The sequence below is a fragment of the Leiobunum rupestre genome, chromosome 7 (genome assembly GCF_980474605.1).
Source record: "Leiobunum rupestre chromosome 7, qqLeiRupe1.1.hap1, whole genome shotgun sequence".
In the NCBI taxonomy this organism is placed as follows: Eukaryota; Metazoa; Arthropoda; class Arachnida; order Opiliones; family Sclerosomatidae; genus Leiobunum; species Leiobunum rupestre.
The window spans coordinates 5,974,383-6,046,471 of record NC_143390.1 but is presented as its reverse complement, the minus strand read 5'-3'; the positions used below and the strand labels follow the sequence as shown (position 1 = coordinate 6,046,471).

The 72,089-nt window shown below is 33.6% G+C and overlaps 3 protein-coding genes across 3 annotated transcripts; 1 reads left to right on the top strand and 2 right to left on the bottom strand.

Annotated features, from left to right (window-relative positions):
• The first annotated feature begins 55,760 nt into the window (after nucleotides 1-55,760).
• On the top strand, nucleotides 55,761-60,314 carry LOC149934192 (peroxidasin homolog pxn-2-like). Its single transcript, XM_090153392.1, has 6 exons — nucleotides 55,761-55,827; nucleotides 57,786-58,043; nucleotides 58,108-58,307; nucleotides 59,187-59,371; nucleotides 59,550-59,640; nucleotides 60,236-60,314. The coding sequence occupies exons 1-6, from the start codon at nucleotides 55,810-55,812 to the stop codon at nucleotides 60,312-60,314; spliced, it is 831 nt and encodes a 276-aa protein (XP_090009518.1). The 5' UTR covers nucleotides 55,761-55,809.
• Nucleotides 60,315-61,293: 979 nt separating this feature from the next.
• Nucleotides 61,294-67,638, bottom strand: LOC149934191 (uncharacterized). The gene is made up of 3 exons (XM_090153390.1): nucleotides 67,599-67,638; nucleotides 62,555-63,177; nucleotides 61,294-61,407 (listed from the first exon to the last, which is right to left on the bottom strand). Exons 1-2 carry the CDS (start codon nucleotides 67,636-67,638, stop codon nucleotides 62,582-62,584), a joined length of 636 nt encoding a protein of 211 aa, XP_090009516.1. The 3' UTR covers nucleotides 61,294-61,407; nucleotides 62,555-62,581.
• Nucleotides 67,639-69,054: 1,416 nt separating this feature from the next.
• On the bottom strand, nucleotides 69,055-71,557 carry LOC149934190 (uncharacterized). Its single transcript, XM_090153389.1, has 2 exons — nucleotides 71,528-71,557; nucleotides 69,055-69,488 (listed from the first exon to the last, which is right to left on the bottom strand). Exon 2 carries the CDS (start codon nucleotides 69,460-69,462, stop codon nucleotides 69,055-69,057), a length of 408 nt encoding a protein of 135 aa, XP_090009515.1. The 5' UTR covers nucleotides 69,463-69,488; nucleotides 71,528-71,557.
• Nucleotides 71,558-72,089: the final 532 nt, after the last annotated feature.

Here is a 72,089-nt window from a genome sequence, read left to right as displayed (position 1 = left end):
ATGTCTTTTAGCGCTATCCCTTGAGTTTTTTCTGTATACGCCACTGAGTACTCTTTCTGGTACGAACGACATTGTGTCCATGTTCTTATAGGTGGGGTGGCGTAGAGTTTGCAAGTTCTCTCCCCACTGGTTCAAGGGGTCTTCCCCCGAGCTCTTCGGATTTCCCTTCCATAAAAACTTGTAGAGGTTAACGGTAATAGTAAGTTAAGGAGCTCGCGCGGTACAACACAGTCACCTATTTAAGGGTATTAGCCTAGCCACGGCCGTCTCGAGATCTGTTTCGCGCTCATAGCGGCCCAGGCGATCGTACGAAAATCGCGTATGGGAAATTAGTTCAAAAACTTCTCACATCGTTTTATGGCGCTAGTCTAGCCCCCCCCCCCCCCTTGAGAAAATTCACAGCCATGTTATCGAATGGGAGGAACGGCGCGGAACTTTGGAATTTCAATTATTATCGCGTAATGTGTAATTTTTTGTAAAATATTTTTTTAGTAATATTTATGTTAATTAATAATAAAAAATTTAAACACCTCTTCAGATTTTTTAACGCAAAGTAAAGTTTTGAAAAACGTTATTGAAATTTGGTAATTCTGGAGCCAGAAGTCACCGTTTCTGTATAAAAATGTAAACATAAACTCCTTACAGCTGTATTTTTGTTATGTAGTAACTTCCAGAGGCCTGTGTGTTGTATTAATGTTTAAAAACTTAATTGCATTAAAGTAGTAAAATAAATGAATTTTAAAAGAAAACAAATGTGACTTCTCTTGAAGATTATGTAAAAGTTTATTATTAAGGTATTAACTTGTTTTTTTTAAGAGCTAAAATAAGTTTAATAATACATAATAGTTAGAATATAGGATGATGTATTATAATGATAATTTATACAGGACTAGTTGGAATATTGTTTAACATAGTATGATTATTTATTCAAATATTGACTAGTTGAAATATGGGTTAACGTGTGATAATTTATATGTGTTGACTAGGTGGAATATGAGTTAACATATAATGATGATTTATACTGGCATGGATTAACTAACTGTCACTTGGAAGATCGCCATGAATGAAAATAGTGATGGAAACTTGGAAGGTATTTAAATCTGATAAATATAATAAACCAAGGTGGATTTCCCACTGAATGATACACAACTAAACAATAGATAGGAAAAATTTAGAATTTACGACTTGAGTACTTTTTGAGAAAGAGGCTTATGCACAAGTTCTTTCTCTTTCTAAAATTTTGCGGACAGAGTTTTGGTAATATTTGTGACCTTTCTACAAATTAAATCAGCAATTTCATTCGGGTGATTATTATTCAAATCACATTGGATGTAAGGGCATAGAGCAATTTTTGGCCACAAGTGGATTTCAATGTTTTTAAAAATTGCAGGTGAATCCCAAAGATAGGGTACAGCTCTCTCTAGAATGTTGTTACTATATCCAATATTAGCCATTAACATGATAAAGCTTTGCTGGGGATACCTAAGGTTTCCTCTGTCGGATAATTTAAATGGTGAGTCAGAATTAGGCACAATTCGCAAAAATGTTTTTCTTCTAGGATTTGTACTACATAATCAGCCAAGTATGCGATACTTGCTAGCCGTCCAAAGCATTTAGTATGTCAGTAACTTCATATGGTAATGTAACTTCATTGCCGTTAAAAATAGTGCAAAATTCATCGAGTCTAGTATCAATCATGGCTGATAGATCTGTGAAGCTGTCTTGGGGAACGTTAGATGTTTTAGGTTTTTGACTAAATTCTTTTTCCCATAGTTTCATTACCGATTGGAATGCTTTGCCATCAAATATTGTGACACAATCTAACTATCACAAATTCCGCTATTTATTATCTGAACATTTATCTGCCTGGTCATGATCTCGTAATTATTTTTTACTCGTTTTCTTAATGTTGGCTTTGCTTTTTGCTTTTAATTATTCTCATTATTATTACTATTATTATTTTTTTTTTGCTTACTTTTATACAATTTTTTATATTCTGTTCATTTTTAATCCTGCGATTCTGTAAGTCTACACATAAGTTGGCCTATGCGGTTTTGTAGATAACCTCTAAATAAATAAATAATGATATAGTGCATCTCTTAAGGATGGATTCCAAACTGAATATAGTGGCTCTTGCATCCAGCATGTCATTCCCTCCAGCCATTTGCCTGAGAATGCTGAAAAACATTTCAATAGCATCGCTCGTTAAATTTCTTGTCAAGACAAACTGGAAACCAGATTTAAGGAGGTATGACACGCGAGATATTGTAGACAATGAAGTTATTCTAATAGATTCATATGTTTCCTTTGTCAATATTTTCTTCTCGCAGTCGGTTTGAACTTTTTCTAGATATTGAGGAAAATAATTTTCTAGCAAAGAATGGACACTTGTTCTGATTATAAAACTAAAGTTTGAGAAATGTGAACTTAATTTAAAGAATAATAAAGCTATTTATTAAATAATATGAATAATATTTTGGTTATTTATTTAAAATTCTGATAAAATAAATGTGAATATTGGTTTAAAAACTTGAAGCCTGTGAAAAACAAAATAAACTTTGGTTAGGCTTAGCAATTAACTAATATAACTCAATATAAGCATATTACTTTAATTAAATAAATGTTTTAAATGAAAACTTATTAGATAAAGATCAAATCATAAGTTGTATATCCCAAACTTTCCAGAAGTTTTTGAAAAACAATGCAAAAATGATTAACTAGTTGAATTTACCGCCATAGAAAACTATTAAATATCCCGCTGATTTTTTACATTTAAGGGGGGCTCAGACAGCGCTCCTAGTGTTAAAAGAAGGTATTCGCGGAAATACATAGGAGAGGAAATCTTTGCCTGGGCCGCTATGAGCGCGAAGCAGATCTCGAGACGGCCGTGGCCTAGCTGTGTTAAATATTAAATCGCACTCATTAAATAAAAAGATATTTTAATTAAAACTTAACATTTAAATATGAAATACTAAATCATTTTAAACAATTGTAAGCCTTAAAATGTAGTCCAAATCTTTCCAACATTTGTTAAAATTCTTGTATATTTCCAATGTTTTATTGCATTTTATTTTATTTTATTTTATTGTATTTGTAAATCTTCCATGCTCTCTGGATAAAACCCAGAAAAGCCCAAGTACGTCACCAAAATTTCCACTCCTAGTGGTCACACCTGCAACGGATATTGGTCATCGGTCCCTCTCCTTGGTCGCGTTCGGTAACAGCAAACGGTTGGACCGTTGAATGCGCATTCGCTACTGTACGACTTTTTTCACTTCCGGGATTGACGTCACGTTTGCAAACGGAGAGTCAACGAAATAAGCGGCTGGAAGAGACGCTTATTTCGTTGATAAACGCAATCGTGACGTCACAGCACGCGGGAAGGCTAGTCGCAAACGACACGACAGACGATATTTTATAAAATTTACAAAAGCGTTCAACAGACGTGGCGTCACGATTGCAAACGGAGATCAATGGTTAATACACAATTTCCGTTGAGAGTCACTGAACGCGGCCCTTTTCATTGTGACGCCGAGTTTTCTTCGATACCCCAGAGAGCTCTTTATCAAAGACTATATAACGCTTCGCTTACTAGACAGGCGTGTTCTATGGCTCAACTTGCATACCGATTGTGGCTCCATCTCGACGCTGGCCCAAAATTTCCCCTAGCTTGAGCTGTGTTACTAGTGGCGCCTCTAGCCGCGGGTATAAATATTACCCCAGCTTTTACAGTGCTACAGAGGTATTAACAGGGTTTTCCTAGGAACACGCCTGTCTAGTAAGCGAAGCGTTATATAGTCTTTGCTCTTTATATATGGCAGAATTGAAAAAACCTTTCTCTTGGATAGACGGTAATGGTCAAATTGGAAGTTCAAAGTAATAAATAATTTTTATTCGTAGTCATAAACAGTGTTTTTCTTGTAAGATAGAAAATTTTGAAAACTCAGCACTTCGACGCGATTTAAATAGTTAATTAAAGTAAAAAATATAGGACTTAGCTTTTGTTTAATTCCCGAAGCTTCAGTGTGAATTAAAAAGAATCAAATAGCTCTCCCCAGAGGTATAACAAGCTGATTATTATTATATAATAAAAATATTTACCAAATGATCAAAAGAAGACAAAATACCTTCAGAACAACTGGCCGAAATTGATAAATCAACCATCAGTGGAGTCATCTGCCGTATTGCAAAACTTCGTAGAACACAATAGCAAGGACTTCTATCGTAAGAGTTATAATTAAAATTATAATCATATATAAACTTATGATTAAACTTAAAACCGAGTTTAATATTTAAAATAAACTGCCTTTAACTGAGATTATTAAAATATTAAGGAAAAATTAGTTTGGTAACTAGAGGGAGAAGTTATTTGTGAATTAAAAGTTAAGAGGAACCACCTATGGACTGCATTGTAAAGGATGATAAACTTAGCGAATAAGTAGATAAGTCCATTATGAAAAGGGATATTAAAGCTAAACCCTAAACAAATTTGAACAAATTTAAAAACCTACTAATAGCTCGTACCGATAGGTCTTCGAACAAACAAAATGACGCGAAACTCGGACCAAATAGATCTTCGAGTGAAAAATTAAATAAAATAGCCAGAAATTCCAACGGTAGACCGGTTTCGTCCTATTTGGGACTCGCCAGTACCGTGCGGGAAATCTGGCTTGCGACTATAACACCGAATAGAGAAACTAAGCCTAAATATTAATATTTGTGAATAACATTTTCGAATACCAAATTTTAGCAGTACCAAATAATTCGGACCCTTATAACGATTTTTTTCAACTACGTCGTAATTTTACTGGCTTTAAGAAATTGTAGTAATTTACCATGAATTTATTTTACCGTCGAATTTCTAACGGTAAAGCCCAATGTCTCTCCTCACAAGGCAATATTAATTACGTATAAATTTTGACTAGTCTGTGACGTCTAATCTCTACCTTTTGATTAGCTGCTAAAAACGGAAGCGCTTCTAGAGAAAACATAAATACCATAGTGTGTGTAATCGCTTTGTTACAAACACGCTAACCTATAATCGAGGGTACGAAGTCTACATTATCTTTGAAAATACTCGCCGGAAAAGCTACTTTGGAATTAATATAAGAAACCAAGATTCGTTTTATCACCGAAGTTGTATTTCGAAATAATGTACACAAATTTGCCTGGTTAATTATTAATAATAACTAATGAGGTCAATTTGAGACCGAGCTCAGGTATTTTAAATAATAAAAATAAATAATAATCAGCTAGGCTAATACCCAAGGCACCACCTTAGGCCCAAGTCATCTAGCGACTTATAATGCCTTAAACAGGTGGCCGGGTTACAATGCGTACACTCTCAGAAAAAGGTGTCCAAAATTGGACAAAATAGAATCCAAAATGCTGACACTCAGAACGTACATATTTTGGTCCAATTTTGGATAATAAAGATAATATCCAAATTTACACAGCGTTTTTTGAGTCCAAATTTGCTGTTTTCCATTCAAATTTGACAATATTTGTTTCCATTTTCGTTTAAAAAATGCTCCGAAAACGGATATTTGTTAGTACGAATTTGGATAAATTCGTGTCATTTTGGTCAGAAACGGGTCCCTTTTTGGATTCAAATTCGGATGAATTCAAGGCCCAATTCGGTAAGATTGGAAGCCAAATTCGGTCGGTTTCGCGGCCCACTTGGATCAAAATCCTAGCCCAATACGGACCGATTTCTGAGCCAATTCGGACCGAATCCTGAGCAAATACGGACGGAATCCGGAGCCAATTCGGACCTAATCTTGAGCCAATTCGGACCGAATCCTGAGCCAATACGGACGGAATCCTGAGCCAATTCGGACAGAATCTTGAGCCAATTCGGACCGAATCTTGAGCCAATTCGGACCGAATCTTGAGCCAATTTGGACCGAATCTTAAGCCAATTTGGACCGAATCTTGAGCCAATACGGACCGAATCTTGAGCCAATACGGACCGAATCCTGAGCCAATTCGGACCGAATCTTGAGCCAATACGGACGGAATCCTGAGCCAATTCGGACCGAATCCTGAGCCAATACGGACTGAATCCTGAGCCAATTTGGACCGAATCCTGTGCGATTTGAGGCCAAATTTGGACCGAATCCTTACCCAATTCGGACGGCGTCGAGTACCATTTCGTTCGCCATCGAGTCTCGTTTTGAATAAATACCCTTTCTTATTCAAATAAATATCAACAAATTTATACAATGTTTAGGTTATTTATTTGACAATACTGGTAAGAAAAGAATATTACAGAAACGTATTGTAGCTCTGTATTTTTCAATTTTAAAACATTACATAGACATTTGATTTACGAAATTAATTAATTAATTAATTTTGAATATAATTTTTTGGATATACTCCAATGTTTTCCGAAGATTTTTGGGAAATTCCATTTGAAATGCGTAGTACCCTGCGAAAAGAGTCGCTATTCCATGTTCAATAGTCGAAACTTCAAATTTTTCTCCTTCAATTTCTACCTCAACTAAAGAAGTTGTAAAATCTTCGTTGTCTAAGCAAAGAGTAGGAGTATTGGTTTTAGGACTCTAGATTGAACGGAAAAAATTAATAACAATTAGTAAAGATAGTTCAAATTGAACGTTGAATAGAAATCTGTACATCCAAGAATACGCTCAATTAAAACTAATTCTTGAAATGTATAAGATTCCCGTTTTTTATTCCAACTTTTACCTCTGTAGTAACAAATAAATCCATTGATTCCGTAAATGCACAAGGCAACAAGAGGATGCTGGCCCTCAATTGCATTTCTGTAAATAATATTCAAACTTAAAAGTAATAAAATTTTCACATGGTACTATTTTTATTTAAAAATATTTAAAAACTACGCAAGCTTTCGGGCCGTAGCCCCTTTTCAAGACTAGGCTAGACAGACGCTAATGGTTTTTGGTTGCTATTTATACAATTAAGTTTCGACAAGACGCTTGAAAAGGGGCTACGGCCCGAAAGCTTGCGTAGTTTTTAAATATTTTTAAATAAAAATAGTACCATGAAGTACCGTCGTCGTGAAAATTTTATTACTTTTAAATTATATTAACCATGGTAAAAAAGTTTAACCTTTATGATAATATTCAAACTGATATTCAACATCATTGTATTGCCGAAATTTAAATTGCAAGCAAATTACCTCTAAAAACATCCTCCGACGAAACCTTTTCTTTTGCTCGAGAAGAGAAGTTATGTTTTTGGCCCTTTTCCGGTTTTCAACTAATTTCAACAATTTCTTTGAAATAGGTTCGAAATGGTGTAATATTATCGTCTCTGCAGATGGTCTAATATTTTGCAGAAGATTAAATTCCTTTATTAGCTGAAAAATTAACAAATTATTCCTGGGCTGCAAAAAGTTTCCAGGTTTTGGTTAAAAAACCACTATACCATGTTTTTTTTAATTAATACGGGAAAAATCTCTAACCTTTCCTTAACGGGTTTTGTAAAAGCCAAACTTTCGCGATACGTTGCTGTCCTTAACATCTTTTCCTCAACTAGGCGTTCATCGTAAGTGGCTTTCTCTAATTCCTTATTAAGTATTTTTAAATGAGCTTTCAAGCTATCTTCGTCCTCAGTCGTTGCAGTCATAAGCTAAAAAAATAATGGTACTTCAAATTAGGTTTCGAAACTCAATTTTAAACTTTTAATTTAACTACAACGGGGTTCGTACAACATTTGGAAAATCAATTTCCCTGAATATTTCAAGGTTTCCCCACAAAAACCTTTCTGATATTTCCAGGTTTCCCCCCAGACGTTTCCCTGATATTTCCATGTCCCCCCCTCCCAGTAGTTTCCCTATTTCCAGTTGCTGTAGCATCTTATGTTTTAGTTTAATAGAAATGAAAAATATTAATTATGCCCAGAATAAGTAAAAACAACACGAATCGTTGTTAGCGTAGTATTAACGGACCACAAGGGAGTGTAAGGGCTGACGCACTTGCAGATAACCCTGTGGTGGATACATATGGGAGTCACCCCCCCCCCCCCTCTTGACGGGGGCTTTGGCATGTGGCTTGATGATTTATTACACCCATAGCTCTAGATCTATTTAGCACCCCCTTTGGTATTTTTCTGTATCCACCACTGAGACGACTCCATTTCCCTGCTTTATTTTGAAATAATTTAATTCCCTGATATTTCCAGACCTACAACCTGTTTGTATGAACCCTGTACAAACGTTTATTAAAAATCAATTATTACCATGGAACTAAACCTTTTCCTCTTGGTGGAATTTGTACTTTGGCTTTGGTCAGCTTGTTTTTCATTTTGTTCTGGGTGTTGTCTCTTGCTATTCTTAGCTTTGTCTTTCATTTCTTTCACCTCCAAACTATCATCATCGTTTGAGCTTACTTTCTTCTTTTGCGATTTCTGATGTCTGAATCTGGTTTTCAAAGCTACAATCCAAGACTCCTAAGATAAAAAAAGATCCCATTATATCATATTTCATTAATATGACATTAATATTTCTTACATATCCAACGTTTCCCGGAATTTTTAACCGGTCTTCAAGAAATGGAAATTTTGTTAAAAGTGCCTCACCAATTCTGTTATATTCAGAGGGACTTAGTTTCCTAATTAGGTATTTAGAAGATTAAATTGATTAATATATCAACATATCAACCCAATCAACCTATTTAATTTTAGTGTTACTTGGTAAATCTTTCTATATCCTCGGATAATATTCGAATGATTTTTGATCTGTTTACTCTGGCAAAAACGTCAGAACTTTTCGCAACGATCAATTTGTTTATATCCTCCGGAAATCTTGGGATTGAATACGGCCGAGGGAGACTAGTAAACTCAGAACTAGAGTCAGCAGAACAACTTTGTGCTTCAATTGTACAGTTATTTTCCAAACTAAAGTAATTTCTATTACTTTTATTTCCAACCAACACAAACCAAATATATGAATTGTACCCTTTTTGTACTTCTGTCTCTCTAATATCCTTAGACGGCTTAGGCTGGTCCAAAACAGTAACGATTAAGTTCAATTTTGACTTATTGGGGGGTAAACCATCTCCAAAATCATGATCAACCCAGTCATCAGAAAAAGTTGCATCAAACACTTGAACTATTTCTATATTAGACATATTAAAATGTTTTTGAAGTTTGGTCACAAACTCCTCCGAAGTAATATTTTCCGGACAAGTAAATATTTTTTTTGGTCTTCCACAAGTTACGTGATAATTCATTTTTGAAAATATGAAACTGAAATAATAAATAGGTTAAGATCAAATTATTTATTAAAGGCGTTATAATGGAATATACAGCACGCATATTATAAATATTTGAATTAGTGCATATTACAGATTCTATGATTAAAAATCACGACATTTTTTTATCTAGTGTATATGTTTACATAGGAGAGCTATCAAATTGTTCACCTGGCCTTAAAAAATGCCATTCATTCAGTTCATCAATTTCATAGCAATTGTAATGACTTTTATAGCTATTACAACGTGTTATTCGTCCACAAATTAGCCACTGATTTTTGATCTCACAAATATAATATACTTTCATTAACAAAGGAACTTCGTTATCAGATACATAAATGCAAAAAAGGTAACCTCTTTTGTAGGTAACATAATCTTGTCTAAGGATCGAAACAAACTGAGTAATAATTGGATCATTTTCAGAGTTCAAATAATTGCGTAAGGATTGTCTTAAAAAAATTGGGAGCTTTGAGTAATTGAGTTTTATAGACTTCGAATAATCGTCAACTTCAAATGCCTGGTCGCCAGTTCTTTCCCAACATTGAAGCATCTGATGTCTTTTAGAAAGAGATGATGCAATATTTATAAAGTTATGACAACTGCTAGCTATGTTTTTAAAATATTGATGTTTTGCTTCGAAACGCATACACCAAAGATGCATAAGTGGACCATAAAACGAAATTAGCCTGGCGTAATGAGTTAAGTAATGAAACTTGGGCGTAAAGTGCGAATTCGGTATATCTTTAAATAGGTTATTTAAGTCAATAATAATGTTATACAAGTGGGGTAGCCAAAATTTATCAATGACAGGAGCAGTAATAATTTCTTTAACCTCTACCAAAGTTAAAATCAATTGCCAGTGTTTATCATTCGGTGACATTATGGACCCAAATAACAAAGGGAAAAAATTTAACAAACACCTTTTTTGAGCAGCGGTACCAACTAAACTCAAACCTTTTCCATTCAATATTCCTTTAGTAATTGGAACGCTTTTGTCCTTAATGTGCAGATCACCATACGGAAAGTTTTGAATAGTAGAATTTACATAATCAATAGAACATATCCCGTCATTTATCATATGTTTTTAAGTCAATTTTAGAATATTTGGGACCACTCCTTCAAAAAAATCGTGCATTATGTCTGGTGGTAAGATTTCTGTTATTTTTAAACTGGGTAAAACAGAGAAAGCCGATGGACCTTTTACTCCATAAATTCGAGAGTTATCAGGATTATCTCTAACTGCAAGTGTGTGATATTCATGATTTTCTTGAGTTCTTAAATTCATGTTATTTTCGTCGAAACACTCAGAAATATGTTCCTTTAATATCATGCAAAATCTGCATATCCTACCCGACGAAAAACACTGACCAAGCCCCCCTACTCCGTGCAATGATAAGTTATCCCCGGATATTGTTGCTAATACACATTTTACTATATTTTGCCTCACCTCGAAACCTTCATTTTGTAGAATTAAAAGATCATTTAGTAAAGGCTGGAAACATTTATCATATCCATATTTTAAAAGCGTGGGATATTTAACTACTAGAGCCAAGTTAATAGAGCTTAATTTGCTTCTGTATTTTGGATGAACATTTCCAACCATAAAATAGACTAGGGTTACTTTATGTTTACCTCTTTTTGCCCCCAAGGGATTGTTTAATTCAACTTCATCTAGATAAAAATGAAGACGCAAAGCTAAAGGGTCTGAACTAAAAATTGGGTGGTTTTTGTAAAGTAATCCATCATTGAAATCAGATAAATATCTTTCATTAGGCGCTTTAACTTTTTGGTACTCTTCCCAAACATCGTTACACGATAGCATGTGCTGAAGCACTTTAATAATAGGAATATAGCTCATAGTTTCTTTAATAACTTTTTGGTTTACTGTTCTTGTTCCGAGCAAATAATCAACAGGTTCAATAAGGTTTAAATTTTCCCTACAATATTTTTAGACCATATTCTGTTTTCATTACACTTGTTAAATCTTTAGTGAGTTTCAGAATTTCAAAATCATTGCAATTATTTTCAACACCTCTAACTTGTTTTACTACTACTTCGATACAACCTTGCAGAAGTGTTGCAATATTTTCGGAAATATTGCTAGCGACACTGTTGGGAAGTTGACATTTCTCTCAAATTCCTAGTACAGTTATTGCTGCGCGCTTTTCAAGATTGGAAATGTCTTCATCCTTATTATCAATAGTGTAAATATTTAAATTATCCACAAATTCTACATCATCTGAAATATCCGAGATTAAATCGTTATTTTCGTTTACTATTTCGCAAACAAGATTTTTCGGGGCGCCTTTGCACATATGATTACGGTAGACATGGGTTCTGAGCGATTCGAATTTTTAAAAAAAAATTATCGCATGGAAAAAATGCACATTTATATCTTTTACCGGGTTCATCGAAATGTAAAGTTCTTAAATGTTTAAGCCAAGACAGGGGTGTGTATTTCTTTAAGCCACATGTAGAACAAATGTAAACTTCCATGATGTGATATTATAGAAAGTTTGAAGTCTCAATATTCCAAAGATTTACCTTTAAAATAATTAAAAAAAATTTAAAAATTTTCATTAATACCATTACTAGGTATGCTATACATTTATATAAATATATTTTAGCTGTAAAACAAGCGTTTATCAAATTCTGGTGAAAAACCTCTATACAAATATAACCGGCCTCCATGTTCTTAAGCGAATAACTTTCGACAAAGACTAACAAGCTCGTTAAGCCAAAAGGGATTATTGATTCGACTATTTTCCGATAAATTTCAAGATTACTAAATTAAAACAGCAAAAAAATTAAATATAAAACTTAGCTTTAGAATTTGAATATTTAAAATCCTCTCATCAGTTCTAAAATGGACTAGTTATTTAAATTCATTAAGATTTAATATTATAATATTTGCTAAGAATTAAACCATTCTCTTACAAAATGTTGCGGCAAACATTTCCACTAGCCGCGCGGACACGTATTCCGAGATGTATAAATGTAGGGCAAGGTCGAAGCTTAGATTAAAAACGTTTTTAATTTTTTAATCCAAGGTCGAAGAAACTATTCTACTGTCGTACAACCCCACCCCCCCTCAAAAATAACGAAAGCGTTCACCTCTTCCCTACTGGTCGTCGAAAAGTCCGGTCTCTCCCAACCCTTTTTACTCCCCCTCTGGCCATTATCCAAATACGAACTGGTTTTTGACTAAAAATAGATAGAGGTTTGTGGTGAGCATGATTTTTATAGGCATTATCCATTATTGGACATAGAGGTGCAAATTTGGATTGGGAATTAGACTTTAGTCCAATTATGGAGTATTTGGTCCAATTTTGGACATAAATTGGATTCCTTTTTCTAAGAGTGTAGGAGGGTGGTGGCAAGCCCTTCATGCCACGCGAGCCAACAGCTCCGTACACTAACTATTTATACCGCTAACCTCGACAAGTTTTTATGGGAAGGGGAAACCGAAGAACTCGAGGGAAAACCCCTTTAACCTCTACGCAGAAGTAGTAGTTCCGAGTTTTCAATAAATATTGTGAGCCAGAGACGAGACCGATAAGTTTTCACGTTAAAGCCGAGCCCGAGCTGAGGTATTAGGTAACGCATGTAACGCAAAATAAGTCTTAATAAGCCTAAGTCCTAATTAAACCGTTTATTTAAAAAATATAAATATTATATTTCTATAAATTCTGCAGTTAAATATTGTACCATACAATTCCTTCTAGTCATTTCCAATTCGTGGAAACCCATTAACCTACCTGGACACTGGTGCCCGAGTGACAGTTGATGAATCTTCCCCCCTGGTTTAATCCCCTTCGCTATAGAGGGTCGTTCTGGGAACACTGGCCATGGTCCCCCTTCGAGTCCTTTATCTATGCCGACTCGCGGCACCGTAGTTGTTGGGCTTAGCTTGGTATCTTCCTCTCCCTTCCATTGATGTTTTAAGAGTAAAAACCCATATTCTAAATTTATCCCCAAAAGATGAGGTTTGCCATTTTCTTTAAGCCATTAACTTGTGTTTCCACGGAAATATATTTTCGTGGGAATGGCTCTGTATTTTTCCCAGGGCAATTGCCAAATTGGTATTGCACTGTCAACGTATTTTTCTTACGAATATTTTCCGAAGTTATCCCTTGGAAATTCGTAAGGTATATTTTCTTAAGAATATTTTCCGACGTTTTCCCTTAAAAATTCGTAAGGTATATTTTCTTACGAATATTTTCCGAAGTTATCCCTTGGAAATTCGTAAGGTATATTTTCTTAAGAATATTTTCCGACGTTTTCCCTTGGAAATTCGTAAGGTATATTTTCTTACGAATATTTTCCGAAGTTATCCCTTGGAAATTCGTAAGGTATATTTTCTTAAGAATATTTTCTGACGTTTTCCCTTGGAAATTCGTAAGGTATATTTTCTTACGAATATTTTCCGAAGTTATCCCTTGGAAATTCGTAAGGTATATTTTCTTAAAATATTTTCCGACGTTTTCCCTTGGAAATTCGTAAGGTATATTTTCTTACGAATATTTTCCGAAGTTATCCCTTGGAAATTCGTAAGGTATATTTTCTTAAGAATATTTTCCGACGTTTTCCCTTGGAAATTCGTAAGGTATATTTTCTTAAGAATATTTTCCGACGTTTTCCCTTGGGAATTCGTAAGGTATATTTTCTTACGAATATTTTCCGAAGTTATCCCTTGGAAATTCGTAAGGTATATTTTCTTAAGAATATTTTCCGACGTTTTCCCTTGGAAATTCGTAAGGTATATTTTCTTACGAATATTTTCCGAAGTTATCCCTTGGAAATTCGTAAGGTATATTTTCTTAAGAATATTTTCCGACGTTTTCCCTTGGAAATTCGTAAGGTATATTTTCTTACGAATATTTTCCGAAGTTATCCCTTGGAAATTCGTAAGGTATATTTTCTTAAGAATATTTTCCGACGTTTTCCCTTGGAAATTCGTAAGGTATATTTTCTTACGAATATTTTCCGAAGTTATCCTTTGGAAATTCGTAAGGTATATTGTCTGTCGAATATTTTCCGATGTTATCCCTCTGAAATTCGTAAGGTATATTTTCTTTCGAATATTTTCCGATGTTATCCCTCTGAAATTCGTAAGGTATATTTTCTTTCTAATATTTTCCGATGTTATCCCTATGAAATTCGTAAGGTATATTTTCTTACGAATATTTTCCGATGTTATCCCTCTGAAATTCGTAAGGTATATTTTCTTTCTAATATTTTCCGATGTTATCCCTATGAAATTCGTAAGGTATATTTTCTTACGAATATTTTCCGATGTTATCCCTATGAAATTCGTAAGGTATATTTTCTTTCGAATATTTTCCGATTTTATCCCTCTGAAATTCGTAAGGTATATTTTCTTTCTAATATTTTCCGATGTTATCCCTCTGAAATTCGTAAGGTATATTTTCTTACGAATATTTTCCGATGTTATCCCTATGAAATTCGTAAGGTATATTTTCTTTCGAATATTTTCCGATGTTATCCCTCTGAAATTCGTAAGGTATATTTTCTTACGAATATTTTCCGATGTTATCCCTCTGAAATTCGTAAGGTATATTTTCTTTCGAATATTTTCCGATGTTCTCCCTCTGAAATTCGTAAGGTATATTTTCTTACGAATATTTTCCGATGTTATCCCTCTGAAATTCGTAAGGTATATTTTCTTTCGAATTTTTTCCGATGTTATCCCTCTGAAATTCGTAAGGTATATTTTCTTTCGAATATTTTCCGATGTTATCCCTCTGAAATTCGTAAGGTATAATTTCTTTCGAATATTTTCCGATTTTATCCCTCTGAAATTCGTAAGGTATATTTTCTTAAGAATATTTTCCGACGTTATCCCTTGGAAATTCGTAAGGTATATTTTCTTTCGAATATTTTCCGATGTTATCCCTCTGAAATTCGTAAGGTATATTTTCTTACGAATATTTTCCGATGTTATCCCTCTGAAATTCGTAAGGTATATTTTCTTACGAATATTTTCCGATGTTATCCCTCTGAAATTCGTAAGGTATATTTTCTTTCTAATATTTTCCGATATTGTCCCTCTGAAATTCGTAAGGTATATTTTCTTACGAATATTTTCCGATGTTATCCCTCTGAAATTCGTAAGGTATATTTTCTTTCGAATATTTTCCGAATGTATCCTTTGGAAATTTGTAAGGTATATTTCCTTACGAATATTTTCCGAAGTAATCCCTTGGAAATTCGTAAGGTATATTTTCTTAAGAATATTTTCCGACGTTATCCCTTGGAAATTCGTAAGGTGTATTTTCTTACGAATATTTTCCGAAGTTATCCCTTGGAAATTCGTAAGGTATATTTTCTTACGAATATTTTCCGAAGTTATCCCTTGGAAATTCGTAAGGTTTATTTTCTTACGAATATTTTCCGAAGTTATCCCTTGGAAATTCGTAAGGTATATTTTCTTAAGAATATTTTCCGACGTTATCCCTTGGAAATTCGTAAGGTATATTTTCTTACGAATATTTTCCGACGTTATCCCTTGGAAATTCGTAAGGTATATTTTCTTACGAATATTTTCCGAAGTTATCCCTTGGAAATTCGAAAGGTATATTTTCTTACGAATATTTTCCGAAGTTATCCCTTGGAAATTCGTAAGGTATATTTCCTTACGAATATTTTCCGATGTTATCCCTTGGAAATTCGTAAGGTATATTTTCTTACGAATATTTTCCGAAGTTATCCCTTGGAAATTCGTAAGGTATATTTTCTTAAGAATATTTTCCGACGTTTTCCCTTGGAAATTCGTAAGGTATATTTTCTTACGAATATTTTCCGAAGTTATCCCTTGGAAATTCGTAAGGTATATTTTCTTAAGAATATTTTCTGACGTTTTCCCTTGGAAATTCGTAAGGTATATTTTCTTACGAATATTTTCCGAAGTTATCCCTTGGAAATTCGTAAGGTATATTTTCTTAAAATATTTTCCGACGTTTTCCCTTGGAAATTCGTAAGGTATATTTTCTTACGAATATTTTCCGAAGTTATCCCTTGGAAATTCGTAAGGTATATTTTCTTAAGAATATTTTCCGACGTTTTCCCTTGGAAATTCGTAAGGTATATTTTCTTAAGAATATTTTCCGACGTTTTCCCTTGGAAATTCGTAAGGTATATTTTCTTACGAATATTTTCCGAAGTTATCCCTTGGAAATTCGTAAGGTATATTTTCTTAAGAATATTTTCCGACGTTTTCCCTTGGAAATTCGTAAGGTATATTTTCTTACGAATATTTTCCGAAGTTATCCCTTGGAAATTCGTAAGGTATATTTTCTTAAGAATATTTTCCGACGTTTTCCCTTGGAAATTCGTAAGGTATATTTTCTTACGAATATTTTCCGAAGTTATCCCTTGGAAATTCGTAAGGTATATTTTCTTAAGAATATTTTCCGACGTTTTCCCTTGGAAATTCGTAAGGTATATTTTCTTACGAATATTTTCCGAAGTTATCCCTTGGAAATTCGTAAGGTATATTTTCTTAAGAATATTTTCCGACGTTTTCCCTTGGAAATTCGTAAGGTATATTTTCTTACGAATATTTTCCGAAGTTATCCTTTGGAAATTCGTAAGGTATATTGTCTGTCGAATATTTTCCGATGTTATCCCTCTGAAATTCGTAAGGTATATTTTCTTTCGAATATTTTCCGATGTTATCCCTCTGAAATTCGTAAGGTATATTTTCTTTCTAATATTTTCCGATGTTATCCCTATGAAATTCGTAAGGTATATTTTCTTACGAATATTTTCCGATGTTATCCCTCTGAAATTCGTAAGGTATATTTTCTTTCTAATATTTTCCGATGTTATCCCTATGAAATTCGTAAGGTATATTTTCTTACGAATATTTTCCGATGTTATCCCTATGAAATTCGTAAGGTATATTTTCTTTCGAATATTTTCCGATTTTATCCCTCTGAAATTCGTAAGGTATATTTTCTTTCTAATATTTTCCGATGTTATCCCTCTGAAATTCGTAAGGTATATTTTCTTACGAATATTTTCCGATGTTATCCCTATGAAATTCGTAAGGTATATTTTCTTTCGAATATTTTCCGATGTTATCCCTCTGAAATTCGTAAGGTATATTTTCTTACGAATATTTTCCGATGTTATCCCTCTGAAATTCGTAAGGTATATTTTCTTTCGAATATTTTCCGATGTTCTCCCTCTGAAATTCGTAAGGTATATTTTCTTACGAATATTTTCCGATGTTATCCCTCTGAAATTCGTAAGGTATATTTTCTTTCGAATTTTTTCCGATGTTATCCCTCTGAAATTCGTAAGGTATATTTTCTTTCGAATATTTTCCGATGTTATCCCTCTGAAATTCGTAAGGTATAATTTCTTTCGAATATTTTCCGATTTTATCCCTCTGAAATTCGTAAGGTATATTTTCTTAAGAATATTTTCCGACGTTATCCCTTGGAAATTCGTAAGGTATATTTTCTTTCGAATATTTTCCGATGTTATCCCTCTGAAATTCGTAAGGTATATTTTCTTACGAATATTTTCCGATGTTATCCCTCTGAAATTCGTAAGGTATATTTTCTTTCTAATATTTTCCGATATTGTCCCTTTGAAATTCGTAAGGTATATTTTCTTACGAATATTTTCCGATGTTATCCCTCTGAAATTCGTAAGGTATATTTTCTTTCGAATATTTTCCGAATGTATCCTTTGGAAATTTGTAAGGTATATTTCCTTACGAATATTTTCCGAAGTAATCCCTTGGAAATTCGTAAGGTATATTTTCTTAAGAATATTTTCCGACGTTATCCCTTGGAAATTCGTAAGGTGTATTTTCTTACGAATATTTTCCGAAGTTATCCCTTGGAAATTCGTAAGGTATATTTTCTTACGAATATTTTCCGAAGTTATCCCTTGGAAATTCGTAAGGTTTATTTTCTTACGAATATTTTCCGAAGTTATCCCTTGGAAATTCGTAAGGTATATTTTCTTAAGAATATTTTCCGACGTTATCCCTTGGAAATTCGTAAGGTATATTTTCTTACGAATATTTTCCGACGTTATCCCTTGGAAATTCGTAAGGTATATTTTCTTACGAATATTTTCCGAAGTTATCCCTTGGAAATTCGAAAGGTATATTTTCTTACGAATATTTTCCGAAGTTATCCTTTGGAAATTCGTAAGGTATATTTCCTTACGAATATTTTCCGATGTTATCCCTTGGAAATTCGTAAGGTATATTTTCTTACGAATATTTTCCGAAGTTATCCCTTGGAAATTCGTAAGGTATATTTTCTTAAGAATATTTTCCGACGTTTTCCCTTGGAAATTCGTAAGGTATATTTTCTTACGAATATTTTCCGAAGTTATCCCTTGGAAATTCGTAAGGTATATTTTCTTAAGAATATTTTCTGACGTTTTCCCTTGGAAATTCGTAAGGTATATTTTCTTACGAATATTTTCCGAAGTTATCCCTTGGAAATTCGTAAGGTATATTTTCTTAAAATATTTTCCGACGTTTTCCCTTGGAAATTCGTAAGGTATATTTTCTTACGAATATTTTCCGAAGTTATCCCTTGGAAATTCGTAAGGTATATTTTCTTAAGAATATTTTTCGACGTTTTCCCTTGGAAATTCGTAAGGTATATTTTCTTAAGAATATTTTCCGACGTTTTCCCTTGGAAATTCGTAAGGTATATTTTCTTACGAATATTTTCCGAAGTTATCCCTTGGAAATTCGTAAGGTATATTTTCTTAAGAATATTTTCCGACGTTTTCCCTTGGAAATTCGTAAGGTATATTTTCTTACGAATATTTTCCGAAGTTATCCCTTGGAAATTCGTAAGGTATATTTTCTAAAGAATATTTTCCGACGTTTTCCCTTGGAAATTCGTAAGGTATATTTTCTTACGAATATTTTCCGAAGTTATCCCTTGGAAATTCGTAAGGTATATTTTCTTAAGAATATTTTCCGACGTTTTCCCTTGGAAATTCGTAAGGTATATTTTCTTACGAATATTTTCCGAAGTTATCCCTTGGAAATTCGTAAGGTATATTTTCTGAAGAATATTTTCCGACGTTTTCCCTTGGAAATTCGTAAGGTATATTTTCTTACGAATATTTTCCGAAGTTATCCTTTGGAAATTCGTAAGGTATATTGTCTGTCGAATATTTTCCGATGTTATCCCTCTGAAATTCGTAAGGTATATTTTCTTTCGAATATTTTCCGATGTTATCCCTCTGAAATTCGTAAGGTATATTTTCTTTCTAATATTTTCCGATGTTATCCCTATGAAATTCGTAAGGTATATTTTCTTACGAATATTTTCCGATGTTATCCCTCTGAAATTCGTAAGGTATATTTTCTTTCTAATATTTTCCGATGTTATCCCTATGAAATTCGTAAGGTATATTTTCTTACGAATATTTTCCGATGTTATCCCTATGAAATTCGTAAGGTATATTTTCTTTCGAATATTTTCCGATTTTATCCCTCTGAAATTCGTAAGGTATATTTTCTTTCTAATATTTTCCGATGTTATCCCTCTGAAATTCGTAAGGTATATTTTCTTACGAATATTTTCCGATGTTATCCCTATGAAATTCGTAAGGTATATTTTCTTTCGAATATTTTCCGATGTTATCCCTCTGAAATTCGTAAGGTATATTTTCTTACGAATATTTTCCGATGTTATCCCTCTGAAATTCGTAAGGTATATTTTCTTTCGAATATTTTCCGATGTTCTCCCTCTGAAATTCGTAAGGTATATTTTCTTACGAATATTTTCCGATGTTATCCCTCTGAAATTCGTAAGGTATATTTTCTTTCGAATATTTTCCGATGTTATCCCTCTGAAATTCGTAAGGTATATTTTCTTACGAATATTTTCCGATGTTATCCCTCTGAAATTCGTAAGGTATATTTTCTTACGAATATTTTCCGATGTTATCCCTCTGAAATTCGTAAGGTATATTTTCTTTCTAATATTTTCCGATATTGTCCCTTTGAAATTCGTAAGGTATATTTTCTTACGAATATTTTCCGATGTTATCCCTCTGAAATTCGTAAGGTATATTTTCTTTCGAATATTTTCCGAATGTATCCTTTGGAAATTTGTAAGGTATATTTCCTTACGAATATTTTCCGAAGTAATCCCTTGGAAATTCGTAAGGTATATTTTCTTAAGAATATTTTCCGACGTTTTCCCTTGGAAATTCGTAAGGTATATTTTCTTACGAATATTTTCCGAAGTTATCCCTTGGAAATTCGTAAGGTATATTTTCTTAAGAATATTTTCTGACGTTTTCCCTTGGAAATTCGTAAGGTATATTTTCTTACGAATATTTTCCGAAGTTATCCCTTGGAAATTCGTAAGGTATATTTTCTTAAAATATTTTCCGACGTTTTCCCTTGGAAATTCGTAAGGTATATTTTCTTACGAATATTTTCCGAAGTTATCCCTTGGAAATTCGTAAGGTATATTTTCTTAAGAATATTTTTCGACGTTTTCCCTTGGAAATTCGTAAGGTATATTTTCTTAAGAATATTTTCCGACGTTTTCCCTTGGAAATTCGTAAGGTATATTTTCTTACGAATATTTTCCGAAGTTATCCCTTGGAAATTCGTAAGGTATATTTTCTTAAGAATATTTTCCGACGTTTTCCCTTGGAAATTCGTAAGGTATATTTTCTTACGAATATTTTCCGAAGTTATCCCTTGGAAATTCGTAAGGTATATTTTCTAAAGAATATTTTCCGACGTTTTCCCTTGGAAATTCGTAAGGTATATTTTCTTACGAATATTTTCCGAAGTTATCCCTTGGAAATTCGTAAGGTATATTTTCTTAAGAATATTTTCCGACGTTTTCCCTTGGAAATTCGTAAGGTATATTTTCTTACGAATATTTTCCGAAGTTATCCCTTGGAAATTCGTAAGGTATATTTTCTTAAGAATATTTTCCGACGTTTTCCCTTGGAAATTCGTAAGGTATATTTTCTTACGAATATTTTCCGAAGTTATCCTTTGGAAATTCGTAAGGTATATTGTCTGTCGAATATTTTCCGATGTTATCCCTCTGAAATTCGTAAGGTATATTTTCTTTCGAATATTTTCCGATGTTATCCCTCTGAAATTCGTAAGGTATATTTTCTTTCTAATATTTTCCGATGTTATCCCTATGAAATTCGTAAGGTATATTTTCTTACGAATATTTTCCGATGTTATCCCTCTGAAATTCGTAAGGTATATTTTCTTTCTAATATTTTCCGATGTTATCCCTATGAAATTCGTAAGGTATATTTTCTTACGAATATTTTCCGATGTTATCCCTATGAAATTCGTAAGGTATATTTTCTTTCGAATATTTTCCGATTTTATCCCTCTGAAATTCGTAAGGTATATTTTCTTTCTAATATTTTCCGATGTTATCCCTCTGAAATTCGTAAGGTATATTTTCTTACGAATATTTTCCGATGTTATCCCTATGAAATTCGTAAGGTATATTTTCTTTCGAATATTTTCCGATGTTATCCCTCTGAAATTCGTAAGGTATATTTTCTTACGAATATTTTCCGATGTTATCCCTCTGAAATTCGTAAGGTATATTTTCTTTCGAATATTTTCCGATGTTCTCCCTCTGAAATTCGTAAGGTATATTTTCTTACGAATATTTTCCGATGTTATCCCTCTGAAATTCGTAAGGTATATTTTCTTTCGAATATTTTCCGATGTTATCCCTCTGAAATTCGTAAGGTATATTTTCTTACGAATATTTTCCGATGTTATCCCTCTGAAATTCGTAAGGTATATTTTCTTACGAATATTTTCCGATGTTATCCCTCTGAAATTCGTAAGGTATATTTTCTTTCTAATATTTTCCGATATTGTCCCTTTGAAATTCGTAAGGTATATTTTCTTACGAATATTTTCCGATGTTATCCCTCTGAAATTCGTAAGGTATATTTTCTTTCGAATATTTTCCGAATGTATCCTTTGGAAATTTGTAAGGTATATTTCCTTACGAATATTTTCCGAAGTAATCCCTTGGAAATTCGTAAGGTATATTTTCTTAAGAATATTTTCCGACGTTTTCCCTTGGAAATTCGTAAGGTATATTTTCTTACGAATATTTTCCGAAGTTATCCCTTGGAAATTCGTAAGGTATATTTTCTTAAGAATATTTTCTGACGTTTTCCCTTGGAAATTCGTAAGGTATATTTTCTTACGAATATTTTCCGAAGTTATCCCTTGGAAATTCGTAAGGTATATTTTCTTAAAATATTTTCCGACGTTTTCCCTTGGAAATTCGTAAGGTATATTTTCTTACGAATATTTTCCGAAGTTATCCCTTGGAAATTCGTAAGGTATATTTTCTTAAGAATATTTTCCGACGTTTTCCCTTGGAAATTCGTAAGGTATATTTTCTTAAGAATATTTTCCGACGTTTTCCCTTGGAAATTCGTAAGGTATATTTTCTTACGAATATTTTCCGAAGTTATCCCTTGGAAATTCGTAAGGTATATTTTCTTAAGAATATTTTCCGACGTTTTCCCTTGGAAATTCGTAAGGTATATTTTCTTACGAATATTTTCCGAAGTTATCCCTTGGAAATTCGTAAGGTATATTTTCTTAAGAATATTTTCCGACGTTTTCCCTTGGAAATTCGTAAGGTATATTTTCTTACGAATATTTTCCGAAGTTATCCCTTGGAAATTCGTAAGGTATATTTTCTTAAGAATATTTACCGACGTTTTCCCTTGGAAATTCGTAAGGTATATTTTCTTACGAATATTTTCCGAAGTTATCCCTTGGAAATTCGTAAGGTATATTTTCTTAAGAATATTTTCCGACGTTTTCCCTTGGAAATTCGTAAGGTATATTTTCTTACGAATATTTTCCGAAGTTATCTTTTGGAAATTCGTAAGGTATATTGTCTGTCGAATATTTTCCGATGTTATCCCTCTGAAATTCGTAAGGTATATTTTCTTTCGAATATTTTCCGATGTTATCCCTCTGAAATTCGTAAGGTATATTTTCTTTCTAATATTTTCCGATGTTATCCCTATGAAATTCGTAAGGTATATTTTCTTACGAATATTTTCCGATGTTATCCCTCTGAAATTCGTAAGGTATATTTTCTTTCTAATATTTTCCGATGTTATCCCTATGAAATTCGTAAGGTATATTTTCTTACGAATATTTTCCGATGTTATCCCTATGAAATTCGTAAGGTATATTTTCTTTCGAATATTTTCCGATTTTATCCCTCTGAAATTCGTAAGGTATATTTTCTTTCTAATATTTTCCGATGTTATCCCTCTGAAATTCGTAAGGTATATTTTCTTACGAATATTTTCCGATGTTATCCCTATGAAATTCGTAAGGTATATTTTCTTTCGAATATTTTCCGATGTTATCCCTCTGAAATTCGTAAGGTATATTTTCTTACGAATATTTTCCGATGTTATCCCTCTGAAATTCGTAAGGTATATTTTCTTTCGAATATTTTCCGATGTTCTCCCTCTGAAATTCGTAAGGTATATTTTCTTACGAATATTTTCCGATGTTATCCCTCTGAAATTCGTAAGGTATATTTTCTTTCGAATTTTTTCCGATGTTATCCCTCTGAAATTCGTAAGGTATATTTTCTTTCGAATATTTTCCGATGTTATCCCTCTGAAATTCGTAAGGTATAATTTCTTTCGAATATTTTCCGATTTTATCCCTCTGAAATTCGTAAGGTATATTTTATTTCGAATATTTTCCGATGTTATCCCTCTGAAATTCGTAAGGTATATTTTCTTACGAATATTTTCCGATGTTATCCCTCTGAAATTCGTAAGGTATATTTTCTTACGAATATTTTCCGATGTTATCCCTCTGAAATTCGTAAGGTATATTTTCTTTCTAATATTTTCCGATATTGTCCCTCTGAAATTCGTAAGGTATATTTTCTTACGAATATTTTCCGATGTTATCCCTCTGAAATTCGTAAGGTATATTTTCTTTCGAATATTTTCCGAATGTATCCTTTGGAAATTTGTAAGGTATATTTCCTTACGAATATTTTCCGAAGTAATCCCTTGGAAATTCGTAAGGTATATTTTCTTAAGAATATTTTCCGACGTTATCCCTTGGAAATTCGTAAGGTGTATTTTCTTACGAATATTTTCCGAAGTTATCCCTTGGAAATTCGTAAGGTATATTTTCTTACGAATATTTTCCGAAGTTATCCCTTGGAAATTCGTAAGGTTTATTTTCTTACGAATATTTTCCGAAGTTATCCCTTGGAAATTCGTAAGGTATATTTTCTTACGAATATTTTCCGAAGTTATCCCTTGGAAATTCGTAAGGTTTATTTTCTTACGAATATTTTCCGAAGTTATCCCTTGGAAATTCGTAAGGTATATTTTCTTAAGAATATTTTCCGACGTTATCCCTTGGAAATTCGTAAGGTATATTTTCTTACGAATATTTTCCGACGTTATCCCTTGGAAATTCGTAAGGTATATTTTCTTACGAATATTTTCCGAAGTTATCCCTTGGAAATTCGAAATGTATATTTTCTTACGAATATTTTCCGAAGTTATCCCTTGGAAATTCGTAAGGTATATTTCCTTACGAATATTTTCCGATGTTATCCCTATGAAATTCGTAAGGTATATTTTCTGTCGAATATTTTCCGATGTTATCCCTCTGAAATTCGTAAGGTATATTTTCTTACGAATATTTTCCGATGTTATCCCTCTGAAATTCGTAAGGTAAATTTTCTTACGAATATTTTCCGATGTTATCCCTCTGAAATTCGTAAGGTATATTTTCTTTCTAATATTTTCCGAAGTTATCCCTCTGAAATTCGTAAGGTAAATTTTCTTACGAATATTTTCCGATGTTATCCCTCTGAAATTCGTAAGGTATATTTTCTTTCTAATATTTTCCGATGTTATCCCTCTGAAATTCGTAAGGTATATTTTCTTTCTAATATTTTCCGATGTTATCCCTCTGAAATTCGTAAGGTATATTTTCTTTCGAATATTATCCGATGTTATCCCTCTGAAATTCGTAAGGTATATTTTCTTTCTAATATTTTCCGATGTTATCCCTCTGAAATTCGTAAGGTATATTTTCTTTCGAATATTTTCCGATGATATCCCTCTGAAATTCGTAAGGTATATTTTCTTACGAATATTTTCCGATGTTATCCCTCTGAAATTCGTAAGGTATATTTTCTTTCTAATATTTTCCGATGTTATCCCTCTGAAATTCGTAAGGTATATTTTCTTACGAATATTTTCCGATGTTATCCCTCTGAAATTCGTAAGGTATATTTTCTTTCGAATATTTTCCGATGTTATCCCTCTGAAATTCGTAAGGTATATTTTCTTTCGAATATTTTCCGATGTTATCCCTCTGAAATTCGTAAGGTATATTTTCTTTCGAATATTTTCCGATGTTATCCCTTAGAAATTCGTAAGGTATATTTTCTTACGAATATTTTCCGAAGTTATCCCTTGGAAATTCGTAAGGTTTATTTTCTTACGAATATTTTCCGAAGTTATCCCTTGGAAATTCGTAAGGTATATTTCCTTACGAATATTTTCCGATGTTATCCCTTGGAAATTCGTAAGGTATATTTTCTTACGAATATTTTCCGAAGTTATCCCTTGGAAATTCGTAAGGTATATTTTCTTACGAATATTTTCCGATATTATCCCTCTGAAATTCGTAAGGTATAATGTCTGTCGAATATTTTCCGATGTTATCCCTCTGAAATTCGTAAGGTATATTTTCTTTCGAATATTTTCCGATGTTATCCCTTAGAAATTCGTAAGGTATATTTTCTTACGAATATTTAACAAAGTTATCCCTTGGAAATTCGTAAGGTTTATTTTCTTACGAATATTTTCCGAAGTTATCCCTTGGAAATTCGTAAGGTATATTTCCTTACGAATATTTTCCGATGTTATCCCTTGGAAATTCGTAAGGTATATTTTCTTACGAATATTTTCCGAAGTTATCCCTTGGAAATTCGTAAGGTATATTTTCTTACGAATATTTTCCGATGTTATCCCTATGAAATTCGTAAGGTATATTGTCTGTCGAATATTTTCCGATGTTATCCCTCTGAAATTCGTAAGGTATATTTTCTTTCGAATATTTTCCGATGTTATCCCTCTGAAATTCGTAAGGTATATTTTCTTACGAATATTTTCCGATGTTATCCCTCTGAAATTCGTTAGGTATATTTTCTTTCTAAAATTTTCCGATGTTATCCCTATGAAATTCGTAAGGTATATTTTCTTACGAATATTTTCCGATGTTATCCCTATGAAATTCGTAAGGTATATTTTCTTTCGAATATTTTCCGATTTTATCCCTCTGAAATTCGTAAGGTATATTTTCTTACGAATATTTTCCGATGTTATCCCTCTGAAATTCGTAAGGTATATTTTCTTTCTAATATTTTCCGATGTTATCCCTCTGAAATTCGTAAGGTATATTTTCTTACGAATATTTTCCGATGTTATCCCTCTGAAATTCGTAAGGTATATTTTCTTTCTAATATTTTACGATGTTATCCCTCTGAAATTCGTAAGGTATATTTTCTTACGAATATTTTCCGATGTTATCCCTATGAAATTCGTAAGGTATATTGTCTGTCGAATATTTTCCGATGTTATCCCTCTGAAATTCGTAAGGTATATTTTCTTTCGAATATTTTCCGATGTTATCCCTCTGAAATTCGTAAGGTATATTTTCTTACGAATATTTTCCGATGTTATCCCTCTGAAATTCGTTAGGTATATTTTCTTTCTAAAATTTTCCGATGTTATCCCTATGAAATTCGTAAGGTATATTTTCTTACGAATATTTTCCGATGTTATCCCTATGAAATTCGTAAGGTATATTTTCTTTCGAATATTTTCCGATTTTATCCCTCTGAAATTCGTAAGATATATTTTCTTACGAATATTTTCCGATGTTATCCCTCTGAAATTCGTAAGGTATATTTTCTTTCTAATATTTTCCGATGTTATCCCTCTGAAATTCGTAAGGTATATTTTCTTACGAATATTTTCCGATGTTATCCCTCTGAAATTCGTAAGGTATATTTTCTTTCTAATATTTTCCGATGTTATCCCTCTGAAATTCGTAAGGTATATTTTCTTACGAATATTTTCCGATGTTATCCCTCTGAAATTCGTAAGGTATATTTTCTTTCGAATATTTTCCGATGTTATCCCTCTGAAATTCGTAAGGTATATTTTCTTTCGAATATTTTCCGATGTTATCCCTCTGAAATTCTTAAGGTATATTTTCTTTCGAATATTTTCCGATGTTATCCCTCTGAAATTCGTAAGGTATATTTTTTTACGAATATTTCCGATGTTATCCCTCTGAAATTCGTAAGGTATATTTTCTTACGAATATTTTCCGAAGTTATCCCTTGGAAATTCGTAAGGTATATTTTCTTACGAATATTTTCCGATGTTATCCCTATGAAATTCGTAAGGTATATTTTCTGTCGAATATTTTCCGATGTTATCCCTCTGAAATTCGTAAGGTATATTTTCTTTCGAATATTTTCCGATGTTATCCCTCTGAAATTCGTAAGGTATATTTTCTTACGAATATTTCCGATGTTATCCCTCTGAAATTCGTTAGGTATATTTTCTTTCTAAAATTTTCCGATGTTATCCCTATGAAATTCGTAAGGTATATTTTCTTACGAATATTTTCCGATGTTATCCCTATGAAATTCGTAAGGTATATTTTCTTTCGAATATTTTCCGATTTTATCCCTCTGAAATTCGTAAGGTATATTTTCTTACGAATATTTTCCGATGTTATCCCTCTGAAATTCGTAAGGTATATTTTCTTTCTAATATTTTCCGATGTTATCCCTCTGAAATTCGTAAGGTATATTTTCTTACGAATATTTTCCGATGTTATCCCTCTGAAATTCGTAAGGTATATTTTCTTTCTAATATTATCCGATGTTATCCCTCTGAAATTCGTAAGGTATATTTTCTTACGAATATTTTCCGATGTTATCCCTCTGAAATTCGTAAGGTATATTTTCTTTCGAATATTTTCCGATGTTATCCCTCTGAAATTCGTAAGGTATATTTTCTTTCGAATATTTTCCGATGTTATCCCTCTGAAATTCTTAAGGTATATTTTCTTTCGAATATTTTCCGATGTTATCCCTCTGAAATTCGTAAGGTATATTTTTTTACGAATATTTCCGATGTTATCCCTCTGAAATTCGTAAGGTATATTTTCTTACGAATATTTTCCGAAGTTATCCCTTGGAAATTCGTAAGGTATATTTTCTTACGAATATTTTCCGATGTTATCCCTATGAAATTCGTAAGGTATATTTTCTGTCGAATATTTTCCGATGTTATCCCTCTGAAATTCGTAAGGTATATTTTCTTTCGAATATTTTCCGATGTTATCCCTCTGAAATTCGTAAGGTATATTTTCTTTCTAATATTTTCCGATGTTATCCCTCTGAAATTCGTAAGGTATATTTTCTTACGAATATTTTCCGATGTTATCCCTATGAAATTCGTAAGGTATATTTTCTTTCGAATATTTTCCGATTTTATCCCTCTGAAATTCGTAAGGTATATTTTCTTGCGAATATTTTCCGAAGTTATCCCTTGGAAATTCGTAAGGTATATTTTCTTTCTAATATTTTCCGATGTTATCCCTCTGAAATTCGTAAGGTATATTTTCTTACGAATATTTTCCGATGTTATCCCTCTGAAATTCGTAAGGTATATTTTCTTTCGAATATTTTCCGATGTTATCCCTCTGAAATTCTTAAGGTATATTTTCTTTCGAATATTTTCCGATGTTATCCCTCTGAAATTCGTAAGGTATATTTTTTTACGAATATTTCCGATGTTATCCCTCTGAAATTCGTAAGGTATATTTTCTTACGAATATTTTCCGAAGTTATCCCTTGGAAATTCGTAAGGTATATTTTCTTACGAATATTTTCCGATGTTATCCCTATGAAATTCGTAAGGTATATTTTCTGTCGAATATTTTCCGATGTTATCCCTCTGAAATTCGTAAGGTATATTTTCTTTCGAATATTTTCCGATGTTATCCCTCTGAAATTCGTAAGGTATATTTTCTTTCTAATATTTTCCGATGTTATCCCTCTGAAATTCGTAAGGTATATTTTCTTACGAATATTTTCCGATGTTATCCCTATGAAATTCGTAAGGTATATTTTCTTTCGAATATTTTCCGATTTTATCCCTCTGAAATTCGTAAGGTATATTTTCTTGCGAATATTTTCCGAAGTTATCCCTTGGAAATTCGTAAGGTATATTTTCTTTCTAATATTTTCCGATGTTATCCCTCTGAAATTCGTAAGGTATATTTTCTTACGAATATTTTCCGATGTTATCCCTCTGAAATTCGTAAGGTATATTTTCTTTCGAATATTTTCCGATGTTATCCCTATGAAATTCGTAAGGTATATTTTCTTTCGAATATTTTCCGATTTTATCCCTCTGAAATTCGTAAGGTATATTTTCTTGCGAATATTTTCCGAAGTTATCCCTTGGAAATTCGTAAGGTATATTTTCTTTCTAATATTTTCCGATGTTATCCCTCTGAAATTCGTAAGGTATATTTTCTTACGAATATTTTCCGATGTTATCCCTCTGAAATTCGTAAGGTATATTTTCTTTCGAATATTTTCCGATGTTATCCCTCTGAAATTCTTAAGGTATATTTTCTTTCGAATATTTTCCGATGTTATCCCTCTGAAATTCGTAAGGTATATTTTTTTACGAATATTTCCGATGTTATCCCTCTGAAATTCGTAAGGTATATTTTCTTACGAATATTTTCCGAAGTTATCCCTTGGAAATTCGTAAGGTATATTTTCTTACGAATATTTTCCGATGTTATCCCTATGAAATTCGTAAGGTATATTTTCTGTCGAATATTTTCCGATGTTATCCCTCTGAAATTCGTAAGGTATATTTTCTTTCGAATATTTTCCGATGTTATCCCTCTGAAATTCGTAAGGTATATTTTCTTACGAATATTTTCCGATGTTATCCCTATGAAATTCGTAAGGTATATTTTCTTTCGAATATTTTCCGATTTTATCCCTCTGAAATTCGTAAGGTATATTTTCTTGCGAATATTTTCCGAAGTTATCCCTTGGAAATTCGTAAGGTATATTTTCTTTCTAATATTTTCCGATGTTATCCCTCTGAAATTCGTAAGGTATATTTTCTTACGAATATTTTCCGATGTTATCCCTCTGAAATTCGTAAGGTATATTTTCTTTCGAATATTTTCCGATGTTATCCCTTAGAAATTCGTAAGGTATATTTTCTTACGAATATTTTCCGAAGTTATCCCTTGGAAATTCGTAAGGTTTATTTTCTTACGAATATTTTCCGAAGTTATCCCTTGGAAATTCGTAAGGTATATTTCCTTACGAATATTTTCCGATGTCATCCCTTGGAAATTCGTAAGGTATATTTTCTTACGAATATTTTCCGAAGTTATCCCTTGGAAATTCGTAAGGTATATTTTCTTACGAATATTTTCCGATGTTATCAGTATGAAATTCGTAAGGTATATTTTCTTTCGAATATTTTCCGATTTTATCCCTTAGAAATTCGTAAGGTATATTTTCTTACGAATATTTTCCGAAGTTATCCCTTGGAAATTCGTAAGGTTTATTTTCTTACGAATATTTTCCGAAGTTATCCCTTGGAAATTCGTAAGGTATATTTCCTTACGAATATTTTCCGATGTTATCCCTTGGAAATTCGTAAGGTATATTTTCTTACGAATATTTTCCGAAGTTATCCCTTGGAAATTCGTAAGGTATATTTTCTTACGAATATTTTCCGATGTTATCCCTATGAAATTCGTAAGGTATATTTTCTGTCGAATATTTTCCGATGTTATCCCTCTGAAATTCGTAAGGTATATTTTCTTTCGAATATTTTCCGATGTTATCCCTCTGAAATTCGTAAGGTATATTTTCTTTCTAATATTTTCCGATGTTATCCCTCTGAAATTCGTAAGGTAAATTTTCTTACGAATATTTTCCGATGTTATCCCTCTGAAATTCGTAAGGTAAATTTTCTTACGAATATTTTCCGATGTTATCCCTCTGAAATTCGTAAGGTATATTTTCTTTCTAATATTTTCCGATGTTATCCCTCTGAAATTCGTAAGGTATATTTTCTTTCTAATATTTTCCGATGTTATCCCTCTGAAATTCGTAAGGTAAATTTTCTTACGAATATTTTCCGATGTTATCCCTATGAAATTCGTAAGGTATATTTTCTGTCGAATATTTTCTGATGTTATCCCTCTGAAATTCGTAAGGTATATTTTCTTTCGAATATTTTCCGATGTTATCCCTCTGAAATTCGTAAGGTATATTTTCTTTCTAATATTTTCCGATGTTATCCCTCTGAAATTCGTAAGGTATATTTTCTTACGAATATTTTCCGATGTTATCCCTATGAAATTCGTAAGGTATATTTTCTTTCGAATATTTTCCGATTTTATCCCTCTGAAATTCGTAAGGTATATTTTCTTGCGAATATTTTCCGAAGTTATCCCTTGGAAATTCGTAAGGTATATTTTCTTTCTAATATTTTCCGATGTTATCCCTCTGAAATTCGTAAGGTATATTTTCTTACGAATATTTTCCGATGTTATCCCTCTGAAATTCGTAAGGTATATTTTCTTTCGAATATTTTCCGATGTTATCCCTTAGAAATTCGTAAGGTATATTTTCTTACGAATATTTTCCGAAGTTATCCCTTGGAAATTCGTAAGGTTTATTTTCTTACGAATATTTTCCGAAGTTATCCCTTGGAAATTCGTAAGGTATATTTCCTTACGAATATTTTCCGATGTCATCCCTTGGAAATTCATAAGGTATATTTTCTTACGAATATTTTCCGAAGTTATCCCTCTGAAATTCGTAAGGTATATTTTCTTACGAATATTTTCCGATGTTATCCCTATGAAATTCGTAAGGTATATTTTCTTTCGAATATTTTCCGATTTTATCCCTCTGAAATTCGTAAGCTATATTTTCTTACGAATATTTTCCGAAGTTATCCCTTGGAAATTCGTAAGGTATATTTCCTTACGAATATTTTCCGATGTTATCCCTTGGAAATTCGTAAGGTATATTTTCTTACGAATATTTTCCGAAGTTATCCCTTGGAAATTCGTAAGGTATATTTTCTTACGAATATTTTCCGATGTTATCCCTCTGAAATTCGTAAGGTATATTTTCTTTCGAATATTTTCCGAAGTTATCCCTCTGAAATTCGTAAGGTATATTTTTTTACGAATATTTTCCGATGTTATCCTTCTGAAATTCGTAAGGTATATTTTCTTACGAATATTTTCCGATGTTATCCCTCTGAAATTCGTAAGGTATATTTCCTTACGAATATTTTCCGATGTTATCCCTCTGAAATTCGTAAGGTATATTTTCTTACGAATATTTTCCGATGTTATCCCTCTGAAATTTGTAAGGTATAGTTTATTTCGAATATTTTCCGAAGTTATCCCTTGGAAATTCGTAAGGTATATTTTCTTGCGAATATTTTCCGAAGTTATCCCTTGGAAATTCGTAAGGTATATTTTCTTTCGAATATTTTCCGAAGTTATCCCTCTGAAATTCGTAAGGTATATTTTTTTACGAATATTTTCCGATGTTATCCTTCTGAAATTCGTAAGGTATATTTTCTTACGAATATTTTCCGATGTTATCCCTTGGAAATTCGTAAGGTATATTTTCTTACGAATATTTTCCGAAGTTATCCCTCTGAAATTCGTAAGGTATATTTTCTTACGAATATTTTCCGATGTTATCCCTCTGAAATTCGTTAGGTATATTATCTTTCTAAAATTTTCCGATGTTATCCCTATGAAATTCGTAAGGTATATTTTCTTACGAATATTTTCCGATGTTATCCCTATGAAATTCGTAAGGTATATTTTCTTACGAATATTTTCCGATGTTATCCCTATGAAATTCGTAAGGTATATTTTCTTTCGAATATTTTCCGATTTTATCCCTCTGAAATTCGTAAGGTATATTTTCTTACGAATATTTTCCGATGTTATCCCTCTGAAATTCGTAAGGTATATTTTCTTTCTAATATTTTCCGATGTTATCCCTCTGAAATTCGTAAGGTATATTTTCTTACGAATATTTTCCGATGTTATCCCTCTGAAATTCGTAAGGTATATTTTCTTTCTAATATTTTCCGATGTTATCCCTCTGAAATTCGTAAGGTATATTTTCTTACGAATATTTTCCGATGTTATCCCTCTGAAATTCGTAAGGTATATTTTCTTTCGAATATTTTCCGATGTTATCCCTCTGAAATTCGTAAGGTATATTTTCTTTCGAATATTTTCCGATGTTATCCCTCTGAAATTCGTAAGGTATATTTTCTTACGAATATTTTCCGATGTTATCCCTCTGAAATTCTTAAGGTATATTTTCTTTCGAATATTTTCCGATGTTATCCCTCTGAAATTCGTAAGGTATATTTTTTTACGAATATTTTCCGATGTTATCCTTCTGAAATTCGTAAGGTATATTTTCTTACGAATATTTTTGATGTTATCCCTCTGAAATTCGTAAGGTATATTTTCTTTCGAATATTTTCCGATGTTATCCCTCTGAAATTCGTAAGGTATATTTTCTTTCGAATATTTTCCGATTTTATCCCTCTGAAATTCGTAAGGTATATTTTCTTTCGAATATTTTCCGATGTTATCCCTTAGAAATTCGTAAGGTTTATTTTCTTACGAATATTTTCCGAAGTTATCCCTTGGAAATTCGTAAGGTATATTTCCTTACGAATATTTTCCGATGTTATCCCTTGGAAATTCGTAAGGTATATTTTCTTACGAATATTTTCCGAAGTTATCCCTTGGAAATTCGTAAGGTATATTTTCTTACGAATATTTTCCGATGTTATCCCTATGAAATTCGTAAGGTATATTTTCTTTCGAATATTTTCCGATGTTATCCCTTAGAAATTCGTAAGGTATATTTTCTTACGAATATTTTCCGAAGTTATCCCTTGGAAATTCGTAAGGTTTATTTTCTTACGAATATTTTCCGAAGTTATCCCTTGGAAATTCGTAAGGTATATTTCCTTACGAATATTTTCCGATGTTATCCCTTGGAAATTCGTAAGGTATATTTTCTTACGAATATTTTCCGAAGTTATCCCTTGGAAATTCGTAAGGTATATTTTCTTACGAATATTTTCCGATGTTATCCCTATGAAATTCGTAAGGTATATTTTCTGTCGAATATTTTCCGATGTTATCCCTCTGAAATTCGTAAGGTATATTTTCTTTCGAATATTTTCCGATGTTATCCCTCTGAAATTCGTAAGGTATATTTTCTTTCTAATATTTTCCGATGTTATCCCTCTGAAATTCGTAAGGTAAATTTTCTTACGAATATTTTCCGATGTTATCCCTCTGAAATTCGTAAGGTAAATTTTCTTACGAATATTTTCCGATGTTATCCCTCTGAAATTCGTAAGGTATATTTTCTTTCTAATATTTTCCGATGTTATCCCTCTGAAATTCGTAAGGTATATTTTCTTACGAATATTTTCCGTTGTTATCCCTCTGAAATTCGTAAGGTATATTTTCTTACAAATATTTTCCGATGTTATCCCTCTGAAATTCGTAAGGTATATTTTCTTTCGAATATTTTCCGATGTTATCCCTCTGAAATTCGTAAGGTATATTTTCTTTCGAATATTTTCCGATGTTATCCCTCTGAAATTCGTAAGGTATATTTTCTTACGAATATTTTCCGATGTTATCCCTCTGAAATTCGTAAGGTATATTTTCTTTCTAATATTTTCCGATGTTATCCCTCTGAAATTCGTAAGGTATATTTTCTTACGAATATTTTCCGATGTTATCCCTCTGAAATTCGTAAGGTATATTTTCTTTCGAATATTTTCCGATGTTATCCCTTAGAAATTCGTAAGGTATATTTTCTTACGAATATTTTCCGAAGTTATCCCTTGGAAATTCGTAAGGTATATTTTCTTACGAATATTTTCCGAAGTTATCCCTTGGAAATTCGTAAGGTATATTTTCTTACGAATATTTTCCGAAGTTATCCCTTGGAAATTCGTAAGGTATATTTTCTTACGAATATTTTCCGATGTTAACCCTCTGAAATTCGTAAGGTATATTTTCTTACGAATATTTTCCGATGTTATCCCTCTGAAATTCGTAAGGCATATTTTCTTACGAATATTTTCCGATGTTATCCCTCTGAAATTCGTAAGGTATATTTTCTTTCGAATATTTTCCGATTTTATCTCTCTGAAATTCGTAAGGTATATTTCCTTACGAATATTTTCCGATGTTATCCCTTGGAAATTCGTAAGGTATATTTCCTTACGAATATTTTCCGAAGTTATCCCTTGGAAATTCGTAAGGTATATTTTCTTAAGAATATTTTCCGACGTTATCCCTTGGAAATTCGTAAGGTATATTTTCTTACGAATATTTTCCGAAGTTATCCCTTGGAAATTCGTAAGGTATATTTTCTTACGAATATTTTCCGATGTTATCCCTCTGAAATTCGTAAGGTATATTTTCTTACGAATATTTTCCGATGTTATCCCTCTGAAATTCGTAAGGTATATTTTCTTACGAATATTTTCCGATGTTATCCCTCTGAAATTCGTAAGGTATATTTCTTTGGAAATATTCTTTGATGTTTTTCTTCAGAAATCGCAACAGTATATTTTCCTACGAATAGTTTCTGTAGTTTTTCCTCAAAAAACCCAAATATATATTTCCTTCACTCTTAAAAAGGTTGGGTCAAATGGTACCCAAAATGGGTAAAATTTTACCCAAAACTATGGTCACTATTGCACCTATCCAGGAAGTTGGGCAAACCTCAAAATACCCAAAATTTTGGGTAATTAAATATTAACACAAAAAATGGATTATATTCAAAATAGCCTTAATTTTATGGTTAAATTTTTTACTAACCATTACACACCCAGGGTGCCCTATTTGTGAGCGGTGCATTGAGTTTTACAGCAATGTTATTAACCTTCTATAGCATGATGGTCGCTATACAGCAGACCGCTTTTAGGCTCAAGCCTCTATTTGAAGCTCTAACGTTAAGAAATATATTCAGAGTTAAAATTTCAGTCAGACATTCTAACCGCAGACCATTACCACAATTAGAGGCTAATCAACACTGTGTATAACTCCGTCTCTACTCGGAAGAAGCTGCCGATATCATCAAACTAATATACATCCAGGGTTCCCTAAATGTCAGCAATCCATTGAGATTTATAGTGAAGTTATTCACCTATTATTGCATGGCGGTCGCTATACAGCAGACAACGTTTATGCTCGGGTTTCCGATTGAAAATCTAAAGTTAAGAACTATATCAAAAGTCAAAATTTCAGCCAGAGATTCCAACAGTAGACGGTTCACCCTATTCTCTGAAAGATTTAATCATGGACACTGTATCTCTAACCGGACGGAAAAAGCAGCCTAAAAGAGGTACCCCCTCACTGTCCGTTTGCGGCCTACTTCGTATTAGCTGAAATAGTCGGCCGTTCTCGATTTGCAGGGCCGTCAAGGTCATTCGAAAGAATGGAAACCTTCTTTATCGTTTGAAATGCGCCATCTACTGGGGATTCGCTAGGTATTATCAGAGATCCTGGTAGTTATAGAGATGCGAAACTCCGCCGAAAACCTGACAAAAAAATGCAAGCATCAGCGCCGCCCTTCGGCCGGAAAGAAGCGCCCGTTTCAAGCCGAGATACGCAAAAATTGTAAACAACGGTAACAATCCTAGGATCTCTGCGATTACTCCCCACGTACAGGCGTCGCTGCAATCGGCAAAAATTTGAAAAAAACTGGTTTGCTTAGGGTATAGGGAGTTTCGCATCTCTATAACTGCCAGGATCTCTGGTATTATGGGTATCAACATTTTCGCGATTTCTGTCTGCTTAGCTAGGACTGTATAAATCATCGGCTACTTAAGTTATCGGAAAGGCTTAATCAGTTTAGGTGTAAAATACGATTTTCAAACGAGATGGAGAGACAAAACAGGTAATTTATAATAAATAATTTCGCTTATTTTATTGAATGTTCAATTTTTAAAGATAGTATATTATTTACAGTTCTTCAGAAACTCATAAAAGGGGAGGAACAAGATGTTGTGTTACCGGTTGTGGGAAAAACAGCTACAAGAGTAAAGCTAGCTTTCATTGGTTTCCAAGGGACAAGACTTTGAAAGAGGAATGGATTAGTAGGATTCAATCAGCTCCTCATTATTTCAAAACCATGCACTAGTTCAAAAGCAAATTTTGAAACTGGATTCCTTCAGCAACTAGCAAAATCTGCGGATACCATTTCAACCCAGCTGGAGTCAAACATTACAATGACTTTCTCCCTCATTACTTTCCTTGGAAATCATTTGAACATGTTGTTTTAAAGCCTTTCAAAGGTTGGAAATTAACTTATAATTATTTATTTATAATAATTTATAACATTTTTACATTGTTTTTATTCACAGAACGGTTAGGTTATAACTATCTGGTTCTTCCTCCGGATGAAACATTGCCACTAAGAGCAGTCTGAGCAGATGTTGTTATTAACAACGAGGAAAGTACGTTACCAGTACCACAAATGAGCATGAAGAATGAGTTTACCATCAGCCACTGTGAACATTCGTGTATAATAAAAGACCATTACTCATCAATTATCAATGAAAAGGATGCCCTAATTAACCAGTTGATATTTGAAAATAAGGAGCTTAAAGAGAAGGTTTCAACCCTAGAAAAAAATAACGAAGACACCTTAAATGAATTAACGAATAAATGTAAACAATTCATTACTCTTGAGATGCAATTTGAGGTTTCCAACGCAACTAATAAGTCATTCAGCGTAACCACTAATCTACAAATAAAAACATTGTCATATTAAAACCTACATAGCAATAGCAACGGTAACTATATTTACACCAGAGTCTATCCACTATAGACTCTGTTTACACTGTAAATGCCACTTACTTGTTATAAAAATTTAATATTTTGTATAATTTTATGTACGAAAACTATAAAGAATAGTTTAGATATAAATTGCTTACCTGTTTAAAGTATTCAACTTTTTCATTATCATTAAAGGGATCCATCACTCACAACAGGGGGAGGCATAGGGGTAACATAAAATCCAGACTTGCAGTGTGCTTCAAAACCAGTTTGTTTGTGACCCCTATGCCTTCCCCCGTTGTGAGTGAGGGATCCTTTTAAATAACCCTTTAAATTACGAAGTTATGCAGACGAACTTTCTGGAAAAATTTCAAAGAACTCTTGGGAAAATTCGATTTCCCATAATTCTCAGAATAATTTGAATTTATTTCACCAGGTGTCGTATTCAAACGATAAAGAACTTTTTATCGACCACGTGACGAATTATATGGCCTTGACAGCCCGAAACTTTCAAAATTCTTGAACCTCCCCCCCTTTACAGAGAGACGGTGGCGGCGGCAGGTGATTTTGTATGGTGGAAGCTACAGCTTTTCCCGTCCGGTTAGAGATACAGTGTCCATGATTTAATATAATTTTTAGGGTTGGATTTTCAAACGGAAGCCCTAGCATAATTGTTGTCGGCTGTATAGCGACCGCGATGCAATAATAGGTGAATAACCTCACTATAAATTGCAATGGACTGCTCACATATAGGGCACCCTGGATGTATATTATTTAACTGATATCGCCCGCTTCTTCCTTGCCACGACGGTATTTCTTTAGAGTGTTGAAAAGCCCGAAATGGGGGAAACCAATTTTTTGTTAAAATCTCTGAAAAGGAAGTAGAAAAGGTAGAAAATGTACAAAAAATGAATGTAAATGGAAAAACTAAGTATAAGCAAATTAAAATAAATTAAAAGACTTTTGTTCAAGTTATCTTTAAAGGAAATACTCTTTGGCAATCTTAAGAATTATTCTTAAGAAGTGATTCTGTAAAATCTAAAGAAAAATTATTCTTAACATTCTAAAGAAAGTTTTACTCTAAATTCTTAAGAAACATTATTTTAAGAAATTCTTACGAATTTGTTCCTAAGAATTTGTTCTTAAGAACTCCTTAAGGATTAGGTGCAAAGAAATCCTAAAGGAATTATTCCAAAGAAACTCTTAAGAACGATCTTGTGAAAAAGGTGCCAAATTTACCAAGGATTCCCATGATTTTTCCTTAAGAATTTCTAAAGTTTTTTCCCTTTTTTTTTCTTAAGAATCTAAAGGAATATTTTTGTAAGGGTGGTGGCAAGCCCTTCATGCCACGCGAGCCAACAGCTCCCTACACTAACTATTTATACCGTTAACCTCAACAAGTTTTTATGGGAAGGGGAAACCGAAGAACTCGAGGGAAAACCCCTTTAACCAGTGGGGAGAGAACTTGCAACCTCTACGCAGAAGGAGTAGTTCCGAGTTTTCAATAAATATTGTGAGCCAGAGACGAGACCTATAAGTTTTCACGTTAAAGCCGAGCCCGAGCTGAGGTATTAGGTAACGCATGTAACGCAAAATAAGTCTTAATAAGCCTAAGTCCTAATTAAACCGTTTATTTAAAAAATATAAATATTATATTTCTATAAATTCTGCAGTTAAATATTGTACCATACAATTTCTTTTAGTCATTTCCAATTCGTGGAAACCCATTAACCTACCTGGACACTGGTGCCCGAGTGACAGTTGATGAATCTTCCCCCTGGTTTAATCCCCTTCGCTATAGAGGGTCGTTCTGGGAACACTGGCCATGGTCCCCCTTCGAGTCCTTTATCTATGCCAACTCGCGGCACCGTAGTTGTGGGGCTTAGCTTGGTATCTTCCTCTCCCTTCCATTGATGTTTTAAGAGTAAAAACCCATATTCTAAATTTATCCCCAAAAGATGAGGTTTGCCATTTTCTTTAAGCCATTAACTTGTGTTTCCACGGAAATATATTTTCGTGGGAATGGCTCTGTATTTTTCCCAAGGCAATTGCCAAATTGGTATTGCCCTGTCAACGTATTTTTGTGTATTGTTCATATGTAGTGATTTATAGTGCAAGCCACGTCGGCGACCTTCGTCAAAAATAATTTGACAGTTTTATTTCCGCGAGAAGTGCGGCAAACGTTTTAAGTGTTCGGACCATGGTTTTGGTTCCCACGATCTCCCCTTGGAGAGTGACCATCTAGAGCTTCCCCGGGCACGGGTCACGATTGGTCAAAAAGCTATGACGCTTGGACGGCCACGTGATCTGTGCCAGTTTAAAAACTGGACTCTGCTAATTTTCTAAAAGAGTTGGACGAGAGTTGGAGACCTGAAATACATCAGAACAAGACGTGTTACAGAATTCACGATCGGGTAGAGTTCCGCGATTAACCGGGACATAGTCCCTGCTTGGTGACCGGGTTCTCCGTCAAAAATAAGTCATGTGTTGCAAAGTTCAACGTTTTCCATGAACGCGAACCCCGCGCTATTACATGCTTCACCAGGTGTATTGTCAACTCTTGTGCGGAACCGCCATCAACGATTAACGGGCATCGCCGTATCCGAACTTTAGGAGGACTCTATTTATTTGAATTATCGAAAAACAATATTCGTTAAGTTTTCTTTCGTATTTTCGTGTAACCAACACTTTCAAAGTTTCCATACGGCGCTTGCTCGTTGCGTCGTAAACAGCTGAAGTAGCTCAGTCACGGCATAAAACAGCTGCCATGACATCATTCTATGTCATAATTCACGAGTCAAAGCACAATTCCGTTTGCCAAATTATCACGTGACTACCATTGGCGTCTTTATGTCATGACCGACATAAAACTCGTTTTCGTGGTAGCGAAAATAGATCACATCGACGAGCAACCTACACAACTTTATAGAGGATCAACTTTATTTACGCAATAAAAGATGATTAGTTTGTCATCTGCTCAGGCGCATCTTCAGGTCTAGACCTGTGGCCTAGTAAACCATTAGTACTTTAAATATATTTGCTCTGCATTGAAAAACGATCGTGGCGACTACCCGATCTGTAAAAAAAAGATTTCAAAATTCGCATTGTTTACATCTTTTATGATTTGTATCGAAATTCCAACGCGTAAATTACCGAATCATTCATTTTGATGGTTCGAAAATATCAAATGGGCCTGATTCTAATGCCCTAAGGATGGGGTTTTCATTAATAAAAGGTTAGTTTTTCAATGTATAGGATGTATTTTCCTCTCCGCAGAAGCCCATCAATATCTACTGGCTTTACGTATTGTAAGCGTAGCTGTACTCCAACATTTAAACGGAAGTAGTAGAACCACATCAAAACTAGGTAACTGAGTATATAGAACGTACACTGGCACTGCTTTCATTCGCTTAAAATATTTTGCCGGTCGCATTACGAGTTTCATTACAAATACGTTGCGCACCAATTCTTCCGATTACAAAACACCTACACGGGAGTGACGGGAGTGTAGCGTTTGTTCACACAGCCGGAGACAAATGGAAATTATGCAAATTGGAATCGTAGTTCATCAGTGCGGGTGACGTTCTTTTAAATTACATATCGGACGCGTTAGCTCTCTCATTTGGTTTTAATAAATTGTTCTTCACGTGACGTGTCGGTCCAAACCACTTTCATTTTCCGAGATATTTGCTACGAAATTTTAGATAGTTAAAATATGTGTAAAGCGTAAGTGTTTCTTATATTTATATTATATTACTCCTTGCTAGATCACGAGACTAACACTAAAACCATGTAAACAGTTTTAGGTCTGAACTTGTAAATGGGAGTCGTTTTTTTACTTTCACCCCCCCCTACGATGTAGTAGGGGTAGTGGTAGTAGGTGTCGTAGTTCCAGCGAGAGAGAAAGAGAGAGGGGATATGGAACGAGGACCGCGTTACCACGTTGGCCCCGTCTATCGTACGGCTAACGCATCCGGGTACGTTCGGCAGTAGTGTCGAGTAAGAATTACTTCTCACGTAGGGAAACGCGCCGGCACCACGTTGGCCCCGTCTACGGTACGGCTAACGCACCCTGGTACGTTCGGCGGTAGTGTCGAGTAAGAATTACTTCTCACGTAGGGAAACGCGCCGGCACAACGTTGGCCCCGTCACCGGTACGGCTAACGCACCCTTGTACGTTCGGCGGTAGTTTCGAGTAAGAATTGCTTTTACGGCAACCCCGTCTCCGAGAAGTGAGAGAGTCGAGGGGCTAACCACTTCCTGTAATCAGCAGTGCCGTTTTAACCTTTCCGTAGGCCTTAGGCAAAAATCTCTCATTTACCGATTGTCGGATCTTTTTAGGCCCTATTATATGGAATAGTAGGCCCTAATGTCTCGTACAAGTTTCGTAAGCCCTAGGCACTTTGCCTAATCTCCCTTATAGATAAGGCGGCGCTGGTAATCAGTGTACAAAATTTCTAAAATGATTACGTAATCACTTTGTACTCAATTTTGGTAAGCGTAACCATTAACTAGTCGCTGTAATCGCTTTGTAATCACATTTTACTCCATGTAATCGTACAAAGTTAGAAAAAAGGGTTCCATGGGTTTTATTAGGGTTTGCTTTGGGTTTAAAAAAGGTTTAGGAAAAAATTATAAACCCTTAAGGTTTGTTTTGGCAACTTGCATGGTTTGAAAAGGGTTTAAATGTTTAAAGGAAACCCCTATAGGTCAATGGAAAACCCTTAGGATTCCAATTTAAGAACCTATAGAAAAAAAATAATAACTTATTACTTTTTAAAATCCTTTTCAAACCCTGCACGTTTTAAACTATCTCACGCCATCTACGCCAAAATTTCATATCAAGCCTTATAATAATTTCATAAAACGTAAAGGAAGACGGACTTTCCCCAAAATGGTTTCTCTAAACATCGTACCAATCATACATCTCTCGGTGGTTCTGTGGTAAAATGCCCGCCTGTCGTGCTAGAGGGCTTGGGTTCGAAACGCACCCGTTTTAATGTCGTAAATTAAATTAATTAATTTTAATTTAATCTATAAATACAAACCCTAGGAAGTGTTTAAAGGGTTTGAAAAGAGTTTAAATATAAACCGTGTTGTGTCGATTATCTGTATTTACGGGGTTTTGTTGCAAACCCTAGGAAGTTTTTAAAGGGTTTCTAATGGTTCAATTTATAATCATAAAAGTGCTCATTTTTAAGCCTTGTGGGTTTGAAAATTTCCGTTAAAGGGTTTTGGAGGGTTTGAATTTGTGGAATTTTTTTAAGAACCTTGGGGGTTTATAATCAAACCCGTTTTCTAACTGTGTATTAGCCGTATTTTGATTATCAGAATATTTTCGACATTAATAACTGAACTCTTCCCCTAAAAGATATTCCGTTTTCGGGTGAAGATTTTAAACTTCGGCCGGTCGAGTTTGATGGAGAAGAAAGCTGTATGGATAATTAAGCGAATATCCGTCCGTCGTGCTTATTCACTCTCAAGTGCCCATACATGCACTAAAATTCGAGGAAAACACGCAGCGAGACACGTCGCATAAATATTCCCATATAGTCGTTTGTCAATTGTTGTAAGGTATAGGATTTAATTTTATTTACGGGATTCCGGATTACGCAAGACACACGCACACGCGTTTTCTTTGTAGGGGTTTGATGGGGGACTTCTTGTTTCGCGGTGACTGTTCCGAACTGTCAATTCGTCTCGCTTACGTCACGGATGCCGGTAACTAACGAGCCGAATTACGGTACGGATGTCCGGATGACAACGACGAATTTCTTACAAGCGGGTGTAGGTACTTCGGGTTTCGGTCTAAAACATCTGGTTAATCGAGGTAATCGGTCTCGGTCATCTGGTTTTCTTCTCTCGGAACTGCTAGATATTGGGTGATCAACAGGTGATTTGAGGGTGGCGAGAATGCCCTGGATGGAGGTTATCTAGGGGTTTGGCAATGAGGGTCTCGTCCACGACTTTGCACGAGGGATTCAGCGAGGGGTTCTTTTATTTTAAGTTAAGTTAAGAGGGATATTCGAGCGCGACTTCATCGCGCATTCTTTTATAGTTCTTCCGACATGGTCTCGCTCTTGCCTGAGAATGAGAATTCTGACCTTCTGGGCTCTTGTCTTCTGGTTTTGTTTCTGGGGTTATGAGGCGGAGTTTAAACCAAAACAATTGGTGACCTACTATTTTATGCGGATCATTGGTGCACCTAAGACTCGTGTCCTGTGATGGTACGGATGACGTCTACTGACCTAGGAAAGTTCGCTCGGGGTTGCGGAGGGGGGGGGGGTGTGCCCGGGAGTCTCGAGGCTAGCTTCATTTTTGTCTCCAAGTGGAAACGTCCGGGCGCCTTTTTGACCCTGTGGCGACGGCCTTGAAAAAAGCGCGCTTTTATAGGGATCTTACTACCTGGTGGTGGGCTTGAGGTCTGCGAACCAGTGATGTCAGGTCGCGAATATGGAATTTCCCTTTCCAAACTTTGAAATTTTCCTTTTTGGACTAAAATTTCCCTTGTTTTACAAAACACTAAAAACAATGATATTTGACTTTATTTTCGTAAAAAAATTACATGGGACGTTGTAAAACAAAAACAAGTTGGCAAGCCAAAATATACATTCATAAAAAATGAATTAACAAGAAGTGAAAAACTTACCATTCACAAACCACAGAAAGCCCCTTGACTAAACGACAGCTCGTATATCAATAAATGAGCGTAGACGGAATAGTTAGGGCTCTTTATAAATAAAACAAACGAAACCAATTGATGAACTGCATTAAAATCTTAATCCGTCGAGAAAACGTTTAAAATAAATTACGAAGTAATGACGACCCAGTTAAAACCCCTGACCACTATGTAAACAACTCGATATTTTCTTCATAAATGAACTATTACCCTTGAAAACTAATACGCGAAACACACAATAGATAAAAAAGACTGAAAAACGAAATAAATTACCAAAAACTAACGGGTTCTACCCTTTAACCATTTTATCTGCTGACTGCGCTAAAACAAGATTTGACCTTTAAATTTGCATACGTAAAATATTTAGACTTTAACCAGTTCACAAAAATTAAAAAACAAAGTTCAATAAACAATATATACAGATATTGTATTAATCCATTTAGTAAAAAAACCCACCTTATCATAATGGTTCCTTTACTTTAACAGTTTCACTAAGGAAGTCAATGGCTCGGCGGTGAACTATCCGCATTGTAACAATGCGACCCGAGTTCAACTCCTGATCACGATCAAATTTTACATTAAAATACTAAAATATTTAATTAAATTTAAGATTAATATAATTTATAAATATAAGATTAATATAATTTAGAAATATAAGATTAATATAATTTAGAAATATAAGATTAATATAATTTAGAAGTATAAGATTAATATAATTTAGAAATATAAGATTAATATAATTTAGAAATATAAGATTAATATAATTTATAAATATTAAATTAAATATAAGATTAATATAATTTATAAATATTAAATTACATATAAGATTAATATAATTTATAAATATTAAATTACATATAAGATTAATATAATTTATAAATATTAAATTAAATATAAGATTAATATAATTTATAAATATTAAATTAAATATAAGATTAATATAATTTATAAATATTAAATAAAATATAAGATTAATATAATTTATAAATATTTAATTAAATATAAGATTAATATAATTTATAAATATTTAATTAAATTTAAGATTAATATAATTTATAAATATTTAATTAAATATAAGATTAATATAATTTATAAATATTTAATTAAATATAAGATTAATATAATTTATAAATATTTAATTAAATATAAGATTAATATAATTTATAAATATTTAATTAAATATAAGATTAATATAATTTATAAATATTTAATTAAATATAAGATTAATATAATTTATAAATATTTAATTAAATATAAGATTAATATAATTTATAAATATTTAATTAAACATAAGATTAATATAATTTATAAATATTTAATTAAATATAAGATTAATATAATTTATAAATATTTAATTAAATATAAGATTAATATAATTTATAAATATTTAATTAAATATAAGATTAATATAATTTTTAAGTATTTAAAATGATGTAGAATAAATTATAGTTATAACTTCGTAAAGGACATTCGCCAAAGCTGTTTTTTTAGAAAAACACCGCAGCTTAACAAGCGTCGGTGGCTCAGTGGTTAGAGTAAATCTCTTGCACGTAGCAGAACCGGGCTCGATTCCCGGCCGCCGCAAATTAATCGCAAATTGGCACTAAGACGAATACCGTAAACAATTGGTGGAAATCCCGCCATTGGACGTTGAGAGGTTGCCATAACACTCAGCACTCGGTCCGTCCCAAAAGTCAATAAGAAGTTGTAGAGAAAACGCCCGTTCAAACACAACAAACACAACAAACTCAACAAACACAGACTCAACAGACTCAACACCCACAACCGTCATAACAAAAACACCATTTAAACCAAACCCAACCGCAAATTAATCCGTTAACGCTCACCGTCACACGGTGGTTAGGCCAACCCTTCGAGAAACTGCGAACGCAGAGATTTCGAGAAACTGCTTACGCAATGATTAAGCTTTGCACGGAAAATGCGAACGCGTTCGCAGGACAGACAGATACAGTGATTGTATAACCCCCCCCCCCCCCCCCTAGGGGACTCCAAGCTCTGGAATTTCCCTCACTGGTATTGCCCGAATATCAAGAAACACAAAACCCACGTCATAATTTCGCGTGAGTTACGAGTTATCGTTAGCTTATGGGTACTTGGAAAAACTTCCAGAACACAGTTGAGAGTTTAAACTCCAGCTAAAGCTATATTTGTTAAACCTAACCCGCACTTCCGGGCAAAGAATATATAAGGCAAGATTTATAGTAAACAAGGTTGCTGAACACCCATACATCGTTCGTATAAATGAAAATGACTATAAAACAAATCGTATCGTTGTCAGACTCAAGTGGCGAACTGCATTTGAAGACGACCGGAAATGAAACCCGTTCCTGCAGAATTTCCGGTTTGCGACCCAAAGTCGCCCACAGTATTGTAGAAACCTTGCATACCTAAACAAAGTACCCCCATTTTAGATTGAAAAGTATTTTCTGCTAGAGTGTCACAACAGGAAACCAAAGTAAAGGCTTCCAAGTCCAACGATTGACAGACCTATTCTAACAGTTCAAAGCCCTAACCGGAAACCACTATTTGCTCTGAACAGTCTGAGATCGAGTTTATGACCAACAGTGCCACAATGCATTACGGAAACTAGAAGTGTCCAACAAGTAAAACCACCCTCGAAATACAAGAAAATGTATTCCTTATTTTCTACGAATAAACTAAATAAGATATTTTATATAATTATTCTTTATGGTAAAAACCCATTTTCTCTTTTTAAAAAAGGGGATGTTTCATATTAAAAGTTTACATCTCCCTAATTTTTATGCTTCTAGAATAATTCCATTCTCCACGATGTAAACCGTTTTAGGTCGGAGCTTATAAATAAAAGTATTTATTGTAGGGTGATACTAAAAATAATCTTAGAATCTTTAGAATCTCTAGAATACAGTATGTTTGCTACTAACATAGGTAAGAGAGTACTATTTGACAAAATATACAACTTCACATATCAAAGATAATAACTTTACACACGTCACTCGAAACGCTTAAAATAAAACCAATTATCTAAAATTGTACATATTTCAATCTTTGTTTTTTTAGATATAGAATTCTATACAATGAACAAGATATTTTGATTAAACCAAAAAATCCTCCAGAATCCAGTATAAAAATGTATCACCCGCAAACTAATCTTGATATTTTATTTAATTCTAAATGTTTTTCTTCTAGAATCCTCTGTAAAACCCAATTCCCTGTAGAGTAAACTTGATATTTTATTTAATTCTAAATCTTTTTTTTCTAGAATCCACTATAATAACAAAGTATCTGTAAAGGAAAGATGATATTTTATATTAATATAAATAATTTTCATCTAGAATCCACTGTAATAACCTACTATATGTACAGTAAACATGACATTTTACTTAATTCTAAATAATTTTCATCTAGAATCCACTATAATAACCTATTCCCTGTACTGTAAACTTAATATTTTATTTAATTCTAAAAATTTTCTTCTAGAAACCACTATAATAACCTTTTTCCTATAGAGTAAACTTAATATTTTATTTAATTATAAATATTTTTCTTCTAGAATCCACTAAAATAACATAACATCTGTAAAGTAAAGATGATATTTTATTTTATTCTAAATAATTTCCTCTACAAATAACGCCATGTCAATATGTTTTTGATATTTAAAGTTTTTTTGTTGGAATCAGTTACACTAGAATTACTTCATTCTGTAATTAATAGTAACTTGAATCATCAATCTCCATTTATTTGAAAAAGGATATCAAACAACACACCAAGCTGGCTAACGCCAGATATAAATCATAATATGCATCTGAGAAATGCGTACCTAAGAAAGAGCCGGAAGAATGCTGTTTTTAAAAATCAATATCAACGACTCAGAAACAAAGTAAATAACCTAATTGAATAAGCTAAAAAGAAATCGCTACAGTCAAGTATTGAAGGTTCAAAGCTGGGCAGTAGTAGGAAAACTTTAAACCACCACCTTTCACCCCCTATGGAGAGAATATCGCATATTAGAATCGGTGACAAAATAATTTCTGAATTTCAATACATTGCAGTGGAATTGAATAAATATTCCAGTAACTTCAATATTACAGCCTTGAATACTATTAGTGACCTGCCGACTCAACTGTTTAAATTTCGGGATTCATTCAATGTGTTCATTCCACGATATTTTTTAAATAATGTTACTCTATCGATATCGTGTTGTTTTAAAGTAATCAAATCAGGAAAAGAGTGTTTTAAATTTGGGGACAGAACCATAAACTTGGTTTTCTTTTTATTCAGTTTTAAATTCTGATTTGAAAGTTTTGTTTTGAGATTTTTTATATCCAATTCCGTATTATATATTAAGTCCGAAATACTGTTTGAGGCAGTCATTAGCGAACTGTCATCTGCATATTCGTGTGCTGTGCTATTCACCAGACAAGTATGAATATCGGCTGTATATATATTAAATAATAGGGGCCCCAGTACACTTCCCTGGGGTACCCCGCTGTAAATAGGTAGTGGTGGTGATGTATAACCGTCAATAACAACAGATTGACTTCTGTGTGTGAGATTTGAAGTAGTATTTGGTGACTAACGGAATCAAAAGCCTTTGACATATCCACGAACACCAAACCAACGATCTTCCGCTCTTTTAACTTATTAATAATTGTTTCTTAAAGGTCTGTCGTACATGTTAAAGTTGAATGGCCGCTCCTGTAGCCACATTGTTTTAGGTATAGAATATCATCTTCTATGGCATGCTGATATAACTGGTCATATGCTATTCTCTCAAGAGTTTTCGATAGACAAGCCAAAACTGAAATTAACCTGAATTCGCTTAATTCTTGAGCGGAAATGTCTTTTGCCTTTTTCAATTCTGTACGGAAAACACCGGAAAAGAAAGATAGGTTTATGATATATGTTAATATTGGAGCTATGATGTGTGCTAAAGCGTGAATTAGGGCAGGATTTAGATTATCTATCCCAGTTGATTTTGTTGGAATGATTTCAGACAGATGCTTGGTAACGAATTTATCGTTAACGTCCCGAAATTTAAACAGTTGAGTCGGCATGTCACTAATAGTATTCAATGCTACTACTGTCCAGCTTTGAACCTTCAATACTTTACTGTAGCGATTTCTTTTTAGCTTGTTCAATTAGGTTATTTACTTTGTTTCTGAGTCGTTGATATTGATTTTTAAAAACAGCATTCTTCCGGCTCTTTCTTAGGTACGCATTTCTCAGATGCATATTATGTTTTATATCTGGCGTTAGCCAGCTTGGTGTGTTGTTTGATATCCTTTTTGAAATAAATGGAGCTTGATGATTCAAGTTACTATTAATTACAGAATAATGTAATTCTACTGTAACTGATTCCAACAAAAAAAACTTTAAATATCAAAAACAAATTGATATGGCGTTATTTGCAGAGAAAATTATTTAGAATAATATAAAATATCATCTTTTACTTTGCAGATACTATGTTATTATACTGGATTCTAGATGCAAATTATTTAGAATTAAATAAAACGTCATGTTTACTGTACATATAATAGGTTATTACAGTGGATTCTTGATGAAAATTATTTAGAATTAAATAAAACGTCATGTTTACTGTTCATATAATAGGTTATTACAGTGGATTCTAGATGCAAATTATTTAGAATTAAATAAAATATCATGTTTACTATACATATAGTAGGTTATTACAGTGGATTCTAGATGAAAATTATTTATATTAATATAAAATATCATCTTTCCTTTACAGATACTTGGTTATTATAGTGGATTCTAGAAGAAAAAGATTTAGAATTAAATAAAATATCAAGTTTACTCTACAGGGAATTGGGTTTTACAGAGGATTCTAGAAGAAAAACATTTAGAATTAAATAAAATATCAAGATTAGCTTGCGGGTGATAAATTTTTATACTGGATTCTGGAGGATTTTTTTGGTTTAATTTAAATATCTTGTCATTGTATAGGATTCTAATATGTACAATATTAGATAATTGGTTTTATTTTAAGCGTTTCGAGTGACGTGTGTAAAGTTATTATCTTTGATATGTGAAGTTGTATATTTTGTCAAATAGTACTCTCTTAACTATGTTAGTAGCAAACATACTGTATTCTAAAGATTCTAAGATTCTAAAATTCTTTTTAGTTTTAGGGTTACAGGATTCTAGAGATTCTAAAGATTCTTAGATTCTTTTTAGTATCACCCGTTATTGTAGTAGTAGTCTACAATTATTAACGTAGCTATAAACCAAAATAAATAACGACACAAATTTAAGTAGTTTTTTTGAAGTTTTTAAAAGTATATAAAATGTCTTTTCATAGTTTTCAGTTGCTGCTCCGCGTTACGATTACTTTGTCAAACTTGATGCTCCAGCCTTCACTGTCTTCGTCAATATGTGAATCAAATGCGATGTACAGAAGCATCAATGGTGTTTGCAATAATTTAGAGAATCCCTATTGGGGAAGCTCCCCTCGAACGCACAGTTCTTTGCTGCCTCTCGATTACAGCGATGGTAATTATTCGAAACCGAAAACTATCGCTACGCCCCCTTCGGTTCGCCATTGAAACCTAGATAGGTAGTGGCTAAAGCAGACGCTATTAGTTTTTTTCATGGTTATTCGTAAATTTGACTTAATAAATAATAATACTTGCACTTTAATATAATTTTTGCATCGTTTGCTTGTATTTTGATAAATTTTAAAATTGATAAAGATAGCGCCGTTACGCCACCTAGACTAGTTTCGGTCGCGAATTAAGTATTCAGCAAATTTTAATTTATGTTGTATGGAAATGCACTCCCTTTTTATAGTTATCATTTCCTTCTAGGCAAGATATGTCCGCGAGCAGCCCGGAATAACACTGGACAACTACCCCTGGCAAGAGAGCTGAGTTACAATATCATGTTCCAAAAACACAGAAATGATGACCCGAACGGACTGTCGGATCTTCACGTCTACTTCGGAATGTTCGTCACTCACGACTTCTCATTGTCTTTCCCTCTTCCAGTGCCAAAAATCAAATGTAAAAACTGATTGTACGTATATTTAAATAATTTAAGTAAATATTATTTTCTTCATTGATAACAGATCCATGTCCCGTTTCTCGGTTTTGCGATATTGCTAAGATGTACGTCGGGAACAGTCCGAACCCATACCAAGACGGAAACTGCCTAGAACTGGGAGTGCATGACGGAAAGTTTTGCGATAACAGCACTGTAAAAGACTGCGGATGTACTTTGTGCACTCCTGGTAAGAAATATGTTAACTACACTGACCATAGATTACACTAGAATTTCAAGTCATTTCTAACAAAAACTTTAGTAAGGCATTTATTTCAAAAATTACAATTAATTCATTTATCGCAGAATCAGCATTCGCATTTGAAATATCTGGGAGAAAATTGACTAACTCCTCCCCTTCCTTATCTCGTGATAGAAAATCCGGCTATAGAGTAATGGCAGTGTGACGTCACGGCACGACACCCATGCTTTTTCCTGTAGATAAAAAATCGCGACTAAAATGGCGACCATGGTCAAAGCTACGGAGTACCATTACTCTATTCCGTTATTCTAACACATTCCACTCCTTAAAAACAATTACATTATCAGTACCTTAATATGGAATTTCATTCTGATACTCGGCGTAGTTTAGGACTAGTAAAAAAGATACTATTTACTATTATTATTTTTCCGTATTTTAAATTTATCAAACTTTCTCCTTTGTTGCAATTTGAGAGTACTTTGAAACAATAAAAACGAAGTGTTACATAGGTGGCTTGCATTGTTTTAATTTTGGTAACATTAATTCAGCGATCCATAGTTAAAAGATCATGGTCGTAGGAACAAGATGGCGTTGCCCCTCCCAACCATTTTATTGGGAATTGAATCTAATAGAATTGCCCAGGGTTGGAAATTTTTCGATTTAAAGGAAAATCAAATAAATCGATTTTTTTTTAAATCGGATTTTTATGGATTTTTTTATTTTAATTAAAATTTCAAAGTTTATTTTAACTTAGTATCATAATTTTACCCAAAACAAATGTTTTGTTTTTTTTTAAAGACTTAATCTATATATATGTATAATGAATTTATTCAATTTAAGCTAATAATCATATAAAAGTTTTTATTCTTTAAACCTATTTTGGTACTAAACAAACAAAACTCGGCGGAATCCCCACCCACAGGTAGAATCCAATGCAACATTAGGGGGAAGTAGAAGAAATATTATATTTACACCTAAATTATAGAAAATGGCGAGGTTTTTCTTTTTCAAAAATACTATATAAAAAGTGGGAACGACACCCCCCCCCCCCTATAGGCGGAGGATTTCACTTGTCAATCATGAAATCAGATTGATTGGTTTCGCCTACATATTTTCAGTTAACGCAAATTCATCCTTTCTAAAGTTAACGCTTACGATAATTTGATATACTACCCGTATTTGGTTTAAATAAATATTGATTTTGTACCAAATTGAAAGTAAGTAAAATCTAATGTTACTTATCACCTTAAATGCATTTAATCTCACCGAAATGTAAAAAATTTAAAATGTTTTAGGTTTTTCAATATAAAATAGATTTTTCCAAAAGCGTCAGGTTTGAGTCTATTGGTTCCCTCAAACTTCCCAAATGTTCCTACTTCGAAAAGGTCAGAATAAGAAAACCAAATGTCTTTTTTTTAAATGACACTTTATATATTTCTAAATTTATCGATTACAGATATATAATGAAATAAAATTATTTAAATATCTACATAATCAACTAAATAATAATTAAAAAGGGATGCATTTTTAAATGATTTTATCAACGTGAAAATTTAATTCAGAATTAAATAGACAGCCATCGTCTATAATAACTCAAATATTTTTGCCATAAATGTATTAAACAAATATAAAGACAATTAAATATCAATTGCAACAATAATTTATTTTAACAACTCATTAATTTGATATTTTGCTTTGAACCATCATTTGCATCTCGCCTTGACAATGATTTTATCTTTGGAAAAAAGAAACTATTCAAATAATGGAAATTTTAAAATAATTTTTTCCATAAAGGGAGTATGAACAAAATCAAAATATTGTCTGCTGACACTCGCTAGGACTTCTTTTTAAACGAACCTAGCGCGGAATACTCCTAGCTTTCGCTATACGTGGTGAAATTCGTTTATCCACCATAAATATGGGAGTTCATACTTCCTTTAAATAAATAAGTTTATTTAAAAATTTGCAAACAGATATAATTAACAAAATATTATTCAATGGATTACAAGCGGTATTGAAAAATATTTTATTTAAAACGAAGTAGGCCTTAAAAATCCGAGCAATTGTATCTTTACTATTTCATTCAGTTTCAACCAAATGCCAACATCTAAAGTGAAATCGCCATTTAGTTATTCGGTATTATCAAGAATATATTTATTTATACTCAGGGAGAATGGATATGTCGAGACTATCGACGGACACGTTGAGGCGCTAACCCCTTCACGCTAAAGGGGGGGAGGAAAAAAGGAGGCGGTCTTATTTTTTGCGTCCTCACAGCGGCGTTAATCGCGTCGAAAAACGTAATTTTTAAGAACCAATGAGATTGGAGTATTATTTGATTTTATTAAAGCGGAGGAGCATACCGGGGCCCCCAACGGTTGGAATTGGAGAAACGCTAAAAGTAATCTAGACATATTCATTCTCCCTGAGTATAAATAAATACATTATTGGTATTATTATTAATTATATCATATGTAACATACTCCCTTATGAGTAATTATGTTACATATGATTATATATTTAACATCGAAATACTGATACGTGATTTATCTTTAGGTCAATACCAACATTTTAATTATATGACCTCCTACTTGGATTTATCCAATATCTACTCAATACACGAAGTGAAAAACCGTCGTCTCCGACAAGGTACACTACTTTTCGTTTAAATTTGTCATTCAACTTAACGCGTATTTTGCAAATAATTTGCTACTTTTCCAGTTGTTCAATAAAACATTTACTTCTCTTTCCTGGAAAAACATTGAAATCGATTTAAATGTGAAATAGAACAGCCAAACAACGCAAGCAATTTAAAAAATAGGTCTTCCTAGCGAGCTAACCCCAAAATAGAGTTAACAAATACAGAAATGAGGTCTACCAAATTTAGAAAATCTGCTGAAAAATCAAAAACTTAAACAAATCGGAAAGCCGATATTTAATTTTAAAATCAATACAATATTTTTAAAATATATATGTTAATGTTTTTTTTTTCCAAAAATGCCTAACACAACTTACGCTTATCGAGTTGACTTTTTTACTTTTGTATATCATCCCATAATTGGCAATATTGACAACTAGAAGAACAAAAAATAACAAATGTTTAATAAATAAAAAAGTTCCTTATTTATTCCTTATCAATTTAATTCCTTACGCTAATTCTTTCTCTTGTTTTGGTTCATTCGTCTTAAGGAGCTAAATTCAGAGTAACCGAGGAAAACCTGGTACCAATTGCTCCGTCAGCGGATGGAAATTTCACTGTAGTTCCATGTATACAATCTGATAACACTACAATCGGACCGTGCCTTGATTTAGGTTTCATTTAGGATAAAGTTTCATTTCAATTTCTCAACAAAAAAGTGAACACTTTCTATAAATTATTTCAGGCGAAGAGCTGGCCAGCCTGGGAGTATTGCTTCAACCGGTGTACACTTTATTCATTAGAGAACACAACCGGCTCGTGGACAAATTGAGACCGTTTTATTCCGACGAAAACCAATTGTACGAAGAAGCCAGGAAACTAAACATCGCCATCTATCAGCGCATCGTTTATGCGGAGTACTTGCCTACCGTCTTTGGGTCATGCATGCCCGACGACTTAAAGGTAAACTTATGGCTTAGAATACAAGCCTCACTAGTTACTTGGATATTCCAACATCCGTTACACTGCTCAGACGATAATTATTCGGTATATCAGGGTAAGGAAGACAGTCTTTATGCTGGGGCCTGTTGAACCGGGCCCTCCATGGATTGATAGGGTGAAAACGTAACATTGCGTTTAGCTCTTAAGTAGGGTAACGAAAAGTAAAATTGGCATGCATAAACCGTACCTCCACAAAGGCCCGGACTGCAGAGGAACCCCGATGATACACCCAAAAGATTTCTCAAAACGTCACTATACCCAAAAGGCTCCATCAACTTGGCCACCGAAATCCGAATCAAAAATGTAATAGTCTCATCATTTTTCTCCCATTTCGCTCTATAATGCTCCATAACGGCGCCATTTTTCTCCACTGACATTTAATACTTATTATAATTTAAACGAATAAATACTGCATTTGATAGCTCATATAGGAAATGTTGACTCGTTTATCTAGACGGTTATCCAGTACCAGATATACTGAAGATGGGGCCCTAGCCAGATTTTGGTGGGGGCCTATGTAAGGAAAGCTGAGCTCATGTCAAGAGAATAATGATTTTTCAATTAATGAAGTAACAAGCCTGACATATTTTTATCTTAAACCGAAAAATCCATGGGTTTCATCAGTAGGGGGGGGGCTTCTGTTAGTGGTGGCCCGTAGACCTAGTTCTTAATCCAGCCAGAAAACCCGAGTAAAGTCAGAATTCCTATACTGTACCTGATGAGCCCCAGAAGGCAAAACCGATCTACAGTTGAAATTTAGGGCTAAAAGGTCATATTTGGAACATGAAATGTAACAGCTTCTCAAGGAAAAACAACCGGTATGCTTTGGTATATATCACGTTTAGTTTTATATTCCATATAACGGGGAAAAATTTTTTTTTATAATATTGACAAATGTCGCAATTTTTGAGGCAGTGCTCGTAGACTTTTGTTACGCCACTACACACAAGTTTTGTTCTTGTCGTAATTGGGACATATAGCATTGTGACAAAGATGAGCTTAGAAATCTATCGTAATACTGTTAAAGGTTTATTTTGTTGATTGGTTTTAAATGCGAGAGGGCCACGGTACGTAAAGAAAGTATATAATACTTTCTAAACTCTTATGGCTGGTTTTCCACCGAAAGTTATCGATTTCTGACACTAGATGACTCTCTACATCGAACTGGGGAATCCCCATTTTCGTGGGGATATCGAGAGCAATTAAACACATGAGAGTTGGAACGCACGCCACAGATACAAGGGCTCTTATCTATTGTAAAGAATGGGTCAGCATTTCGTCTCGATTAGAAACGGCGTGATCCAGACTGTCGTGATCCTTTGGTCTAGGGTCATGATTCTATCATTGGTGGTTAATAGAGGTGCCGGGTTCCAACCACGGGTGGGCCCGGTTGGTTTCTGTGATATGTTTTTAAATATGAAATCCTGTAATTTTTCCTCAACGATAACAAGTAGTTAGTCGTGGTCCGTTGATCTGGAGAATGAACACTAAGCAATTGGAACCTACACGGAATGATCCTAAAAGCGTTTTAAATTGTCACCTTAAACTACACCCACGAATGCTTACTTACTTTTCGCAATCTTCGAAGTAATATTCTTTGAATATCACCTTTATTATTCATGATATAATACTTATATGCCTATATATACATTTTGAATTAGGTTCGAAATTTTAACGTGAACCTAATTAAAATGTTAAACTGCACGTATTTTCAAATTGATTTTTCAATGCGTGTTAAAAGTTAGGATCTGCAAACACTTACCTAACTAAATCAGAACATAAGCAATGAAGTATCAAGACAAGCATCTTGACCGTAAATCCGGATTTAGGGTCTGCATGAACATCAACACAAGCACCGGGTGTTCCCAATATAAGCACAAACGCCAATTGATGTTAACATTTAAATTTAACTTCTCTAGGTTCCGTCCAATCATTACCAATATAATTATAAGATCGATCCAACCATTACCAAAGAGTTCATTTCGGCAGCTTTTAGATTTGGGCATTCGCAGGCTACAAATTTCGGGAGTTTGGGCACTGTGCCACATCAAATACCGATTGGTCAGCTTTACTCAATGATACCATACGTGACATCCGGCCCTCTGGTGATTGAGAAGGAGTTTCAAGGTCTAATGAACGATAGGGCGAAAGAATCCAACAACTACTACAACGATCAGGTGAAATATCGAGTGTCACCTGCGAGTAAAGATTAAAGTTATTTTATGGTATTTTTGCCTCTAGCTTGTCAACTTATTGAGATTTGGAAAATTGGAAATTCTCAGCGACATGGCAGGGATAGATGTTCAGAGAGGAAGACTGCATGGATTAAACCCGTACGTGGCATACAGGAAGTTGTACAACCTAACAGTGCCACAAAGCTACGACGATTTGGTGGAAATCATGCCTCGTCTTCTTGTAAATAAGATGAAAAGCTTCTACGGGTAATTTAAACATACATTTTTGTCTGCAATTCCGTAACGGGCGGTGTCCAAATTTAACTTCAACTGTCAATACAAAATTCGTAGCTTTAGTAACCCCTGCGATATCTTCTTTCATGAGCTGTAAATACATTATTAAAAGTGTGAAGATGGTTTCCCACCATTAGAAAAATGTCTGCGGGCCCCCATGGTATAGAAAAATAATAAACTATCTGGGAAATAAACAGCGAAATAATCATATGATATACTTCTTACAGAGAAGTAGCGAAATGGAAATACTTACATCACAGACTCGAGACCGTTTTTAATGGTCAAACTGGTGATGCGTACATAGCATAAAGGCTTAAAATTTATCCCCCGTATTACTCCAACTAACTAAAATTAAACCACGTACGTATAATACACAGGTTGATCCACCCTCTTGAAAACGTGTACGGGGGAGTTTGTAGAAGTGCAGATTCTAAAGAACCGAGTTACGTCTACACTCAAGTTTCCCCATTCACGCTTTCAACGGGTGGCTTAACCTGTCTATTTACGGATTTCCAAACCACATGTTATATATTTCGGGCCGCGCTAATTTCAGAAATGTATTTTGAGAGCATTGAATAACGATGAAATAGGTTTTACAAGTTTTTTCTGGACCTAAAGTTGAAAAATGGTCTTTTAAACAAGCTTGAAAATTCACAAGAGTATTTGTTTTTTAATTATTGAAAAATGTTTCGTTAAAATGACTGCAATTGGAAATGTACTAAATTAAAAAAAAATCGAAAGAACATACCAATCGCTTGGTTTTGACAAAACCCACACATTTTTAATTCCTTGTACAACTTACCTTATTTGTATTTTAATTATTAAACAATAGTTTTTTTATCATTTATCTAGAGAAAATGGGGTGCAGGAGTTGGATCTTCATTTGGGCGCCTTATCAGAAAATAAAGTGGCCGATTGCCGCGGAACTCTTATCGGAGACACTTACTACAAAATCATCGAGGAACAGTTCAGAAAAACCAAGTACGGTGATTCTTTCTGGTACGAACGACAGGGACAACCTTGGTCTTTCACCAAAGGTATGACATTGTATCACAGTTTTTCCGAGAGGCAGATCAATTGGTCAGCCCAAGCAACACATTTTCTTTAATCTGATTTAATTATGGTTAATCATACGAGGGTATCCCAATAATCCAAGGAGGGATCTGAACCTCGTTTCCTACTCACTAAAATGATCTAAAGAATATTTGTGTATAGAGCAACTGGCCGAGATTGATAAATCAACAATCAGTGGTGTCATCTGCCGAAACACTAAACTTCGCCGAGCGCAATTACAAGGGCTTATTTCGTAAGATTATATTCGAAATGTTTCTGCTACTCTATTAACGGAGCTTATAGTTATAAAACTGAAGTTATCAGTTCAAATATGTTAATTTTCATCAATGTTTACAACTAAATTAGCAATATGCTAAATATTGTTGTATGCATTGATTGTATCCAGAAACAAAATTCATAACGTACAGTTATTTTAAAAAAAAAAGGTAGAAAATATTTTCCTACACAAAATCTGCTTTGAGATAATTCAGAACTAGAAATTTAGCATTCCACTTTTAAAATTCCAACTTTATTTTAGAACCATGTTCATAATCTTTTTAAATATGAAATCGCGGTATCTCTTGCGGAGTGTAGTCTGAACTGAAATAATGATAATGTACTATTTACTCAATAAAACACTTCAGTAAGAGTGACGTGTCATCTACTTTCAGAGAAGATAAATGCTCAATATTAAATTTCCTTTAACCCGTTAGTACAAAATGCAAATTAGATCTGCTTTCGAAAATCTACCGTAGATGTCACCCCAGAAAATACTGGAGTGCTTTATTGGTTTCTAGTTTACGTTTTATTGGTGTCATCTAATTAATTAACTTTCAATTTCTTAACAGAACGACCAAAAAGGAAAAATGCCACATATTAGCGAAGAATTCTGATATAAATTTTAACCTTTGGAAATTAACCGAATAAATTAATTTAACTTGACAGAAGTTTAAATTTAAACAAAATTGTGTTGGTGATTTGCGTACGAAATTTTCCTAACTAAAATTCAACTTTCAATTGAGTTTGAACTTCCATATTTCAGGTAATCAATGAATTTCACATTTCAGCCTCATAGTTTAACAAAAGCTATAAGTCACTGGCGATACTTAAAAAACCTCCTAGCGGGTGTTAGCAGTCGAATTTTCGATTTCTATTTTCTTCTCCCTTTTGAAATCCGGAGACCACAAATCTAAAAGGTTTGAAGCAATTACAGTTTCACTGACAAGGAGACTACCCGAGGTGGTTATCACCGATTTTGTTGAAACTCAGGGGTTAGGTAGACCTTATGGTAGTATGAAAATTTCCAGAGGGAAAAAATGCAATGGGCTTTAGTTTTCCCATGGCAACCGAAAATGTTATTAACCTCTCAAAACGAAAAAATCTCCATTTACAAAAGCACGGGATTTTCTCGGTTTCACAGGGTTCTTAATTACTTAAAAAATTTTAAAAATTTAATTTTCAGAACTTACCCAAAAAGATGAATTTGACCTATTTTGGGTAAAATTGATCGAGGATTTAGGGTAAAATTTATCAATTTTGGTTAAATTTTAACAAAATTTAGGTAACCGAGAAAATCCCATGCTTTTTTAAATGGAGAGGTCAAAACATTTTCCGTTGCCATAGGAAAACTAAAGCCCATTGCAACTTTTTCCTTTGGGAATTTTCATACTACCATAAGGTCTTCCTAACCCCCGATTTTTAACAAAATCGGTGATAACCACCTCAGTTTTAGCACGCTATAGCGACACGTCAACTTTCAACGTTTCTAAGGTCATTAAAACGTTTCATTTCAATATATTTTACTGGTTTATTTTTAAAGTATATACAATCATTTCATTTAAATTAAAAACAACAGTAAATTAAACATAGATTTAACTTAGACGCCACTGAATAAATAATATAAATAACTCGTTGTAGTGAAAATTGTATTAAATTATTATAAATATTTGAAATAAATTAAGATAACTATTTGTCAATTGACTTTTTCATTATCGTTGGTTTGATTTCGAAGTTATATTATCTGCAAAGAAAAACAGATAGTTAAAACTTTGTTATTGTGGTGGCTCTTAAATTTTTTGAGCCTCAAAAGATTTTGGTCTTAATTCTATTGCACGTTAGCCATTAAGCCAAAATTAGTTTCGTTTGTACAAGTTACGGATAAATGTCTCCGCGGAACATTTTATTTTTCTTATCAAAATCCCAATTTGCCTTCTAATCAAAACAAGGTCATAACGGAAAATAACTTTTGCGGTCCAATTTTAGAGTCGGTATAACCAGTAGAAAATAATATTCCTCTAACGAGTAACGAGATAAGATAAGTATCCACCTTATGTTATTTGTTTGATGATTTTCCAAAATACGTCACAGAAGGAAAAATAGTACTCCTCAGGCGGAGGAATACACTGATGTGGTATATGCTTCCATTTTCTGGCGTGAAAATAGCTCTCTTTCAAAACTTCCAGTAGCCAACAAAAGTACATGTACATGTTTCCTTTTTATGGTCTTTTGTGAAAGACAAAAAACTCTTAAACCAACAACTCTAAAATTAGACCGAAAACGTTTGAGTTTCCCATGTAAATAAATACTTTTATCGGGAGCTTGAGTGACCAGTTCTAAAATTGTGAAGTTGATTATAACATATTTAACATTTGGGCAGAAACGAAAGTAGACATAAGAAAATAGGTAACGGTTGTTGACATTATGGTAGAAGTGTATTATTATTTTACACAAATGTTTGTCAGTTTCCGGGCGTCCTCGGGTTAAATATTTACTATTATCATTTCTAGAATGACAACCAATTTTTTTTAAACTTTAGATGAAACAATTAAGCCTCTTCGTTACAGCGAGCGGTTGCGGGAGTGTTGCCGAGTAGATTAGCTCGTAATTTTTTACAGCACTTTTCTCTCTAGAGGCGCTGATCTTATTCGATATGACGTCAATTATGCGTCACTCTATACATAGCTACGAGTAATTTTTTCGACTAACTGACACATTTGTGGAACATGATTATAGACATGTTTTCAAACTAGCAGAGCCCAAAACCGCAAAGAATTTAAGATGGCTAAAGACAATAGTTAAACAAATAAAAGCAAGGTGAAATACATTAATGAAATTTACCTCGGAAGTAAAATATTCCGAGAAAATTAACAATCGATTAATGTTCTTACCCTGTTCTCTTGGAACAACTGACATCATTAGAGCAACTGCCTGAAACGCCTTCCTTCGTGGTGCTTTTCGAAAGCGTTGTGAAGACGCTGCAATAGGACCAAAATGACTTCCTCAGACAACGTCCGGAAATGGCGACTGTAGGGACCACCGAACAAACTCCTTTTTCGTCTTCGTTTACCGGTGGCAATCGTGTTTCCGGGAATGGCCGAGATACCTTGGTTCTGTATTAATCCGAATGAGTTGGCAGTAAACATGGTCAAAGCCGGCATGAAGGATGACAGCAACATGATCGGCACCAAGGTCATCAACAACATGGGTCCGAAGGGGTCGCCGAAAGGAGGTGGAGGAGGAGGGTAATCGTAATAGTCGTCGTAGCCGTGATGTCCTCGATTCGTGTCTTTCTTGCTGCTGGATTTGGACGCGAGTGAAACTCGTCGCAATGTCTTGGCTAGTCCTGAGACCACCAGGGATAAAGTACTGTTTCCAGATCCCAGTTTTATACCTTTGGTTCCGCGCGAAGTCGTCAATAGCAAAACACACAGCACCAGGAGAAACAATAATCTTGAATAACCTGAAAAACGTGGTACAAGTACAGGTACAAGATCTATGAGAGGTTTTAAGGCTCCACAAAAGTGTTTAAGTTGTAAACATAAATGAGATTATTTAACTTTTCAGAACTGTAAACAGCTTAGCAGCCTTAGCTGAGCGTCAACTAGCATTTGCTCTTCAACTTAGGTTATTTAAAAAATATTTTCATATTTTCTTCTGTAGTATTGCGCAAACGCATTTTGCCGTCATGTACCCGTTTTCACTACAAAATTCTACCTCTCAAAATAGAGGTAAAACAAATGTTGGAACCCTGAAAATAACTCATCCGTAAGTGGTCGAGGGGTCCCCAAATTTAAATGAGAAAAGTATTTTATATACAGGGTTTTTTTTTGCTCGAAAAAGTGATTGTTTTCAAAAACTATGTTTTCTAGAAAGTTGAAATTTGTACTGTACATTATACGTGCCGGGGGACACTTTCTACCAAAATTGCACCTAAATCGAAAAATATTTTAATGTTTTTTGAAAATTTTAATTTTAACCGCTAGGTGCTATAAGAAAATTGTCAATGAGAAAATTGTAGAGCGACACCGAAAACGTACAAATAGCGTTAGCGCGAAAAAAATAAACGTCTTTTTCACTGACAAAATACGACTTGAAAAAGTGACAAGTTAGGCAAGCTAAAATAACTTTTTTTTGAATTCCATTGGGAGAGTAGTGTAACTTTATGAAAGTCAAAAATTTGTTAATCTGATGTTTAATGCAATTTGGCTTGCAGTAAAACTCGCATTTGGGAAATTTTGCATAGGCATAAGTACCATCCTTACAGAGCAACGAGATGGAGACGCTCAACAACGGCTGGACTTTTGCAACTGGCTGCTTAATTCCGTGCACCACGACCCACAATTCCTCCGCAACATGATATTCTCGGATGAATCCTCGTTTGCAAGAGACGGCCCTTACAATCACCAAAATAATCATGTTTGGGAAGACACAAATCCACACTGGGTATATGAACACCGTCACCAATTTCAATTTGGGCCCTTGAATGTTTGGATTGGTCTTGTTGGAAACCGGTTAATTGGTCCAGTATTCTTACCGCAAAATCTAAATGGCCAGAGTTATTAAGATTTCTTGAGAAATGAGCTAGAACAACAACTTGACGAACTGCCGTTGGCGCAACGAGCAAGACTGTGGTTTCAGCAAGATGGTGTCCCACCTCATTAGCACAGAGCCGTGAGAGATTACCTAAACAACGAATTTCCACAACGAAGGATAGGGAGAAATGGTGCCGTACACTGGCCAGCAAGGTCGCCCGATCTGACTCCGTTGGATTTCTTTCTTTGGGGCTTCGTCAAGGACAAGGTGTTCGCCACTCCGGATGAGACCCTTGAAGAGCTGCGTTAACGAATTGTAAGCGCTTGCCGGGAAGTAACCCCGGAAATTATTCAAGCCGCCTTCGACAATATGATTGTTCGCGCCCAAGCCTGCATCGCAGCCGAAGGTGGTATTTTCGAAATATACTTATAAATTTTGTTTGTAAGTAGATAAATAAATTGTCTCTTTATTTTTTCAAAAAATTTTCATTTTTCATCCTACGAAATTAAATCGTGTAATACCTTCTTCGCCATTGTCTCCTCTATTTTTCAGCGGTGTTTATTGCATTAAACACCAGATTAACAAATTTCTGACTTTCATGAAGTTACACTACTCTCCCAATGGAATTAAATGAAAGTTATTTAAGCTTGCCCGACTTGTCACTTTTTCAAGTCGTATTTTTTCAGTGAAAAAGACGTCTATTTTTTTCGCGATAACGCTATTTGTACGTTTTCGGTGACGCTCTATAATTTTCTCATTCACAATTTTCTTATAGCACCTAGCGGTTAAAATTTGAATTTTCAAAAAACGTGAAAATATTTTTCAATTTAGTTGCAATTTTGGTAGAACATGTTCCCCGGCACGTATAATGTACAGTACAAATTTCAACTTTCTAGAAAACATAGTTTTTGAAAAAATCACTTTTCGACCAAAAAACTGTATAACATGAAGAACCCATAGAAGTAACTCAGAAATGTGAAAATATTAAATTTTAGCACCATGAAGTTATACTTCTCAAATTCTGGGAATTGAATGGTACCCTCTATTGCCTACATTTCCATACAGCCGAGGAAAATGAAGCTTATGTATTATAATTAATTATATTATATATTGTTATTATCATTATTTTTAAAAATTATTATTTGCCAGAAATTGTTTTTGAGGTAATTGAAATCGACGGTAAATTCTTCAATTAAAACTACGGCCTTCCAAAATCTTTTCATTTTTGAAAATTTTCATAATTAAGGTTTTAAACCTTTTTCATTCGAAGTGTCAGACATTGGTAAAATTGCCGTACATTTACAGAAAAGGAAATTAAAGAAGTAATCTTAAAAATGCCAAACTCTGGATCAATATCTAAAGGAACATAAAAATGGAAAACTCCCATACGTTAATTACTCCTTTTGGTTTTTTACCACAACCAAATTAAAGAGAAAAAATAATCATCTCGCAGCAGAAACCCATATATTGTACCAATTATTGTAAATAAAATATTTGAAATACTTCATTGAAATGTCTTTACCACTCCCCGAAGAAGGAGAACAGTTACTTTGAAACCTTAGATGTTAAAATAAATTGATATAATGAATTTTAAACCGTTTTTACGTTTCATTATTAATTTTGGGCAAATCCCGAAATCTCTAAATTAGCCTGAAAAAACCGAAATCAACAATAAAATTGAACTATAAACATTTCGAAAACAGTTTCTTATTTCCGAAATCATTTGGGATTCTAAATCCTGTATTCATGATGCTCCACTCCAATAAATCTTAGGATATATTTCACGATTTTTAAATTTTCTAATTTATAATGATACTTTTTACTTTTGTGACACTGATGCCCTCCGGTGCAGTAATGGAAATTAAATTTTGCTTAATTTGGCATTCCTGATTGTCTACTCCCAGAGAGGCTTTTGTTCCAAGTACCTTACTCCTTTGCTAGTTTAGTTATAACAATATGAACTTGACTGGCCTGTAAAACTAATTATGTAGTGAGCTTATTCTTTCTCTAAGTATAACCATACTATAAAACTACGAAAATATTATGAAATACTTTATATTTGTTACAGTTTGTGTTTATGTAGTATGTATGTCTGTCTGTCTGTCTGTCTGTCTGTCTGTCTCTCTCGCTATGGATGTCTACATCGTTTGCGTTGCAATTGATAACCATAGAGGTCTATCTTGCTAGTTGTCAAAGTTCATACGACAGTTTGTATAAGAGCCTTTTATTTTAAAGTGTCAGATGGATTTATTTTTTTTAATTTGCGCTTGGCAAAATATTTTTTGGAGCATTTAGTGCATTTTGATTCTCAGTGTCTTAAGCTTCCATACCTGGCGCATTTGAATTGTGTCGTATACTGTAAGAACTCTACGATCAACTCAACTAGCGTGTTATTTATACTCGGTCATAAGGCGCAAAACACCAGATATATATTTACAACACTATAAGATTTGTTAAAGATTTATAAAACTAAATCTATAGTAAAGGACTATATATGAAGCTACTTGTTTCGTCTTTCTGAATTCATACAGTACGAACTGACACCATATCACAATGGATCCTCACAGTAACAAGTTTTTAAACGAAGGTAACAATAAAAATAAATATTGCTATAAAAATACATAGATCCCAGCTTTATGAAATTCATACATCGAATTTTAGGGAAATATAATTATCCCAGATACACATAATAAATATCATTACGAATATAATTTGGCTGAAATATTTCGCGTATCGATATAAAATAATTTAAAATGGAAATAAACTTACTTCGAAAAAAATTCATATTTGTATAGTCGTCACTGTGGTACAATAGAACAGGAATGATACTCAATTTCCAATCACTATTTCATCTGTAGTCAGGAGTTACGAACGTCTTGAAGAAGCGTACAAACGGGAAACCTTCGGTGACCACTGCAATGCTATCGCTACGAAAACCCTAAAGCATTTAATCCGGCAAGCGCGCGCTGGAAGGGGTCAAGTATCGTGTTCCGCCAGTCGTGAAAAATGACCATAGTTTTACTAGATCTTTAGCGGCAGTTAGAGCAAAGAAGTCGCCTCGTAATCACGACGCGTGACCTATTCATTTTGTCCGGTCAAGCGTCGGCAAAAACCCTTTCAGAAGAATTTCGGAAAAACGCCTGGGACTGAAACATTCTTCTTTAAAGACGGTTTCCGATGGTAATGATTAGCCCGACTGTCATCTTTTACGCGTCCGCGTATTTAATAAATGTAAGGCAGAGCATTTCACGACGGAAAACATATACTATAAAAATTTACGGTCTCAGGGTGAAGTCCTCGTGGCCAACGCGTTGTTACGCTTGAAGGAAAACTTGAACTTCCGGTGCCAGGACGACAATAGAGGCGACCTTCATTTCTTTGGTTATATATTTGTCTCACCTATATTTCTACTGACACAGTAATTTCGTATCAGTGCCATTGTTAGGAAGAAACCAATAAACCCAAATGTTTATATTACGCTTTACATCGGAGTTATGGAAATGTATAAGGGCCATTCGATACGGGTTATTTACCGCAGTATGACACTGAAAATGGAGGTGCTAATCGCTATTTTTGGCGATTTAGAAAAAGTACAACGATAAACGATTTTTAGGAGTTTCCTATTTTCAAATGATAGCTACGGAAAGATTTTATCAGTTATTTAAAACTATATTAAAGTTGAAACCAAAATAAATGCTTCTTCTGGCAATAGATACCGCGGGATTTGAAATACTGATTACTGTTCCCGCGCTTTCTTAAGTGATATCCTAATTAAAGTAATGACATAATGTATTTTCTTATCCAACAATTATCTTTTCAAACACTGACACTCTCGCGCAGCTCAAACTTGAACTTGCAACCAAACTGAGTTCTAATTTATCCTCGTTTTTGGACGTATGTTACACTTGGGGGCTGAGCTAAGCCTTGATTGCGCAAAATCTCTGAAAATCAGTTTGGTGATATTTATATAATGGTCATACCAAAAGTAAATGAACCGAAGTTATAAGAGTGCTATACTCCCCATGTTGGAGGCGTTTTCCTTATGGAGTTACATTTTGACCTCGAATTTCAAATTTTGCGCTCTCTTAGGCTGATAAAAAAGTTTTGGTTTTTATGAAACCATTTTTTATAAATTGCTATACCCACAATTCCCAAGTGCAAAAACGGTAATGGAAATTATCTTTTATTTGACTCGATTTTCTTATCATTTTCATAAGGAAAACGCCCTCCGATTCTGAGCGCAATTTCGATAACTTCGGTTCATTTACTTTTGGTCATACTTTTAGTTATTTGGTTATTTAGGCTAATATAAAATACTCAACAATTTGGTTTACAAAGTAAGATATTTGGAATGACGACTTTTAAGCCTTAAATCCAGTATATTATTGACTAAATTTGAAATGTCACTACCACCAATATAACAGTGTTATTTGCCTACATTTTTCACCGTAACATGTAGAGGCATTTCAATGTGCAAACTAATTTAAAAACCTCTCAATTGTGAAACCAAAAAAATTATATTTACGAGTTCTTACTTATTGTAACTCAATTCAAACATAATTTACACAATTTTCTCAACATTATTGTAACTTAATTCAAACATAATTTACACAATTTTCTCAACATTATTGTAACTCAAACATAATTCACACAATTTTCTCAACATTATTGTAACTCAATTCAAACATAATTTACACCATTTTCTCAACATTATTGTAACTCAATTCAAACATAATTTACACAATTTTCTCAACATTATTGTAACTCAATTCAAACATAATTTACACAATTTTCTCAATTGTAATTGCATGATGTATTATTTGGCCCGTCCAGCAGGTTTACGCGTTTAAACTAATTAGTAATCCTTTTCTAAAGCCTTTTCGACGAAATCCCACGTTTCGCTTAGAGCCTTAATCCCATGCAACGTTTGATCATAATCCGGCATGGATCGTCTTCTTCTGCCAACGGGTCGAGGAGGGGCCGGGGCTTGTTGAGGAATCGCCTGTTCAAAGGCTCCTTGCATGGAGCCCAGAACGGTCGGTGCCAGCGACACGAAGGACGTTAGGCCCGCGATGGCCAGAAACGGGAGCATCATGGTGCCCATCATGTTCATCACGGGACCCCACATCATTCGACTAGTGGCCACGTCTTTATCGCTGTTGCCTTTCAACTCCACCAGTTTCTCGAACCAATCAACGATGGGTGACGCCTCGCAGATCACGACGGAAAGCGACAGAACTAGAAACATCCATTTAATGGTCATCCTGACGGAGTTTCAATTACTTCCTTCTAAAAGAGAATTTATAACAAATATTTGGTCTATCTTAATTTGCTTAGAGAAAATACAAAATGAGCGGCGGATGGGAAATTAGACTTTACAACGTGATGTAAATTTTTTTAAATATTAAACCATATCTGTACGTACAATTAGCATTGTTAGTTTACATAGAGCCGTGTAGCAACTTAGAAACTCCTGGATTTTCGTCCGCTAAGTAGATGCTTTGAAATCTGAGCTTACCATACGAAAATCCAGAAGTCAGATGTTGGCTGCTACGTGGCTGTATGTAAACTGAAAACGTTAATTCGTTGTGAAAGTAATTAGTATTGCACAATTAGCAATATTTCCATAATAAAGGGGAGGGGCAATGTGTAAGAAATGTTTTCTTGTTTCGGTGGCTCGCTTTTCGGTAATGAGGAGTCAAATTTCAACTCCTGACCAAGTGTTAAATGTTTCAACATGAAGGGGATCAATTACTAAATAATATTGAGATTTTTTCGTTTCTATGTAAAAAAAACTCAAAAGCAATCGGGGCAGTTATGCAATTGCACCTATTCTCCCAGACAAACTTCCAGGAGTATTGTCCCCACAGCTATAGGCATTTACGGTGAAACAACATATTTACGTTCAGTTTATGGAATAATTGACAATGGATATATTTTTGTGAAGTGTTAATTAAAAGCGTTTGCATGCTTTGATTATTCACGCGCTGAAAGTATCTATCCTTTACAAAGTTAACCAAAGTTAATCGTCTATATAAGTAGTATCATCTACAGTATATGTTTGTAGCGACCCATTGCTTTTAGAAATATTACAGATACTCAATATTTAAAGCCAAACGAACATATAGTTTTTAATATAATTATCTAAATTGTTATTGATTTACGATTATTACTAATTGGGGTTAAATTTCTATTTTTTTAAATTCATTAAGCTTAGAACGCCATCTTATAAATATTATTAGACGGATATGGGAAACTTGTAGAAGTGAAGACGTAGCTTTTTTCTATACAATCTACACTCAGCTACAAGTTCCACCTACACGTTTTCGACGGTTAGCTTAACTCGTCTAATATTTAAATTTAAATGATTGAATATATTAAAAGAAATATCGAGGTAACTTTATTTAATTTTGTCACCCAAGCGTGAATGAAATTACGAAACAAAACTATTACTTACATGATTAAGTTTCAGTGAGCGACCAGTAACTCTACGTTAATATTCGATGATCAGTAAAGAATTTATGTCAACTCGACCCCGGGAATGGCATTTGTTTGAAGCACATTCATATTTCTTTAAAAAGCAGCATTATCCGTCTCACGTATTATAAATGGCAACGTCCGTCTGAAGTTCCTGGTACAAGAATGGGAAATCCCCCAAAGACTGCCCGGGAAAATATCTTTTTAACTCTTTCGAACAATACAACCCTTTCGAGGAATCACCAAAATCGATCAACGTTATTAGCTTCTCTAGGTCAGCGCTGTCCTCGCGCCGCTATCTTATTAGTTCTAAAGGTGATTAGCATATATATTATAATCAAAGTTGATAAACAGTGAGTGATATGACACCTTTATAAAACCACTATAATCGGCGAGTAATGACGGGAAAGCGCCATTTGCTTAGGAGCTAACGACCTAAAACTGCGAGCCCTGCAGCGACTGTTGCAGACTTTCAAGGCTGCCGAAGAGAGTACTTCTTTTTAACCCTTTTTCGCCGTGCCAGAATTACACTTTTAGTACTACGCGGATATTGACGCTCCGAAACCTGTCTTCGGAATTAATTCCGCGGGATTCTCGAAGTCGAAATAAGGACGCTTATCATTTCGATTTTTTTTCTCCATAAATGTAGCGCAACTTAACGTGAAATATAAGAAAATTAGGGGTACACCCGTGTATAAGATTATCCACAAAATTGGCGACTAGATCTCGATACCCGTCTAATTCGGATTAATATAACAGATCAACATTCTTGGTCAGGTGAGACAGCGAAATAAACTAAAGATAGGTTTTCCAAAAAGATCGAAATTTTAGCAATGCGTTCATTGATATACCTTTCTTAGCTGTATATGTTTCGGAGTAATTCCGTAACTTACGTTTGTAAATCTTAAATCATTTATGTGTATACTTTAAAAATATTTTTGGATCAAAATAGATGACCTTGGATAACTTCTTATAAACCTTTTTTAATTTAATATATTTCGTCGTTAGTCTAAGATAAAAGTATAGTCTTTTTTACATCTAAATTAATGATTTCGTATTTATTTTTATTATAAAAGACATTTTTTGTTATATAGCTAATGTCAAAGTGTAGTATTTAATCGTATAGGACATAATTAAATTTGTTTCGATCTATAAGATACACACTCGCTCACCACAACAATTATATCTTAAATTAAACTAAATCTTCTTTTGCTTTTATTTTAAATAAAGGTTTGTTTTACAACTACAAGGAATTCACTGACTGATTAAACATATATTGGATGTCAGAGATAATTGTCATCGAGAAAGACCAGCTCAAAATATTTTTTGAAAAGCCAAATAAATAAACTTCTTCCTCTTCCCTCAAAGATTGAAAAAATATTTCTAGGTTTTATTTATGTTTAATTTTTGTAA

Bases quoted from the DNA above. Each gene is read 5' to 3' on its own strand.
- LOC149934191 (XM_090153390.1), bottom strand. From the start codon at position 67,638: ATGGCACTGATACGAAATTACTGTGTCAGTAGAAATATAG. The intron at 63,178-67,598 runs GTGAGACAAATA...ACTTTTGTGGAG, and splicing joins CTGTGTCAGTAGAAATATAG to CCTTAAAACCTCTCATAGAT.
- LOC149934190 (XM_090153389.1), bottom strand. From the start codon at position 69,462: ATGACCATTAAATGGATGTTTCTAGTTCTGTCGCTTTCCGTCGTGATC.
- LOC149934192 (XM_090153392.1), top strand. The intron at 58,308-59,186 runs GTAATTTAAACA...TCATTTATCTAG, and splicing joins AAGATGAAAAGCTTCTACGG to AGAAAATGGGGTGCAGGAGT. The intron at 59,641-60,235 runs GTAAGATTATAT...ATTTCTTAACAG, and splicing joins CAATTACAAGGGCTTATTTC to AACGACCAAAAAGGAAAAAT.